Source organism: Pecten maximus, chromosome 17 (assembly GCF_902652985.1).
Source record: "Pecten maximus chromosome 17, xPecMax1.1, whole genome shotgun sequence".
NCBI lineage: Eukaryota > Metazoa > Mollusca > Bivalvia > Pectinida > Pectinidae > Pecten > Pecten maximus.
This window is the reverse complement of record NC_047031.1, coordinates 5,325,927-5,395,341: the sequence shown is the minus strand read 5'-3', so window position 1 is coordinate 5,395,341 and position 69,415 is coordinate 5,325,927. Positions and strand designations below refer to the sequence as shown.

Below are 69,415 nucleotides of genomic sequence, written 5' to 3'. Positions count from 1 at the left end.
TTAAGTGTATATGGAAATTATAAAAATAAATAGACAATGGAGTAAACACCCTTCATCACGCCAGTATCAGTTGATAGTCATATACATCTTACAAAAAATATACTTAGGTCAGAGACAACCAATCAGAGGCTTGTTGGGGTCAGAAACAACCAATCAGAGTCTTGTTGGGGTCAGAGACAACCAATCAGAGACTTGTTGGGGTCAGAGACAACCAATCAGAGTCTTGTTGGGTCAGAGACAACCAATCAGAGGCATGTTGGGGTCAGAGACAACCAATAAGAGGCTATTAAGGTCATCGACAACCAATCAGAGGCTATTAGGGTCAGCGACGACCTATCAGAGTTTTGTTGGGTCAGAGACAACCTATCAGAGGCCGTGGAAGCAGTTACATACCGTGGTTTGTAAGCAAAAACACGCTGTCACGATTTTCCTCATGCGCCATATCAGGTGTTAAACAGGCGTCATATTGGGTGAACATTCCTCCCGTCCATTCGTCCGTCATACGTGTCGAAATTCACATCATATATATACTTTATGCGTCATGACTTCACTGCTGATAAGTCATATCGTGGTGTCACGAGGCAAGGCGACCCAAATTCACATAAAAACTTTGTTTTTTTTTAAACCCAATAATGATAGGAAAGTTTGGTCACTAAGCTGAAATATTTTATAGACGCAAACACTTTCTTTCTGTTGCAAATTACATTTTTACATGATGTGGTATTTACACTGCGGTTAAACGTTTTAAACAGCTGATAACCAAATAGATTTACCGGAGGATATCATTTTAAAGACAAGCTCTTTTTGTACGGTTTGTCAAAAGTGACTTGAGTACTTCACAATTGAACAGAATTCAACAATTGATGCATATTTCAGATGCATTACAAGACAGACCTCACAAGGGCTACGTGCATAATGCATCATATTCCTTGATATAGGTACTATGTAACCCCAACAACTGTTCCATGACAGCACATGAACTGTTGTATGAAAGCAAGCTCATTTTATGTGTTCTTACGATATATTACGACACAGGTATGTCTCAGTTACGGAAACACTGTCGTAATACCGAGATAGCTATAACGTAATTTCGACATTACGATATATTACGAAATAACTATGTTTTAATTAAGGAAATATTGCCGTAATAACGAGATAGCTATAACGTAATTACGACATTACGATATATTACGAAATAACTATGTTTTAATTAAGGAAACACTGTCGTAATACCGAGATAGCTATAACGTAATTATGACATTACGATAAATTAAGAAATAATTATGTTATGATTAAGGAAACACTGTCGTAATACCGAGATAGCTATATCGTAGTTACGACATTACGATATATTACGAAATAACTATGTTTTAATTAAGGAAATATTGCCGTAATAACGAGATAGCTATAACGTAATTACGACATTACGATATATTACGAAATAACTATGTTTTAATTAAGGAAACACTGTCGTAATACCGAGATAGCTATAACGTAATTACGACATTACGATATATTAAGAAATAATTATGTTATGATTAAGGAAACACTGTCGTAATACCGAGATAGCTATATCGTAGTTACGACATTACGATATATTACGAAATAACTATGTTTTAATTAAGGAAATATTGCCGTAATAACGAGATAGCTATAACGTAATTACGACATTACGATATATTACGAAATAACTATGTTATGATTAAGGAAACACTGTCGTAATACCGAGATAGCTATAACGTAATTACGACATTACGATATATTACGAAATAATTATGTTATGATTAAGGAAACACTGTCGTAATACCGAGATAGCTATATCGTAGTTACGACATTACGATATATTACGAAATAACTATGTTATGATTAAGGAAACACTGTCGTAATACCGAGATAGCTATAACGTAATTACGACATTGCGATATATTACGAAATAATTATGTTATGATTAAGGAACACTGTCGTAATACCGAGATAGCTATATTGTAGTTACGACATTACGATATATTACGAAATATCTATGTTATGATTAAGGAAACACTGTCGTAATACCGAGATAGATATATCGCAATTACGACATAAAGAAAGGTTTAACATCATTTGACAATAACCATCTTCTGCAGTCATACGCGTAATAGCCCACAGCATTTTATTTGTTTATCCTGATGCGCAATGACCCCACTATTGATAAGGTTGATAAGTCAGGTTGTGGGGCATGACTGTGATACATTGTCACAGATCCCCATGCGGAATATAACCATTTATCCTGCAACTGCCACTGCATTGTCGGAATACACCCACCGTATATATTTTTGCTGTATACGGCAGTGACTGAAAGCAGTTGTATTTTGGAATCTTAGCATGTGCGTCAGTTCGACTGACCTACTTCAAAGTGAAACTGCGTTTAAAAGACGAACATATTTCTGTCATTTTTGACACCGTTTCACTTCAAAATGATTATTTTTGATGACTATTTTGATGACTGTTGCAGGATAAATAGAATACATGGTCAGTGTCTTAAAATATAAGCTGTATTTTTGGCTCGGGACAGAAAGACAAAAGTGGCTCGCCAAGGCACTGACACTGACCATGTATTCTCTATATATCTATACATGTATATAGTGTCAAAGATCCCCAAATGAAAAAAAAAAACATATATCTATATGTTCACAGAATTCCCTGGTGGAATTAAAATATATATCTACATTGTGACAGATCCCCAGATGGAAAAAAAACATATATCTTCATTGTCAAATATCCCTAGGAAAAAAACATATATCGATATATATTGCCATATATCCTAAGGTTGAATAGAAACATATACCTAAATTGTCACAGATCGCAAGGTGAAAATATATATATATATATTATCACAGATCACAACTTGGAATTTAGACAAATATCTTAAATTGTAACAGATCCCCAGGTGGAATAAAACATTTACATTGTAACAGATCTCAAAATTGAAAAAAAAACAAAACATATATCTACGTTTTTAAGTGAAAATCCGAAATTTGAAAATCCGGAACCAATCAATTTTCTTTCTTTAAAAAAAAAGTTGAAGCCTATATATACTACTTCACAATATACCAGTTATAACATACATGTATTTTTTATTTGTTAAGCATATCATAATAAGGAGTTAACTGCTAAACAAAAAGCCCATGACCAGGCTGTCCTACTGTAGTATGCTACCTATAGGTCACCTTACTAGCTCATGCTAGCGAGATTTTCCCTTTAGCCTAATAGTAGCATGTTTGCCCCGAGAGCAAGAGGTTGCTTGTTCGAGTCCTAACATTGGCAGGGTATTTTACATTACATTACTCCTTTCTGTTACATAATATCGCATACGTATCGTAGTCTGAGGGAAAAACAAACAAGCAAAGGAGCAAACGGTAGAATTTTAACAGATTAATATTGGATTAAGATCTTAATAATTATTTATTAAGGAAGTATCAACATACATTAACTATTTCGCTTCATTTAATCACGTGAAAACCCGGAAGTGACATAAACATGCGTAACATTTTGTGGCTTTGTTTACTGAGGTCAGCGATTGTCTTTTCGTCACTGACAGAGTACTTTTTCCCTGAAAGCTCCAGACGTATATGGTGGGTAGGATATGCTGTCGCTTCAGATACTTTTTCGAAAAGCGTTGATAGTTTGTCGTCCTGTGTAAAATCAAAATAAACATTAAAGATCATTGGTTCCTGGTTGTAATATAGTATTTTTCTAAATTTATTTTATCTTTGCCAAGTTTTTTTACATAATGAAAAAGCAGTGCAGAGACAGATAAATAACATACACAAACACACCAACAATAACATTTTCTGTGGCAAACATCCTCATCATTTCCATCATAATCATTGTCCAATCATCATCATCATCATCATCATCATCATCATGCTGCAACACTATCAATCTCATAAATATCAAATATTATTATCTCAATCATCATCATCATCATCATCATCATCATCATCATGCTGAAACACTATCAATCTCATAAATATCAAATATTATTATCTCAATCATCATCATCATCATCATCATCATCATCATCATCATCCTGCAACACGATCAATGTTATAAATATCCTCCTCCTCATTGTTATCATCATCCTTCTGCTATACTATAACACTACCAGTTTATTACTGTATTGATTGATACAATGGTCAAAAGAGAAAGATGTCTGAGTCAGTGTATTTTATTCTTAAATCAGGAAAATCTAATATCTATATCATCTTAATTTTTTCATATCATTTTTACTTACTGGATTGACTTCAAAACGAAAGTTTCTCCCTGTGAAATCGCGGACATAAATTTCCAACGACGCCATTGTTTGCCCTGTTGATTTAAGAAATATACACCTTATCAGCCCTGAGTAAAATTTCTCCCTGTGAAATCACGGACATAAATTTCCAAGGACGCCATTGTTTGCCCTGTTGATTTAAAAAATATACATCTTATCAGCCCTGAGTAAAGAAATCGAAAACAATTCTCCAAAAGACTGACAAACTACACAAATACATAACTACATTTTAAGCGAAGGGGCACAGCTCTTAAGTTCATCTATATTTAAATTTCCATTGATACTTACACCGAAATATACAAAACCGCCTTAATATTTTGAGGTAAACATTTCTCACACCAAAAATGTGTTCCCTCGCCACAAATGGTGTTCCCTGGACCACAACTGAAATTCCCCACACCACAAATTAAGTTTCCCACATTATGGTCGAAGTACCCAACACCGCGATTGAAATTCCCCACATCACAAATGAAGATCCCAACACCGCAACTGAAGTTTCCCACACCACAAATGAGGTTTCCCATACTACAGTCGGAGTTCCCAACACCACAAATAAAGTTTCCCGCACCACGGTCGATGTATCCAAAACCACAAATGAAGACCCCAACACCACAACTGAACATTCCCACACCACAAATGAAGTTTCCCACACCAGATATAAATTCCTCACACAACAAAATAAGTTCCTCACAATTTATGCTCCCCATACAATAAATGAAGTTCCCCTCACAACAAATGAAGTTCCCCATACCTTAGATAAAGTTCCATACACCAGGGTCGAAGTTCTCCACAACATAAAATAAGTCGCCAACACGACAAATGAAGTTCCCTACATAACGGTCAAAATTTGTCTCTACTTGTCACTACAAATGAAGTTTCCGAGATCACAGTCGTAATTCATAACACCATTAATGAAGTTCCCTACAACACGGCGAAAATCCCTACAGCGCAGTCGAACTTCCCAACACCATAATTGAAGTTTCCTACACCAAAAATAAAGTTCCCCACACAACAAATAAAGTTTCCTACATCACAATTTCGCATACCACAAATGAAGTTCCCAACACCATCATTGAATTCCCCCACACAAAAAATGAAGATCCCTCACACCTACGTTAAAGTTCCCAATCCATGTCGGCGTTCCCCTACATCACACAAATTAATCAAAATTGTATGCATCTTTTTAAGGACGTTAATTTGGCGCCGTGATTACAGTAGTTGGTACTTACCACTAGGTGCCGTTAATCGCGAGCTCCAGGCCCGGTCTTCAGGGCAAGCGTCATAAAATTGTCTTCTTTCGTCAAATTTATGTTTCGCTGCTCTATGTATTTCTAAACTACTATTACTCACCGTACTGTCGAGTTACGAGACGATCAGCGATCGGCCTGTGATGTAGTATACTACCGAACAAACATTTCCTTAGCGATGACCTTTAGTCGTTATCTATCTGACTAAGAGCATGGGAAGTATCTAGTGTAGCGGACTCCGGAAATGGGAATTCATATTTAACCATTTTTATTGACGCATTTAGGTCAGGGCTCGTATGCGTGTCTAAATATTGCAGCTGCCCACTCGTATACCACATACGCGGTTACTTGGTCTAGTGTCTGTGACTGAGCCACTGGTTTACTTTTCTATTTACAATTTATTCACATATTTACAAGTTCTATTTACAAGTCACATATATTTACAGTACATGATTCAAACTTCCACACGCTGTCCCATCCACACTCCTCGCTGCCACACTCGACTGACCATTCATGCTACATACCATTATCCTAATCACCCTGTCAAAGCACACACATTATCATGCGTCTGACTCTCCTTATCTGTCAAGCCACAAACTTGTACTCCTCATTCAAAAGAACAATTCTATGCATTAAATCATTTAAAAACATAGCCTTATCTAAACAGTCTAATGATAAGTTCCCCTTTATTATACTTAACGATCTTGACACTTCGATTAAAAATTATCCTCTCTTGACACTCGGTGTGGTGCCTTGGGACAATGTCAGACTCATCAATTTGACATGCATACATACCAGTCTGTTTCTCTCCCCTACTCTGTCGCTTCCCCTTATCAAATGTATCCCCCTGTCACATGTCGAAGACATTTAAACATTTAACACATCTAATTTTTTTTTTCACTAACTGTCTATAGACTTGTATCAAATGAAACACAACATAGAATATCAAACATATTTGTACAGCAAAACGTTTCAAAACGTTTCAAAACGTTTCCAAATTCGCATATTATATGCATGAATAGTCTTCTCATCAATTAGATTCTTGTTATTTTTTCACGGGATTATGCTGACAAGGGAATTTTAGTTTCGTTTACGTGGTCTATATATAAGAAAGGCTTTCATAGAACACCTAATATTCAATGGTAGTTGTCGTATTACATAAAACGAATAGGGTAATGATATTAATATTTTGTGTTTCTTGTATATTATAGTCATTGATTTTTATTAGAATGGTTTTTTAAGTTATGCATCACACCTCAATTTAAGTCGAGTTCATTGATCTGTTTGTACATGGTTAACGCATCTTTCGTGTTAGTAAGAATGTTTGTTTATGTATCTACAGCTTTACTCCTTCTCCGTATGGCGTTACTGGAGAATTCTCAAATTACAAAAATGATGAAAACTGAACCAGTCTTCAGGACAGAAGTCTTCTATAGTAAATATGTTCTATATGATAATAACTTATATGACCGCGGATAATGTTGTCCTATTCCAACCTGATATGAAGACGGGTGTCTAAATGCTGAACAACTAGGGTCGAACGAGGACGGTATCAAGATACACAAATATCCAGGATGAAATGAGGACAGGATAGTAACAGCCGATGTGATATGAGGCCGTCAATGATACACCAATACCAAGGGTATATAAAATCGACTATCTATAGGACGCTAACATCCAGGCAACGTCACATGGCAACGTCAGGGAGACATCAATATTCAACGTATATTAGCACAAGCGCTTAAACGGCAACGTCATATGAAGCCGTCAATGATACACTAATAACAAGGGTATATTAGGACGAGTGTCTATAATACTAACAGACAGAATCATGTGAGGACGTCAGGGAGACACCAACAACTAGGGTATATAGGACTAGTGTATGTAGGGACAAAAACAGACAGCGTCATATAAGGACGTCTTGGAGACAATAACAACTAGGGTATATTATGACGAATGTATATAGAATACTGAGACAACGTCACATGAGGACGTCAGGGAGACACAACAACCAGGGTATATTAGGACAAATGTATATATAATACTTAAAGATAGCTTTGTATAGGGATATCAGGGAGACACACGCAACCAGGGTAAATTAGGACGAATGTCTATATAATACTGAGACAGCGTCACATGAGGATGTCAGGGAGACACCAACAACGAGGGTTTATTAGGACCAATGTATATATAATACTTACAGAAAGTGTTATATAGGGATTTCAGGGAGACACCACACAATATAGTACATTAGGACGGGTGGTTGTAACAGTCAACGTCATATTAGGACGTCAGGGAGACAGCAACAACCATTGTATAAAATGAGGATTGTCTGTATCATACTTACACTTAACGTCATATAAGGACGCCAATGAGACACAAACAGCCAGGGTATAAGTAATTTAGAGATAATAAAAGCTAAGATTATACAATGAAGGTGTCCGGAGAACACCAAGACTCAGGGTGGGTATATGAGGAAGGTAGTCTATGGAACACAAACAGCCGGCTCATTAAATGACGGTGTCAAGGAGACACCAACAACCAGGTTACATCTGAACTGGTGCCGTAGGGAACAATAGAACGGTTGCCTCAGAAAAGAATAAACATTCAGGGTCAATGCTGGACATCGTAAAAAAGACATCAACTGTCAGGGTATATGAGGCAGATAGTCGTCTATGGAAGGTTTATAGAGATTGGTGTCTAGGAGACACAAGCTAACAGGTTTACATGAGGACTTACATGTAAGTCTTAGGGAACAACAGAAATGTATTCCGGTTTTAGAGTTTCTCGAATGATATCCCTTCTGGGGTTATAGGATATCTCTGAGTCCATTTTCCGCCGATTTGGCTTTTTTTCAGAGTCCCCAATTAAATGCCAAATGTTTGAATACTTAAGTCTTTTAACTGACTCAACAAATGAAATATTTATTAAGAGTTGTTTTGATATAGCAGGTGATTCTGCGTTATCATTAACGTAGCATGATTTTCGACTGAAACAAAACTTTTCAGCTTTAGGTGTCAGTCAATGTCAATAAAGCAATACATACGCAATATATACACAACACACCCGGCCTCTTAGGTCCGCCGATATTTGCGGAAAGTACGTGACCTTTTATTGACAATGTAGCGGTACATGTTCTAGATTACGTGGTAATATTTATGTATTACCTGGAAGTCATACCTTCTGCACTAGTTGACAGGTAAAATTCTATTTAAAGAATGTTGTCATGCAGATTTTTTTTTTATATTCTAGACTAGTTTGATTATTCTATCATTGTACAAAAAGGAGTTCTATAAAAGAGGCATTGATGCCCTTAAACACCGCTGGCAAGCATAGGTACTGAAGATACTGTGTCTACACTCGTTATCAATAGGGGAACCGCTCCGGGTCGTCTGACATGAAAATAGATATTTTCGTAAGTAAACAATACAAATCGTTTACATAGGGACTAGTCGGCCTTACACCGTTATGCACGTTTAACTTTCCGCAGATCTGGCATTTCGTTTTTCAATGGTCTCATTTAAAGAACCATTCGATCCAGATCATGGCATGCGCAAGCCAAATGAAGTGTTAGTCTCTAATTAAATGCCTATGTCTATATGCTTGAAGTACTTTAACCGACTCAACAAATGAAACATTGACATATGATTCTATGTTATCGTAAAAAAAGAATCATATAGAAAGTCACGTGATTTGAATATATGATATAGTGGAAGTGTTCGGAAACAAAATACCGTAAACAACCACGCCATAGCTTAAAAACATGTCTTAACTTAAATATTTCATAGGAAATATTACACAATTTAAAGAAAACAAATCTTAGATAAGGGGATATGACACGGTTGAGAAATAATAAACCTATTGTCATTAAGTGGGTGCAGCATATCACATTTACGAATCTTCTTTAAACTGTGGTATTTTTCTATATTGATGAAACTGGGCCAGGGCTACTTCTACAAACGCTCCGTAATACACTTTACTTTGTTTGACGATCTGTATGATTTGTTGTTGTATATCTTAACATGTATAATGTGATATCAGTTGTTATCTGTTTCTCTTGAAATTTGTAAAACGTAAATAAATAATATAAAGGGAAAAATAATAATAAATTAATTATCAATTAATTAAGATCTTAATCAGATAAAGAGGTTGCCGACAATTTAAGGACATTTTATGTACACCAGTTGTGACATCGTTAGCATTATTACACAAGTTTAAAGTTCCTATTTTCGAAAAATAATCGAATGATATGAGTATACACAGAATATTGTATATTATATTGTTAAGGCCGAGAAACAAAGAACCAGGTCGTGAGTGAGATAAATCTGTCACTATTTAAACCTGGACAAAGAGTTTTCAGTTACACATAGCCAATGGATGTCACGGGTCATATAATAACATGAATTATTATCTAATTTTCACCCCTTATTTTACTTTTTGATGGATTGATTTCATTTCAAATCAAATAAGATTATTTCGTAAGATAAAAATAAAATACTTTTCTTTTTTACATAATCCAGTTTTAATAGTCAATAATTCACAATAAATGATTATACAATATGATTTACTACTGTGATAAAACCTTTCAGTGTTTTAAACCTATATAATTCGATGTCAGTACAGCAATATATCCACAATACTACCATGAAAAATGAAAAGTTAACAGTGACGTTAACCGGTGAAATATTGTTAACTATTAAAGTATATATTTATTTATTTATGTGATGATTATAATTTATTTATATATTTATCTATTTAAATTCATTTACTGTCTACATGTATGTATTCATGTTCAACTTAACGATGCAAGAACGTATAGTGAAAGTAGAGAAAGATGAATGACACGAGAAAGGTCCTCCTGTGAGAGGACACTGATTGTAATGTATAAATTGTCTTGTTAGAATAAAAAAAAGTTTGAAAACAAGTTTGAATAAAAAAAAAACAGTGACGTGATACTATATAGAATCTTAGATAATATGTCAAGGGCACGGATTCCACACAGAAGACACGCGTGGGTAGATCATGTGTACTGTCTCATTATCACCAGGCAGTCGACACTGGGGATTTTCAGTAAATCGAAACCGAAAGTAGAAAGATAACCTTTAACCTATGTAATCTTCATAACCTGATACCAACTAAGTGATTAAAAAATATCAAAGTGAAAAATGATAATAAGTTACATATTATAATAAATAAATGATAATAAATTAATTATGATCAAAATCAGACAAAAGGTTCTCCTACGAGAGAATCCTACAATATAGGGAACTTCTAAACACCTGGACTCAGTTGTTCAAAAGGTGATTAGGTTAATCACTTAGTTAGTGAAAATTTCATTTCTCATTAGCTCAAAATCTATGTCTGTGTATTTCTTGAAATATGCCAGTAGAAACTGTCTAACGGTTTCAAAAAAATTATCAGGTTAGTTTTACCACAAATGATTTGATCAGGATTTTAAATCATTATTGGTAAACTGTGATTAGACTAAACATTTTTTTGAACCACTAGGCCCTGGTGGGACATAGTTATAGCATTATTACAAAAGTATGAATTTCCAATTTTTTTCACAAATTATCAAAAGTATGGGGGTATATGTACACACACAATATTCCTTCACGTGAAGTTCACGTGAAAAAGGCAAAAAAAGTGAAATTCAAATGAAAAAATGCACTTGAATTTAATGTAAAATTCACAATTCACATGAAATTCACATGAAAAAATTCACATGAATTTAACGTGAAGGAATATTGCTTGTGTACTTCACATTCAGTAAACATTAAATCGATTTACTTTCAAACTATAAATAAACCTGTCACTTTCACTCCAGTATTACATGACGAGTTCGTTCCTTAATGATACACATGTAATGAAAAACATGGTTTGCTTAACAGTTTATTTATTTGTAAGACATTCACATGGTACATATCACGTATTATATATAACATTTTCAAAATATTCAAATCTTAAATTTTTTAGTTATCGGTCGGTGTGTTTGACAGTTGAAGGGTAAATAAATATACACAGTATATTGTATATAATGTATGCTTAGGACGAGTAACAAATAATCAGACCGTGAGTAAAATCCACCTGTCCCTATTTAAAATCAGGACAAAGATAAAGAGTGTTCAGTATCACAATAGACATAACGGGTATCTAGTTGTCTTGAATTATTTGTTACTTTTCACCCTAACCTTTGTTTGTAGATTATTCAAATATCAAACATCAATTGAACTACAATTTACTTCACTTTATTTACATAAACGAGCTCGAATGTATCAATAACTAGCAATTATTGTGCCATGTTGTTCAAGACAGCAATACAACTTTCAGTCCTAGCACTTTCAAATAAATGTCATTGGATATCAAAAAAGCAATGTATCCACACCAACACGTGACCTGTTTCATCTATCCCCTCCAGGGCTGGTTGTTTTAAACGGCTGTGTATTTGAATTATATAAAATATGACTGAACTTGTTTAATGTATTGTTGTAAGTATCATTGTCAATGGTGTACGACTAACCATAAAAATAATTAATTATAAATAGAACGTAATAATATCGACAATTTTTTTCTTCTAATTATCTTTTGTTGTTGTTTTTTGTTTTTTGTTTGTTTTTGTTTTTGTTTTTTGATTTTTTTTTTTTTTTTTTTTTTGCTTTTTATTTGTTCTGTAATCATAAATAGTGATTGACAGATGAAAGGCAGCCCGGGCATTGGTATAAAGATCCTAGTTGATATGTCAAGGTCAAGCATTCCACACAGTAGACACACGTGTATACCACACAATAGCTAATCGTATAGGCGAGTCGACAATGGGGATTTTCAGTAAATCAAAACCGAAAGTAGAAATATAACCCTGAACCTACGTAAATGCATAAGTATTACTTAATAAAGCATAATCATATCATATTTTTCTCGCCCAGATTCAAACTAAAATACTTCAGTTGAAGTATCCTTTTGGTGTATCTACCTGAATACAATTGTTTTGCATTTGACCTTTTAGGTCCGACCTATATCACTACTGAGTCGTCATGCATTTTATAGTACAATGATAACTCGTAATTGAACAATTGATATTTATAATGATGCCATTATTCAGTTTCATTATATCTGTAAGTGGTTTTATACATATCTTGTTCTAGTAGTAATCTATAGGTCTTACCTAGAAGTCATATCTTGCATACTAGTTGCCAGGTACGCTTCTATTGAAGTTTAACACATTGAGTTGATTTCCTTATCAATATAACAAGGATGGATAGTATTGCAACAGCAAAGTTAGGGCATGTCAGTGAGACACAAAAATCCAGGATAAAATGAGGATGAGTCAAGGAGACACAAAAATCCTGGATGAAATGAGAGAGTGTTAAGGATTCGGTGTAATATGTAACAGTAAGAGTAAATGAGGACAGGATAGTATCAGCCAGTGTGATATGAGGCCGTCAATGATACACCAATACCAAGGGTATATACAAATCGACTATCTATAGGACACAAACAGCCAGGCAACGTCACATGATGACATCAGGGAGACATCAATATTTAAGATATATTAGCACAAGTGCGTAAAGGAGACACCATAAAAACCAGGGTATATTTGGACTAGTGTCTGTAGGACAAAAACAGACAGCGTCATATAAGGACGTCTTGGAGACAATAACAACTAGTTTATATTAGGACGAATGTATATATGATACTTACAGAAAGCGTTATGAAGGGATTTCAGGGAGACACCACTCAACAGGGTATATTAGGACGAGTCGCTGTTGGACAGTAACAGTCAACGTCATATTAGGACGTCAGGGAGACACCAACAACCATTGTATATAAGGATGAGTGTCTGTAGGACAAAAGTACAGAGCGTCATATTAGGACGTCAGCGAGACACCAACAACCATTGTATATAAGGATGAATGTCTGTAGGACAAAAGTACAGAGCGTCATATTAGGACGTCAGCGAGACACCAACAACCATTGTATATAAGGATGAGTGTCTGTAGGACAAAAGTACAGCGCGTCATATTAGGACGTCAGCGAGACACCAACAACCAGGGTACATTAGGATGAGTGTTTGTATAATACTGACACGCAGCGTCATATAAGGACGTCAATGAGACACAAAAAGCCAGGGTATCAGTAATTTAGAGATAATAAAAGATTATACAATGAAGGGGTCCGGAGAACACCAAGTCTCAGGGTGGGTATATGAGGAAGGCGGTCTATGGAACACAAACAGCCGGGTCATTAAATGACGGTGTCAAGGAGACACCAACAACCAGGTTACATCTGAACTGGTGCCGTAGGGAACAATAGAACGGTTGCCTCAGAACAGAATCAACATTCAGGGTCAATGCTGGGCATCGTAAAAAAAGACACCAACAGTCAGGGTATATGGGATAGGTAGTATATGGAAGGGTTAATAGAGATTGGTGTCTAGGAGACATCAACTAACAGGTTTCATGAGGACTTACATGTTTGTCTTAGGGAACAACAGAACGAGTGATTTCACGAAAGGAATCTGCATATTTTTATTATCAGGAACCCCTCGTGTCTTTTCTCTGGTATTCGAGTTTCTCGGATGATATCCCTTCTTGGGTTATGGGATATCTCTGAGTCCATTTCCCGTCGATCTGGGTTTTTTTCAGAGTCTCTAATTAAATGCGAAATGTCTCAATACTTAAGTGTTTTAACTGACTCAACAAATAAAATATTGAGTAAGAGCTGTTTGGATATAGCAGGTGGTTCTGCGTTTTCATTAAAGTTACATGATTTATGACTACAACTTAGCTGTTAGCCAATGTCAATAAAGCAAGACATACGCAATATATACACAACTTCACCTGGCCTCTTAGATCCACCGATATTCGCGGAAATTACGTGACCTTTTATTTACAATGTAGATGTACATGTTCTAGATTACGTGGTAATATTTATATATTACCTGGAAGTCATACCTTCTGCACCAGTTGACAGGTAAAATTCTATTTAAAGAAAGTTGTAATTCAGATTTTTTTCTATATTCTAGACCAGTTTGATTATTTTATCATTGTACAAAAATACTGAACCATTGTTTGAAACATATAATAAAGTATTAAAAATTATAAAATTCATATTTTGGAATACATGTACATACTTTCTTCTTATTGACAAAGTCGCTTCTCTGCTTAATTAAACGAACGAGTATTTTTGTTGGGGGCCATTGAAGAAATCTATTTATTTTTGTGTATTGATGTCAGGATTACTTTTTCGTGGCAACAAAAATACGGAAGTCGCCATATCAAAAAGAGACGCAATACAAGCCATGTTAACAGTAGTCATTTTATTCTGAAACTTATACGACTGTGGATTTGCAGTATCAGGATTAACTACTGGGACTGATTGATGAGTTATGATCCTCGCTCGTATTGAAGGAGGTACTAAGGAAGTTCTTTTTAAGTCCTACTATTCTCTAACTATATAGGGCCGTGTACCAAACTACTAGTCTCATTTGCTTAGTTTATATCGACGAGGGTAGCACTCTAAACTTTCTGAATATCCAAGAAAAGGAGTTCTATAAAAGAGGCATTGAGGCCCTTAAACACCGCTGGCAAACGTGTATAGATACTGAAGGGGATTATGTTGAAAAATAATACAATATATCTGGCAAAATTCAAATCCTTCAATATGACGCTTACAACTTATCAATCAGCCCTCGTATGTACATTCATTTAACATCAAATATATTCTCTTAATCACTATGAATAAACCTGCCTCTTTTACTCAAGTATAATATAGGGATGTTTTCCTTATTGATAAAATAAAATATATGTCACAATTTAGAGAAGATTCGTAAATGTGATATGCTGCACATATTTAATGATAATCACATAAAAAAAATTTGGGGGGGGGGGGGGATGGGGGGGGGGGGGGGGGGTCTATATTATGAAAAATGAAAAATGAAAAGTTAACAGTGACGTTAACCGATGAAATAGTGTTGACTATTTATTAAAATACACATTTATTTATTTATGTGATTAATTAAATTTATTGATATATTTATATATTTAAATTCATTTACTGTCTACATGTATGTATTCATGTTCAACTTAACGATGCAAGAACGTATAGTGAAAGTAGAGAAAGATGAATGACACGAGAAAGGTCCTCCTGTGAGAGGACACTGATTGTAATGTATAAACTATGTCTTGTCTGAATAAAAAAAGTTTGAAAAAAGTTTGAATAAAAAAAAAACGGTGTCGTTATACTATATAGAATCTTAGATAATATGTCAAGGTGACGGATTCCACACCGAAGACACGCGTGGGTAGATCATGTGCAATGTCTCATTATCACGTATACCAGGCAGTCGACACTGGGGATTTTCAGTAAATCGAAACCGAAAGTAGAAAGATAACCTTTAACCTATGTAATCTTCATAACCTGATACCAGCTAAGTGATTAAAACATATCAAAGCGAAAAATGATAATAAGTTACATATTATAATAAATAAATGATAATAAATTAATTATGATCAAAATCAGACAAAAGGTTCTCCGACGAGAGAATCCTACAATATAGGGAACTTCTAAACACCTGGACTCAGTTGTTCAAAAGGTGATTAGGTTAATCACTTAGTTAGTGAAAATTTCATTTCTCATTAACTTCAAAATCTATGTCTGTGTATTTCTTGAAATATGCAAGTAGAAACAGTCTAACAGTTTCAAAAGAATTATCAGGTTAGTTTTACCACAAATGATTTGATCAGGATTTTAAATCATTGGTAAACTGTGATTAGACTAAACATTTTTTGAACCACTAGACCCTGGTGGGACATAGTTATAGCATTATTACAAAAGTATGAATTTCCATTTTTTTCACAAATTATCAAAATTATGGGGGTATATGTACACACACAATATTCCTTCACGTGAAGTTCACGTGAAAAAGGCAAAAAAAGTGATATTCCCATGAAAAAATTCACTTGAATTTAATGTAAAATTCACAATTCACATGAAATTCACATGAAAAAATTCACATGAATTTCACGTGAAGGAATATTGCTTGTGTACTTCACATTCAGTAAACATTACATCGATTTACTTTCAAACTATAAATAAACCTGTCACTTTCACTCCAGTATTACATGACGAGTTCGTTCCTTAATGATACACATGTAATGAAAAACATGGTTTGCTTAACAGCTTATTTATTTGTAAGACATTCACATGATACATATCACGTATTATATATAACATTTTCAAAATATTCAAATTTTAAATTTTTTAGTTATCGGTCGGTGTGTTTGACAGTTGAAGGGTAAATCAATATACACAGTATATTGTATATAATGTATGCTTAGGACGAGTAACAAATAATCAGACCGTGAGTAAAATCCACCTGTCCCTATTTAAAATCAGGACAAAGATAAAGAGTGTTCAGTATCACACAGCCATTAGACATCACGGGTATCTAGTTGTCTTGAATTATTTGCTATTTTTCACACTAACCTTTGTTTGTAGATTATTTTAATATCAAACATCAATTAAACTACAATTAACTTCACTTTATTTACATAAACGAGCTCGAATATATCAATAACTAGCGATGATTGTGCCATGTTGTTCAAGACAGCAATACAACTTTCAGTCCTAGCACTTTCAAATAAATGTAATTGGATATCACAAAAGCAATGTATCCACACCAACACGTGACCTGTTTCATCTATCCCCTCCAGAGCTGGTTGTTTTAAACGGCTGTGTATTTGAATTATATAAAATATGACTGAACTTGTTTAATGTATTGTTGTAAGTATCATTGTCAATGGTGTACGACTAACCATAAAAATAATTAATTATAAATAGAACGTAATAATATCGACAATTTTTTTTCTTCTAATTATCTTTTGTTGTTGTTTTTTGCTGTTTTTTTTTTTTTTTTTTGCTTTTTATTTGTTCTGTAATCATAAATAGTGATTGACAGATGAACGGCAGCCCGGGCATTGGTATAAAGATCCTAGTTAATATGTCAAGGTCAAGCATTCCACACAGTAGACACACGTGTATACCACACAATAGCTAATCATATAGGCGAGTCGACAATGGGGATTTTCAGTAAATCAAAACCGAAAGTAGAAATATAACCCTGAACCTACGTAAATGCATAAGTATTACTTAATAAAGCATGATCATATCATATTTTTCTCGCCCAGGTTCAAACTTTAAATACTTCAGTTGAAGTATCCTGTTGGTGTATCTACCTGAATACAATTGTTTTGCATTTGACCTTTTAGGTCCGACCTATATCACTGAGTCGTCATGCATTTTATAGTACAATGATAACTCGTAATTGAACAATTGATATTTACAATGATGCCATTGTTCAGTTTCATTATATCTGTATGTGGTTTTATACATATCTTGTTCTAGTAGTAATCTATAGGTCTTACCTAGAATTCATATCTTGCATACTAGTTGACAGGTACGATTCTATTGAAGTTTAATACAGTGAGTTGATTTCCGTGTCAATATGATAAAATGATCTGTTTTAGCAGTTTATCTATATTCCGTCCTTTTATCAAGACAATACAATTACAAACGATGACATACAGATATAGAATATGGAACAGTTTCACAAAATAATTAGATAAACAATGAACAACATTGTTATGCTCGATGCCTATTGTTATTAATTATAAACCATGTTAGGTGAAGTACGGGTGGCAAATTTATTTTAATGGGTCTTTAAATGAATTATGAAAAATATGTGAGGAACACATCAAAACCGATTATGAGTTGGCAATGATGAGACACCAGGAAGTGAAATATTATAAAGATAAAAAAAAAAGAGAGAAATTATCTTTTATTTCAGAAAACAAACAAATGATTATATAATTTCTACTTGGCTCAAGACTGAAGCATTTCTTCCGTTACTATGGTAACGGGTAAAGCCGATATCATTTGTAACACCTGATATCGTTCATGACGAAACGGTCCATGAACTATCAGAACGGCCCTTGGCTTCAAAAAGTTTCCATAAACTAACAGAAAGGTCCATGACCTTACAAAGCGTTAATGGATTTTCAGAAAAGTCCATGGAGCTGTAAATCGTCCATGAACTTTCAAAAAGGTCCATGGACCGGCAAATCGTCCATGAACTAACGGAACAGCACATAGCCTTAAATTGTCCATGAACTATCAGAACGGCGCATGGCCTTGCACATCGTCCATAATATATCGGAACGGTACACATCGTTACAAAGTGTACATGAACGTTCAAGGTCCATGCTCTTAAAAACGGCCAATCAACTGTGAGTTTGGGTATGCCACCATAAAGGACTGACGATAAACAAGTCTTGCCTTCGAGCTGACAGGGAGGTCCATGGATAGCCCTGAACCGTCATGAAATGTCGGAATAGTTCATAACCAATCAGAAGCCAGGAAAGTATTTACGGTATCATACATGGCTAGTCAGTCATGCTCATTTGCTTACCAGATTAAGTAACAATCATAAGGTATTAGAGCCATGCAGGTATCAACCAAACTCGCATACTATTTCCTTTGCAAATACACATCAAGCGTTATAACATCGCATTTCATTATAATATATACCCGACTTACATACCAATATAATTTACACTCTCTTGTATACAATAGTGAAACCGCTGATGAAGACAACGATGTAATAAGAAAAACAGTCTTGTCTTTTTTGTTTCCTACGTGGTTTCCTAATGTAACACATCAACTAAAATAATAAATTACACGGTTCAATCAAATGAAGATGTAGTCATACGACACCGGTATACTTACACCATAGGCCACTTTACGACAGATGCAATTAAGTGTCATACGGGTTATTTTTTATATGATCAAACATCTGCCCTACATCAGTGGCCGTCTCTGATAGTACGCACTACATTACCGTTTCAATGCATCAGATGTAATAATAGTAAAAATACTATGGGGAGATGTGACGTTAACCGGGAAAAATCACATAGCCCAGGTATCATCATATATCCTAGGTAACATGACGTCTCCCAGGTAACATCACAACCCCAGATACAATTATATATCAAGGGTAACACCACACATCCAGGTAACATCATACCTCAAGGGTAACATTACATCTCCCAGGTAACATTACATCTCCCAGGTACATAACATCTCCCAGGTAACATTACATCTCCCAGGTACATAACATCTCCCAGATAACATAACATCTCCCAGGTAACATCACATCTACCAGGTAAATCCCCCCACCCCAACCCACCCCCAACCCCCAGGTAACATGTTATCTCCTAGGTAACGTAACATCTCCCAGGTAACACGTTAACTCCTAGGTAACATCACCTCTCCCAGGTAACACCCCCATCACCCACCCACACCCCAAGGTAACATCATATCTCCTACATGTAGGTAACGTAACATATCCCAGGGAACATCACGTCTCCCAGGTAACATCACGTCTCCCAGGGAACATCACGTCTCCCAGGTAACATCACGTCTCCCAGGTAACATCCCCCCAGGTAACATCTGATCTCCTAGGTAACGTAACATCTCCCAGGGAACATCTCATCTCCAAGGTAACATCACATATCCAGGGAACATTTAGGAGGGGGCCATGAGGACCCTGGCCTACAATTTCCCCAAATGACCCATTAAAATGATATAACAGATATTTCTTTTGCTTTAAAATGACCCATCCATTCGGTAACACAAAATAATCTCTCCATCTCCTATGTAACAGTACACTTCACTGCCTACACTAGATACCATTGACAGATAAAATGACATATAATCACAAAATAGGTTTCTCCTGCAGATTTCAAATTGTTACAAAAAAATGCAAATTATCACAGACAATTTTTAAACTGTTCTGGGAATTCTGCAAACTTAAGAGACAGAGGTTCAATCTTGGTCCATTTCCAACATATAGCAGTGAATCGATTTAGTCCAGTACCTATAAGTAAAACTCCCAGCTTCAGTACCTCATATACTGAAATATCAGTTCATACAGGCAATTTTAGCGAGATAACAAACTTGTGCCATCTTATCACTATAATGTCATGCATCTTATCACTGCGTCACAGGATATGACGTCATCCGACGTTTGAACTGAATCTCTTCATAAAATGAAACAAATCTTTTATTGTCAATGTTACAATGGCAGTGCGGCCATCCTACCCTAGTCTTCGTGAAATCATCGTGATGCAAGATGACCTATTGACCCCCTGGTAACCTGGTTACGAGCTGCACGAGCGACCGGTCTTTCATGCCAAGGTCGGCAATAGTTTTGTGGTCGGTCTTTGCGTCGCCAGGTCGGTACGTTTTGCCGGCGTAGACGACCTGCAGGTACTGTTTTTCTACACCACGGCGGTCCGAGATCTTCTGGAACAGTGAAGACATGCTCTCACCCTGCAAGAGAGACACACAGCATATTACCCAACATGTCATTAAAAGATTACAGTCAAATAATCTGTCTCTCTAACTTTTCAATTTTCAAAATCCCTGGAGGCGAGGTTAGTCAAGGTGCATAACGGCCCATCAACACTATCAAGGTCATTGGACTAAAAAGTGATTGAAACATCAGCAAAATAGGCAAGAGACGAAATGACAAAAAAAAGAAACATATAAATATGTAAATATCCGAGGCTGATGATAAGTTGTCAGCCTGGTATTGAACGAGGCATTCAAGGTTGTTCTTTTTAAGTCCTACTATTCTGTGACTATATATCTCTTTATATTGGATTTGCTGTTATTAGCAAATAGAAATGGCATGTTGAAACAACATTACAAGGTATCAATATAACAGTATAAATATAATTGACAGTGATAAATCAAAGGCCCGAGTCCTGTACTTATATAAGTTCGATGAAACATACAGAATATCTGGAAATACAAACTGGAAAAAATTTGTTTTACTTAAAATGTACTTATCTTCCTGTAATGCATGGAATTTAAATGAAATCGTAATCGTAGTTCTAAATACAAATAAATCAAGCCAGGACATATATGAATCAATACAGATTGACAAGTAACATAAATAGATAAATTAGATAAATAGATGTTTTGTAGACATATCGGCCTAACAAGAACTTTACACTGAATTGAGGTCAAGGTCAGTGTAACATATAGGCATTGCAATAAACATAGGCTTTATGCGGTGTAAATATACTGCAAGGCAGGCCAATATGTCTTTAACGGTTTAGTTATGGCTCGGACAACAAATCATAGGGATACAATTTGTCTCCCTTTATTCGGAGGAGAGAAACAGTTGATATGAAACAATTGTTATGCTGGAACGTGAAATCTGTGCTCAAAAGTTTCTTTTCAAACTCGCTTAAATCATTAAATAGTAGTTTGAAAGAAAAGCCTTGATACTTAATATTATATCTCGTATGAAGATTTTCCAAAACTTCCGTCAAATCATTAGTTTTGATATTGTTAAGAAATCAGATTCATCCCCAAAATGATTTGAGTCTGAAAACACGAAATGTGTCTTTGAGCATGAGTAAGGTTTCGTGAATACGAGCGCAGGTGAAAGTGAAGGGCTCTAAAATAGATTTTACCTCTTATAGCTCAATTTCGAAAAAAAAGTTACATATGTTACATATATCAATTGTTCCTTAAGCAACAAATAAATTTCGAAACAAAGGTTACATATGTGGATCTAAAAAAAACAGGCCTTATTGAACTGTAAAATCATGTGGACCACGAACTTTAGCAACATCTGATAAAAACAATCAGCTTACCGGTTCGGCATCAATTAGCTGTGTCTTGCCGTCTGTACCAGCTTGCACCATAATTTGCATAGGCATTTTGTCTGTAAATCTGTTTGTGGTAATTTGTTATCGATGTGTCCTCTGTGAGTGTTACACCTCGCAGTGCAGTGATAGGCGCTTGGGATTTCCCGAGTAACTCTTAAAATGAAAGTAGAGTAACCTTTTGTTATTTGATAAACAATTTCATTTGTAAATATGAGGCAGGTATGTTTCATTGATAACATATCAGTAATTGACATCTAGATACTACTCACACATATTTCTTACGACATTGTATAATATCAAATCCACACAACAGTTATCATTAGCCTAAATATGCCACTACTAGACGATAACGTCATTATGGTAGCATATTTCTGCCATCGAGTTACCGCCTTACGACTTAAACATGTCGACATATTTCTGAGAAGATGTCGACATCATCAAAAAATATGCCGACATTAACCGAAACAATATGTCGATTTCATAGTTTAATTACTGAAATAATGTTGCCGTGATAATTATCTAGTAAGTCGATGACAGATAGGGACACCGTTCGATATTAAGCCGAGTTTCCGACTTCCTAGATAATTATCACGGCGTTATTATCTCGGCAATTAAGCTAATACGTCGAAATTATTATTCGAATTATGTTGACAATTTTTTTTATGATGCTGACATTTTCTCGGCAATTTGTCAACATCTTTATGTCGTAAGCCGACAAATCGATGGCAGAAATATGTCACCATACATCATAACTTCCTTGTCCATTTTCATTCTACTTTCGGTTTCTATTCTAAGAATATAAAGTCAGTGATAAAGAAATTCCTGAAAGACAATCGATAATGGAAATTTGAGTATGGAATCATAAAAATATAAAACACCATCTATAAAAATAGACCTCTCCGTCCGGCCACGTTTAATGAGTTATTTTGTATGACTAGTACCAACAGGTTTTGTGTATCATAAAGTTTTATCAATATTAAATCTAAATATAACAACTGACATTCCGCAATCCTGGTGGACTAAAAATAGCTTAATCTTAGTCGATCCTTACGAAACTTTAGTTTATAGTTTACAGTCATTTAAATCCTTTGAATTAAACCTGATTTTCTTGAAAGTGAAAATGCTACACTGAAGTTCCTTGAACTTCATTTTTATGAGGACGTTAGCCCCTGAATCAACCCAAAACCAACTTTGACCAAACAATATAACTCAAATGGATTTATTGTTGATGAAAACAATTCATTAATTTCATTTAAATATACTTATCCCCATTCTTGTATTACACTCAGGCATCGATCTCTACTGTAGCATGTATCGTGCACAAGAATATAGATATCTCCGGACTTAACCTGATGTTTGATGTGATACGTGTATACAATTTTAAACAACACGCCTTGGAATCCATTACACACACAAACTTTATAAACTTTAATATCGGAGAGTTCCAATACAATCAATATACAAGTAATAGGCTCGTACGAGTTTGTCCCTTCACAAAGCTTCATACTAAATCTATAACAGTGTATCTGTCATCTGCGTGAAAGGGCGGGTTTTATTTGCTTCACATTAGCATGGTCTGGAACCTTTACAATAATGTCCAGCGAATATATGATCTTACAATTTTATGAATGTTAGACTCCAGCATTTCCATGATACATATGTATTTCTTTTAAATTCCTCTTTCGCTTCTCCTGAATTTGAAGAGTTCTGAGGTGGGCTGTCACTATAATTATATGCTGTATGTCAGTGATAAGGAAGTATCGGGTATATACTGCTAACACTTATACATTAATGTATTACACCTATGTTTAGTTTAAAACATACCAGGACTGCGAATTTCCATCACAGAATAAAAACAGTAAGGCCATGAAATCTAATATCTTTTATACAGTGAAGCCTGGCTTTACCGACCCTGTATCGGGACCAAGTTAATGTGTCGGATATGACAGTATGTCGGTAAGGTCAGTGTGGGCATTGGAGGAGCATATCGCCGTTCTGTTGGATATTGTCGGATTATCAAGTGTTCGGTTAAGTCAGTGATCGGAAAAGTCAGTTGTCGGTAAAGACAGGTTTCACTGTACTGCATGTGTATTTCTTCATCTGACTTCTATACAAATAATGGATCTTCAGGACTGATAATGAGTCAATTCTCAATTGAAATCATTTCATATTTAAACAAAGTTCATAAAATTTGTAATTTACTCCTGAAAATATCTTTCTCAATTCACCAATTTTTTCCCGAAATTAGGCGAAAATGCCCATCTCAAACCTGCGATAAAAAGCCCTGAAATTATGTTACCATAAGCATGATGTTAAGTTATTGTTTCGACTGTTTTAACTGTTTATAAATATCATATATAATTCACAAGTAAAGCTAGAATAATGTCCGTTAAGTTATACATTTAACACTGACATACTGACATGAAAGTTGAATAGACAAATCGATATGGGCACATTATCATTGCTAAGTCATGTTATACCAGCTACCCGTACAAGACATTCCATATATGTTTGACAGAAGTACTTAGCATTACGTATATATTATTCTGAAATGTAGCCCTCACACATATAGTAAAACTGTTAAGTGTCACGTACATACACTTGTATATATACCACGTGACGTGATTCCACCTTTGACGTGTAACAAGAATCACGTATTACACAATTTGTAATGACATCATACAGCTGTACAATTTATTGTCATCAAACAGCTGTGTACAATTTATTTTCATCATACAGCTGTGTAACATTTAATGTCATCATACAGCTGTGTACAATTTATAGTCATCATACAGCTGTGTACAATTTATTGTCATCATACAGCTGTGTAACATTTAATGTCATTATACAGCTGTGTACAATTTATTGTCATCATACAGCTGTGTAACATTTAATGTCATCATACAGCTGTGTACAATTTATTGTCATCATACAGCTGTGTAACATTTAATGTCATTATACAGCTGTGTACAATTTATTGTCATCATACAGCTGTGTAACATTTAATGTCATCATACAGCTGTGTACAATTAATTGTCATCATACAGCTGTGTACAATTTATTGTCATCATACAGCTGTGTAACATTTAATGTCATTATACAGCTGTGTACAATTTATTGTCATCATACAGCTGTGTAACATTTAATGTCATCATACAGCTGTGTACAATTTATTGTCATCATACAGCTGTGTAACATTTAATGTCATTATACAGCTGTGTACAATTTATTGTCATCATACAGCTGTGTAACATTTAATGTCATTATACAGCTGTGTACAATTAATTGTCATCACACAGCTGTGTATAATTTAATGTCATCATACAGCTGTGTACAATTATACGTCACCATAAAGTTGTGTACAATTAATGTCATCATACAGCTGTGTACAATGTAATGACATCATACAGCTATCAAACGTCATACAGCTTTTTTCCATCTGCATTGTATTATATAACACATGCTAGATGCACCGCGTGACGTAGTATAATTTGACTACCCGTATGTAACACTCGCGTGCGTCTTATAACGGAAGTATAACACATGCGCAAATGATCTCTATATACCATACATATCCTACTACTAATAATGATATCTTATCCTGTTGTATAAACAGTTTACTTTGTAAATTACATTTCAAGTTGAAATATTTCATACTCACATGGATTTCAGATATTGTGTTGGATTTCGGATGTTATGTAGGGTTTCAGATATTGCGCTGGATTTCGGATGTTATGTTGCTTGTCCACCGTCTGGGAATGTCTACACGTACACACAATGTCTATAATTAAACCCGTGTGTCACACATCTAAAACGAAACCAAAACAGTCACAGCATTACGCTCATTGTGCAATACAAACTGAAAACGAAAGTTGGATTTTCCGAAATTTCATTTGTCTCCAATTTACCTATCATTCTTTGATAGAATCGAAATTGAAAGTAATTTTATTTTTCAAAATCATGCAATGCGAATACGTGAAGGTCTGGATTTGATTTATTTTAAATAAAATTCAAAACAGGTTAACGAAAATAATTTAAATAGTGGATTTAAAAGTTGTATTATGTTATTTATAAAGCTATCTATCTCTATTTGATTCAACAAGTACCAGATTTTTCAGAAGGGGATATTTAAGTTTATTCAGTTCTATTAACAGCCAGGGTCATTTAAGGACGTGCCAGGTTTTGGAGGTAGAGGAAAGCCGGAGCACCCGGACAAAAAAACACCGGCCTACCGTCAGAACCAAGCAAATACCCCATGTAGGTTTTGACCTCGCAACCCAGAGGTGGAGGGCTAGTGATAAAGTGTAGGGACACCTTAAACACTATGCCACCGCGGCCCCAGAAAGGGGGGGGGGGGGGGGGGGGGGGGGCTATCTACAATATATAATACTTTATGCACCAGGCTAGTTTATGCCAGAGTTACATAAATACTTAAGGAAAGTGTTAAAAATTTACTATACCAAATTGATGGCATATCATTTTGGAGATTATTTATTGCACTTTAAACAGATCTAACGGTTACAGTGTTGTTGTTGGTGGTTTTTGTTTATTGTTGTTGCTGTTGTGGGTTGTTGTTGTGGGTTGTTGTTGTTGTTGTTCCTATGTAGCCTCGTGGTATGTCTTTGGCAAAACAATGAATATCTAAAATATCTTCGTCTTACAATCAATACTTAACTGCGATTCTATTTTTATTTTTTTTCAAAAGTTCCCTTTTAATTGAATACGAACAATAATTATATGAATTTGGAGAATGAGGCCGATATGGACATGCTTACTGTTGACTTCATTTTCCCGTGACAAAAATCATTTCCGCGAAAAAAAGTAATCGTCACATATTATTTTGGAGCCTATGAAATCGAATTTTATGACCGATTATGTAATTTTTTTAAGCAGCATTATTTACCGTTACAAAATGGCAATTTACTTATGTAATGACAAATTCTTTTTGATCATTCTTATCATTATTTAATAACAAATAACAATAGAAATAAAAAGACAATTAACTTACTGCTCTTCACTGTATGGTTATCACCGGGGATGTTCCGTCACAGCTCTAGATGATATACAGGTACAATATAGCAGTAATACTGATAAGTCTGTTGATAGATCAGTCGGCCAGGTTTTCCAGAAAGATCTATAAATAGTTTTAAAATTTCCGTCTGTTATAAATAGATCCGATGACGTCATTTTTTTCTAAGTAAACGAAGCAACCAAAAGTAGAAAAACCTAGCACCAATAAATGTCGCACGAGTTGTTATTTATAGAAAAATAAAATAAAATAGATGTTATATTTTCAGTTCAGAAGCTTTATATGATCTACATTCTTACTTTAGCTTACTTCAATTTTAATCAGTTCAACTTAAACGCTGATAACGACAATATACATTGCACAAAAGTATTGATTTTCTGTAATAAAGTATTATTGTCCAATCATATATATAAATAGAAATACCTGTCCTAGTAAGTACTTTCTTTTTTCGTTGATAAAGTATAAGATTGAATTGGCCTAATACGGAATAACCTAGATCGATATCAACAGTGAAAACCCTTAAAATGTTAATTTCCATTCGGTGTATTTATAAAACGGATGAAATGTTTGTATCCAAAATTAGCAACACGTAGCGCACATGTCACAGGGAAAATGCCAAATATGGAAGCATTGACACAAAAGGTCAATCGTAACCGGATTTCAGCTAATCTGTCAAGTTTTCATATCCACAATGATGCAATGCTTACGTTTGAACGGGTGGCAAAGGAGATAGTCATGGATATCTTTTTATGACTTTTTGAAATAAGTTTAATTTAATTTAATTAGATTAATTTAATTAGATCTTAATTCAATTTACATATGTTTCTAATGTTAGGTAATAGGATTTTTCGGATATATCTCTTGGTTTCTGTACAGAATTCACGGATCTTTGTGCACCTATCTCTGTGTAAGTATGACATTTATTGCGCTTTGTAGTAAATCTGTTCATCATATTTATTTTCTCATCATACAGAATGCTTTCATGACTAGTAAGTCTTGCATGTTTTCTTTGACCTTTCCAACCTCTCACGACTATTTTTACAATACTATACGAAAAACAGAGCCATCAAAATAGCGATCACCCTTGCGAAATATTAGTTCTTTTAATTTTTAGGTTAAGATTATTTCTATTTACTCATTCAGAAAAAGTGATCAGGGCTCTGGTTTGTTTACAGATAGGATTTAAAATTGTTTTTGAAAAAGAGGATCTGTTTTGTTTATTCTACAATGGAAACAACAAAGTTATGACCAAATATATTTCACTACAATCGAATCTAGATGCTGTACCACATTCTTTGAAACAGATTTTTTTTCTGAAGTGAATGTTTGGAATAGAATTATCTGGTATGAAACGGAGAGCCATTTAATGTTTGTATGTACTCTAATTATAGTTGTGAGGATTAACTAGTTAAAGAATTTACGCAAAAATATTTCATGACAAATTTGAAAAATAAAATATATTTTACTTTCGACTTTATCGAAGAAGGACAATGGAGAATTTGAAACGGACTATAAAAGTTCCTATTATAATTATTAAAGATGCAGTGTCGCAATTTTGTTGTGCAGTTTCCACAAAATAACATTATTGCTTCTTTAAAACACTCTGCACAAGATTATTATTATATATATATATAATATTCTTTGCCGGAAACTTTGCTATTGCAAATATGTTTTGATGCAAATACGTTTTGATAGGAAATTCAGAAATTCAGAAATTTAGAAACCAATTCTTACTGTTTCATAATTGTTACTGTACGGTGCAAGGTTCTTGTTATAAATGTATCTATTTATATCCGGGTATGTGACACGTAATTCGTTTCCATGAATAGTAAAAATAGATCACGCGCTTTCCAGGAATTTCAGTAAAGCAAAATGTATGGTTGTGAGTATTTTGTTTTATCGATTTCACCACATGCTCCAGAGTCAAGCCTGTTGTATGAACAGTTTTTAGAATATGGCGTATTTTCATTATATTCTCTGCGTCGTTGATGTTTGTTTAATTCTTTTTTAAATAGTGATGGTATAAGATATTAAATGTTTGTATTCATTTGTTGCTTTGTCACGACATATGATTGGACATTTCCATAGGTAGAACACCAAAGCAGTAGAGTCAGTAACATCATTGTCAATATCAGTACATAGAATAATTAGGGTCAGTTATGTCATCGCCAATATTCGTACATAGAATAATTAGGGTCAGTTATGTCATCGCCAATATTCGTACATAGAATAATTAGGGTCAGTTATGTCATTGCCAATATCCGTACATAGAATAATTAGGGTCGTTTATGTCATTGCCAATATCCGTACATAGAATAATTAGGGTCGTTTATGTCATTGTCAATATCCGGACATAGAATAATTAGGGTCATTTATGTCATTGTCAATATCAGTACATAGAATAATTAGGGTCATTTATGTCATTGCCAATATCCGGACATAGAATAATTAGGGTCATTTATGTCATTGCCAATATCCGGACATAGAATAATTAGGGTCAATTATGTCATTGCCAATATCCGTACATAGACTAATTAGGGTCAGTTATGTCATTGCCAATATCCGGACATAGAATAATTAGGGTCAGTTATGTCATTGCCAATATCCGTACATAGACTAATTAGGGTCAGTTATGTCATTGCCAATATCCGGACATAGAATAATTAGGGTCAATTATGTCATTGCCAATATCCGTACATAGAATAATTAGGGTTAGCTATGTCATTGCCAATATCCGTACATAGAATAATTAAGGTCATTTATGTCATTGTCAATATCCGTACATAGAAACACAGTTAAGTCGAAATTTTAGTTGGTCCCGCCCACTTCAACTTATCATATTTTTAATGTACAAAACATTCTATAAGGAAAGTAATGGAATTCGTGCTGTAATTTTATATTGTTTTCATACATCAAGAAACGTCAAACGAAATAAATGTATTTAACTGATATAGTGATGACATGCTAAATTTTAGCTTTGTGATAGTCGTTTTGGTGCAGATAAACATCTTATATTTGGTATTATATTACCATTGAAGGGCGAACACACTGCAGTATATCTCATCTCCCTTAAAGGGACCCGATCGGCAGTCAGGTGTTCACCTCGTAACTGAAGTGTTGTAGCATTTAAGGGTTTCCCGTTCAATTTTAAGATTTAAAAGAAATTTTAAAAAATCGTTCCGTGCTAATGCATATGTGACAATTAAGGTATCATTATGTAAACGATGCGATTGCCTTTGGGAGATGTGGTGATATTAAGATAAAATTAACCGTTTGCTATGTACATCCCCGATGTTATGTTGGATTTAAGATGTTGTGTTGGATATCGGGTATTATGTCGGATTTCAGATGTTGTGTTGGATTTCGGATGTTATGTAGGATTTCAGATATTGTGTTATGTTGCTTGTCCACCGTTTGGTAATGTCTACACATACACACAATGTCTATAATTGGACTGTTTGTGACACATTTAAAATGAAACCAAAACAGTCACAGTATACCACTCATTGTATTGTGCAATGGAAACTGAAAACGAAAGTTGGATTTTCCAAAATATGATTTGTCTCCATTAAAAAAATAGATTTACATGCAATTCATCGAAAGTAAACGTCATTTTCTTTTTCAAAATCATTGCGAATACGCGATGGTCTGGATTTGTGATTTATCAAGTAAACATGGGTTAACGAAAATGTTTACATAGTGTGGAATAATTCATTTTTGATGATGCACTTGTACTATGTTATCAGTTTCTATTTGATACTAGAAATACTAGATCTTCCAGGAGAACAAACACTTTAAGATTTTTATCAGGTCTGGAGACCTCCAATAAAATATAAATCTAAAGGGAGACCGGTATAGTTTACTGTCGACTTCGTTTGCTAGTGTGAAAAAACCTAATCGTCAAACATACAAGTAAATTGGAAGTTATGCCAAATAGAATATCTTTTAACGCAGATAACCTAAATTATTCGATAGGCATTGTCTATTACAAACTGCCAATTTACAGTTTATTGTGTTATTGTCTATGTATGTTGTGTTGAAATGAAGATATAATTGCTTAAAATGATTTCCGACCAAGTCCACGTTTATTAGAGTCCATATCAATTTAATACATGATATTTTCATTTCTCAAATAAATGTTATAATATATGTTTATTAAAAGCATTATGTGAGCAACAAGCAATATCGCATTATTACATGTTTAATGACCAGCTTTCTCTGAATGTGTGTACGTTATGTACACGCTACAACATTAAAAATCGATGAACAAGACGACACATCAGGACATACGGCTGATACCGGTATGCTAGTTAAAACAGTAGAAATCTAGAGTATTTATAAATAAAACCAAGACTTTTACAGTGTCTTATCACTACATTGCAAATAACAGCAAAAAACAAACAAACAAACTAAACCTACTTCCTACTGAGTCATCTAAACTTGTCTTTATATCTTAATGTGAAACTCAACATTCGGTAAATAAAACATATATATCAATACACTACCTGTAGAGGGTGCGTACTTACCTATTTTTCGTGGGCGGTCGGGTGGCACAGTTGTCATTCACCTAGACAGCCAGTTTCTATTCCCCGATCTGACTTACCGGTACACCTGGCCGGCCACGTGGGTTCCAAGGGTACTCAGTTTACCTTCCACAGTAAGTCCCCTCCTGCGCTTCCATCCGGGCCAAGAAAAGAGTCGTAAATATAAATTATTGCATTTAATTAAAAAAAGAGTATTAATATAAATTATTGCATTTGATTAAAAAAAGAGTGGTTAATATGAATTATTGCATTTGATTTAAAATGAAACAAATTGCATTTTTACCAACTTTTATCTACCAAACTACATAGAATCGATCTTTTGTATGATATGAATATTTGTGATCAGTAAATTTATCATGTTTATTATTTTACAAAATTTGGAAAACGCTTTGATGGTGGGAAATAAATAATATTTGAATTACATTTGTAGCATATCTTACAGTGGCAAACGGCTTACGGCTGCTGTAATTCTTCTCTTTGTTTTAATTTTCTTTTTTTGTCATTTTCATTTGTTATTGTATTAATGACGAATGCTATCAATAACAAATTAATTTGCAGCTCCAATATGGATACATCTGAAAAACTCTACGACGAGAAAGGTATTTTGAATTGCCCATTCTGTTCCTTAAAACTGAAGGATCCCAAGGAACTGAAATGTCGATGTGTCCTATGTTATCAATGTATTGATAAGCACTTCAAATCCCCAACACAAGATAATGTAAAATGTCCCGGATGTGACACGCCTTCAGAAAATCCACCAGAAATCAAAGATATTTCTCCCCTGCTTGAAAAGTTGTTACAAGCAAATTCAGGTTCTCGACACGCGTGTGAATCGCCCGGATGTAATAACAATGTACGTTTTCCCTACATGTGCGTCAAGTGCCAATTGCATCTGTGCAAGAACTGTAAAAGACTCGTGTGTCCCGGTGTCGTCAAGGACATCGAAACCACATGTGAACACGAGGCCTGTCCGTTCGAAAATATCTCTCCAGAACTATCGCGCATTATCAGCATGAAAAAACAAAACTCGTGTAAGGATCATGAGAGAGATCTCGTTTACTACTGCGAGAAATGTCACGTGTGCATATGTGAGCTCTGTAAACTAGACATCCATCCTCACCACCATTATGTCGATATCAACAAGAAATCTGACTCCTATCTCATCATGCTGCTGGAACAATGTCACGCGCTTACTAAGAAGTTGGAAGAAAATGAAGCCGCGTTGCGGATTTACCAAGATATCGTTACCTGCGACGCGATTCCCGATATTGTCAGTTTGGAGAAGTGTAAATCTAAGGTCAGCTGGTTCAAACAAAAGGTTGAGAAGTGTGACTGTCTAATAAGAAATATTACCCAACTTAAGATATTTAGGTCCGCAAAAGCGATTTTGAAAATCGGTAAGGATATACAAGAGGATATTTCGGAACAACTTAAACTGTCTCCCTTAAATGATCTTCGCGTCGTTTCTGAGTGGTGGCGTGAAATTGAAAACAAAGTAAATGTGTCGGAATCAGCAGAGCAGAACACGAGTATAATGGATTACACGACTACGGCTGATGATGAAAAATCAACAGAAATCAATGAAAAACAAAGGATGGAAATGGCCAGTAGTTTTGAGGTCATTTCAGTTGATAGCCAGGAAGACAAAGGTCCAAGCAAAGAAGATCACAAAAAGCCACCAAAGGTGTTGGCGCAAATAGCCATAGAAAAACAAAGAACTATACTTACAAGGTCGAAGACGGATAAGGCTGGCCAGGACATAGTCACTGATGAAAAGGCTTCAACAAGTGGTCTGAAAGGCAAATCATCACCTCATGATCAGGTAACCGCCATTCCTGATGAGGAGTTCCCAGTAACAAGAACAAAAACAAGTATGAAACGAACAATAAAGACAAGATCTTATACATCTGGGACTAATGATGACTACAGTCAAAGACCCGGAAGTGGAAAGGCAAAGCGTCCCAGACTGACATCGTGCGTGGAAGGTTCCTTGACAGGTAGGGAACAGGAAATGAAGAGTAGATTTTATTATTTACCCGATTTTATTACCAGTTCCTTACTTTAAATGATTTTTGTTAAATTCAAACTCAAGGTACTATTTTTTTGGTATGACTGTAGTATTTTAATGTGAGTCGGTAATGTGCCAATCGTTATCTTTTGATTGTTTTCTGTATCACAGTTAAAATAGTACGTTCATGGGATTTTTTTCTGTCTTCTCAATGTTTCGAATTTATGCTTCTTTCGCTAAAGCATTTTGATAACTTAATACATAGCTATTGAGATGTACGTTCATCACAAAATCTACTTAATATAGGGGCATCTATTTTACTCAATTTTTATTATGATTTAAACTGCAGGTTCCGAAGGGGATTTCAAGCGTCTCAGTTCAACGACCACCATGCACGCAAGTTTTTCACTTGTAAGATTTTCATATAATTTCCAAACAATTCGATATATGAACTAATTGCATAAGTTGCACGATCGCTGCAAAGTTATAATTTTTTGTAGTTGCATAGTTGTTTTTTTTTCAATTGAACAAAATTAAGAAGTTGTAAAAAGTATATGAACTATGCTCAAAATGTATAAAATATTTAACCAATGATTATTTTTTAAAGAAAAGCACAGTCGATGAGGCTAAACTCGCTATTGCTGAAGTCATTGGAACGGACAAAGAACACCTTGACATAGTTGACAGTGGGCGTGCTTTGGAGGGAACTAAACTGGTGAGGGACATACAGCGCCCTCTACAGGTTGTCATACATAACGTCAACAGACATGTGCCGGTAACCCTCAGAACTTCCGCCCCAGACATGGTGGATCCCGAGGAAGAGGGTCCACGAGTTGAAATGTCTTGTGGCCATGCAATCAGTAAGTTTATTGGGATGTGTATATCAGTATCTTCAACGTCTCATCCATTTTTCTACTATGTTTCTTTGTTGGCTCGGTGGCACAGTAGTACCACACTCGCTATCACATAGACGATCTTTGTTCAATTTCTCAACTGGACTTGAAACGTATAGAGGCACGTGGATACTCTTGTTTCCACCAACAATACAACCCCTCGTCCGTTTTCCATCTGGACCAATGCGAGTGATTAGTATCGGTTGATATGACTTGTTCTATATATTTCAAAAAAATGAATTAAATATATAATTAAATACATTCACTTTATTTTGAATACTTATTAATCAATGAAGATTAAGTCAACGCATAGGACATTAATTCTCGAATTCCACAATGCAGACATTTGCATCAAGGAAATAGAAGGAAGAAAGCACCGATATAAAACACCAAATGGTTACCCTATACATATTTCACTCACTTTTTCAGCTCCTGAAAATTTGTACAGATACTGCTTGAACCAAATCACAACTCCGAAATCATCTTTTCTGTGCTTTGCTGAGAGTGGCCAAGACGGCGGACGTTGTGACAAGGAATGGCTATTCGAGGAAATAGCCAAGAAAGCAGGTCTATCTTATGACGAACGTGTTCTTTTCGAATCGCTCATCAACCGGAAGAGGATGAATCATTCTCCAGAAGTACTCGTATGTCCCAACTGTCGCCGTATATGCAATACGCAGAACACCAAAAACGCATGCGTAAAGTGCATCCACTGTCAGAAAGCTGGGAAGACACAGTTCAGGTTTTGTTGCTATTGTTTAGAGAAGTGGACACCAAAGCATACATGCAAGAAAATCACAGCACAAGAAACGCTTAATAACTGTGATAGAAAAACAATAGTAAATGTAGCCAATTGTCCTTCAATTCGCGCATGCCCAGAATGTCACACCTTGATACAACACTCCGAGGGTTGTAAACACATGAGGTGTGTCAACTGTTTCTGTACTTTCTGTTTCATCTGTCTCTGTGTGAGGGGTGACGACGGCTTCGAGTGTGGTTCGTTTGATGCAGTTTGTAAGACGGCGCCAATTCAAAGTGTGGCTTAAATTAACAGCAAAAAAGAAAGAGTGCGATGACGACCATTTAACTGTTAAATGAGTCCAGGACAAAATGTACAGTTGGCCATAATTAAACAAAGAATACTTTACTAAAAAAAAAAAAAAAATAAAAAAATTAACAAAAAACAACAAAAAACAACAAAAAAATATTTTTATAAAAAACAAAAAAACAAACAAAAAAAAACAAAAAAAAAGAAAATGCATGAGATATTATTTTCCCTTGATACCTTTTTTTACAAGGTCTACTAGAAGATCTATATCAAATGGAATTTATTTCACCAGTTTAATGATTTGATATGCCACGAGCCTTAAATTACATAATTGGTTAATCTAAAGTGATAACTATAAAGTTCTTAACATGACAATTTTGTTGTTTGCCTATAGAAGGTCACGAAATCTTGTGATTTGGAATAACCGTCATTGACCCTTAATATATAAAATTGGATTTGAACTAACCTTGCGCAAGCCGAGCTACGTCCCCTGATGATAAAAAGAAAAAAAGTGGATTTGTTTATCAAATGCGGAAAAGATTCACTACCAGTTCTTGATGGTACTTCACGTTTAGCCTATCTTTATTTTTGTCTAACAGACTCACATTGACACTTATAGTCGTTGCTAATGTTGTGAGATTACCCTATCCTTTTCTTTTCCTTCGCTCGGCAGCAATCAGTACGTCTGATCGACTCTGGGCTTCTGATGGGCGACTTACGCCAGTACGCTATTTCTCAAAGCGAACCAGTTGGCGCATGTGTACATGAAAATATCATCCGCGGCTCATTTACTATATAGTTCTTAACATGATAATTTTGTTATTTGCCTATAGAAGAAGGTCACGAAATCTTGTGATTTGGAATAACCGTCATTGACCCTTAACTTTTTGATGACATTGTTTTAACAACCAAACCAGAAACTAGCGAAGAGATTTACAGGAGGAATGCCGAAGGCGGAATCCCCTAGCCGTTCCGATGTGATCCCTTTATGGATACAGGGTTTTTTTTATAATTTATTTTTTTATTTTTTTTTATTTTATTTTTTTTGCTTTTTTGTTATTATTAATTTTTTAGTATTATCATTTTTTTAGATGATAGGGAAAAAATCAATTTAAATTTCTTTCAAGCGTTGTTTCCATATAGGCTTCTGTAAAAAAAAAGGTATGTGTCTGTAAACAACATACTCCTTATTCGTTTTACACTTGTGACAATAATATATAGGTAACTTGAAATTCATTTACTTCCTTATCACTATGGCTTCTGTTCATTATCCATATGGCAAACGTATTTTTAATGTTGACCAAAATTTCAGCTTGAAATTTTCTTTATTGTGAAAATGTGGATATTTCTTTTGTTTATTTTATCAATTGTATTTTGAAGACACCCTATGCAATAAAACACTTGATGAACTGAAATTCCATTAAATGTAATTATCAACAGTGATATTATTATGAGAGCATTTAATTCAGGGCCCAGCTTCATCAACATTCCTTGGTTTGTTCACAGACGCCTGTTTCTGGTAAGTATTTATAGAAAGAAATTGGACCCTACTCATACGGTAGAGTATGAGTAGGGGCTAATATTTTTCTTTCAATACTAGCTAGAAGCAGGCGTCTGTGGTTTGTTCATAGAAAACCGTTATCATGACTATAAACGCAAGCGTAATAAATTATCAAATGAAAAGCAAAAAGCAATACTCTAGTAGTCAACTTTGAAATCATTTCAAAATCATTTCAAAATATTTTGTCTAAATACAATGTAGTGTACTTGTGTATGACATTTAGAAACCACTTAGTTAATGTCATTGTTTCAAGTGCAGCAGTTATCTATACATAACGATTTTTCTATTACAAATACATCTAAACTTTATCAGAACTTTTTTGTTCTTTTTGCGATTATAAGACTTTCGATTTGACCAATAACAAAAAATGTAAACGTACTTTATATGGACGTTAGAGAACTCGTGTAATGGATCAGTATACTGAAATTTAATTTGATTTAAAAAAAAAACACAACTTAATGATTTATGGTATGTGTGAATATATTCATAATATAGCAGGTTAGACTCGTAGTAAATGTTTTGGAGAAGCCCACTACAAATAACGGGGTTCTTTTTTTATAAAACCTTCCAGTAATTTATTTATCTCGTACTGGTCCTATACTATCCACGAAACACACCGGCATTCTGAGTTCGCAGAATGTCAAAGGTTTTGTAGGATAATTAGTTTCAATCGCTAATACCAAGTGTCATCTGAACACCAAGCAACTTGATCACTTGTCAGTACAGGTAAGTGGCATGGCTAAACATGGACTTCGTTGATGACATGTGATCTATTAGCCTGTCTGCTTATTTTGGCAAAACATGCAAAATAACCATCACGTTATGCTATCTATAGTACATAACAGGGACATTTGTGCAATACGTGTGATCCACATGAGCTAACTTTGTTCTATAAAACATTTTTTTCACGTGTTATTGCAGAAATTAACAAACAGCTTATAACAAATTACATGTTACCAGGAAAACCCATGGTTAGCCAAGCCGATATATACCAACAACTGAACGAGTTACTCACGTTCAATCGCACTAGAATATGATTGTGAAATATTACTGGATATGCTATTTTGATAACCGTTAATAGTATGTAGGGTTTTAACCAAATGTGTTAAATTTTGTTTTACCAGCCGAAATGCATTGTATTTCAATGTTTTTACTGCCGATATAAAATCAATACACCAAGATTCAGTCTGTCTTGTTTTTATTTTGTTTAAATTAATTGTACATTTTTTATTATTATAATTATTTATTTTTTCATAGAATCTGGTATTTTTTTTTTTTTGATTTTTTTTTGGGGGGGGGGGGGGGGGTGTAAATGATATATTTCCTTTCTTTCTTCGGCGTTGATTTTATAAATAAAGTGCATTTTGGAAATGTTACGGATATCCAGCATAATAAAAAGACGAAAATAGTAATAAATCCATGAGTAGCTGTAGTCAATTTGAACCTTTGTCGTATCGTTAACTTCGCCAGTCTGGTACTATTGCTTTAGAGTAACTGGAATATTGATTATAATTATCATGCATTATTCTTAGTTAATTAAATATATGTGTAACCTAATTTCTGCCTTATAGCGACAGGAATGACGATTTGGGGCTCTATTAGGGAAATCAATGTCATTTTATGGGCTTGAACGCCACTGTGAAATGGCTCGATAGGGAATTGCTTAGAATCTACAATGAACTTTGATCAAGAAAGTCCTTCGACTCAAAATGTCTTTACTACCATTCTCGTCACGGTAAGAAACACACTGAATATCTTTACAGTATTACATGTCCCCTGCCGGCCACCGCTAGTTATTATGGTCCTTTATTTTTATGTAATACATATCCCCGTGATGGTACATAATTGTTTGTTTGCTTGAATGGTTGGTTTACCGCTTATGAACAGCCAGGGTCATTTTGGGGAGGAATAAAGATAAAGTGTCTTACCCAAGAACACTTCATTAGGGGTAAACACGGGACCCCAGGGTCAAGAAATTCGTAACTTTGGTAAAGCACCTTGAGACCCTTCCATCTATATAGAGTATTTGAACCTACCATATTTGGGACTAGCGATGGGGATTTTTTTAACTGCCATCCGAAACTGATAATTCTGACCAATAAGGGTTGGGGACTATAACATTCACAATTTTGGTTGACCCTTGGCCACGGATTGTTCTGCAGAATTCCTTTGAAAATAGTTCAAGAGTTTCTGAGAAAAGAATTGCTTATGGACTACTATAGGTGACGTATGGTGGGCGATGCCCGACCACTACTGACAAAAAAGCGATAAGAATAGATAACTTGATACTTCGCCTCAGAGGACTTAATATTTTTTTCCAACAGGAATTTGAATTTCCGACGATTCTGACCGTGATTCAATTGGCCATCACAATAAACAAGAAATGAATGAAGATTCATATCCCGTTAAAACTAGGCGGAATGAAGATCGGACAGACCAGATAAAAATCCTCCTTCTCTCTGCCAAGGAAATAAAATGATAATTCTTTCATGGAATCATATATTTATTAATAATAAAAAATGTGAAGCACAAATGAAAAATACAAAAGGGGCGTGGCACCCATGTTTCATGTACATAAAACACATTTATAGTGAGTGAGGTTCTACACCACGCCCATGTTTAATGAACACAAAACATGAATAGTGAGTGAGGTTCTACACCACGCCCATGTTTAATGAACACAAAACATTTATAGTGAGTGAGGGTCTACACCAGGCCCATGTTTAAAATACAACATGGAATAGTACAATTTGGTACAAATTTTCGGTACAAATCAATATAAAAGCTAGGACTATGGTCACGAGTGTTACAACATACAATGTGTATATAGGAATGTTTCCTCAGTCAAACAATGGAGCAGTTAGGAAGCCGCTGAACATGCTGACCTATTGTGATACCGTGGAACCTCTATCAACCGAACATGGATGGGGCATGGATATTTGTTCGGTTTACAGAGGGTTCGGTTTGGAGAAGTTGATCGAAAAATGACCGGTCGAATTTCGGATATAATTGGTCGGGACGATGTTTTACCCCATCCACAGCTGCGGATTCCCATCATTACATGTGACAGCTTGGGATTCCCCATCATAACATGTGACAGCTGGGGATTCCCCATCATTATAATGACAGCTGGGGATTCCCCGTCACAACATGTGACAGCTGGGGATTCCCCATCATAACATGTGACAGCTGGGGATTCCCCATCATTATAATGACAGCTGGGGATTCCCCATCATAACATTTGACAGCTGGGGATTCCCCATCATAACATGTGACAGCTGGGGATTCCCCATCATAACATGTGACAGCTGGGGATTCCCCATCACAACATGTGACAGCTGAGGATTCCCCATCATTATAATGACAGCTGGGGATTCCCCATCACAACATGTGACAGCTGGGGATTCCCCATCATAACATGTGACAGCTGGGGATTCCCCATCATTATAATGACAGCTGGGGATTCCCCATCACAACATGTGACAGCTGGGGATTCCCCATCATTGACTGATGATACAAAAGTTGGGGATTCCCCCTGCAACTACCTGGTAAGTGGCATAGCTTTTATATAACTTCAGTTACAGAATTTCAACAAACAACACACAAACAATTGTAATAAAAACAACATCAACAACACATCCACAGAGAAAGAAGTACAACACAAAACGACACATAGTTCAACGACAATAAACGTCACAAAAAGACCTCACCTACAAACTTCTACAGTTTACAATAACAGTGATGTCAAACGAATTTCTGGGTGGTTTGGTGGCACAGTGGTAATACACTTGCCTTCTACCTAGGTGACCGGGGTTCGATTCCCTGATCAGACATGAAATGGCAATGGGGTCACCTACTCGGCCATGTGGGTATTCCCAGTTCATCCCAAAGTCAGACCCCTCTCGTGTTCAATCTGGGCCAATATGTACGATTTATATAAGTTGATACAACTTGTGTTGCATATGTTGCAAAATAAATAAAGTTTACAAACAAATTTAAAAGCGACTGTATCCTTCATCGAGTAAATAAGAATTCCTTCATTGAGTAAATACGAATCACCTGATTACCACCATAGATTAATATATCTACATGTATACCATTATAATATTTATTTGGCAAAAAGGCCATGCCTTCATTGTATTAAGCCCATCAATATCTTTTGTGGACCAGTAAATTGAAAAAAAAAATTATTTCATTCTTTGGAAATTAACTCAACTTTTGCCTTTGAGTCAGTTGGACTTGCCAGGCTTATTACAGAAGCTCTACAGTACGGAATAGTATATATAAACTTATTACAGAAGCTCTATAGTACGGAATAGTATATATAAACTTATTACAGAAGCACTACAGTACGGAATAGTATATATAAACTTATTACAGAAGCTCTATAGTACGGAATAGTATATATAAGCTTATTACAGAAGCTCTACAGTACGGAATAGTATATATAAACTTATTACAGAAGCTCTACAGTACGGAATAGTATATATAAACTTATTACAGAAGCACTACAGTACGGAATAGTATATATAAACTTATTACAGAAGCTCTATAGTACGGAATAGTATATATAAACTTATTACAGAAGCTCTATAGTACGGAATAGTATATATAAACTTATTACAGAAGCTCTACAGTACGGAATAGTATATATAAACTTATTACAGAAGCTCTACAGTACGGAATAGTATATATAAACTTATTACAGAAGCTCTACAGTACGGAATAGTATATATAAACTTATTACAGAAGCTCTATAGTACGGAATAGTATATATAAACTTATTACAGAAGCTCTACAGTACGGAATAGTATATATAAACTTATTACAGAAGCTCTATAGTACGGAATAGTATATATAAACTTATTACAGAAGCTCTATAGTACGGAATAGTATATATAAACTTATTACAGAAGCTCTATAGTACGGAATAGTATATATAAACTTATTACAGAAGCTCTATAGTACGGAATAGTATATATAAACTTATTACAGAAGCTCTACAGTACGGAATAGTATATATAAACTTATTACAGAAGCTCTATAGTACGGAATAGTATATATAAACTTATTACAGAAGCTCTACAGTACGGAATAGTATATATAAACTTATTACAGAAGCTCTATAGTACGGAATAGTATATATAAACTTATTACAGAAGCACTACAGTACGGAATAGTATATATAAACTTATTACAGAAGCTCTATAGTACGGAATAGTATATATAAACTTATTACAGAAGCTCTATAGTACGGAATAGTATATATAAACTTATTACAGAAGCACTACAGTACGGAATAGTATATATAAACTTATTACAGAAGCTCTATAGTACGGAATAGTATATATAAACTTATTACAGAAGCACTACAGTACGGAATAGTATATATAAACTTATTACAGAAGCACTACAGTACGGAATAGTATATATAAACTTATTACAGAAGCTCTACAGTACGGAATAGTATATATAAACTTATTACAGAAGCTCTATAGTACGGAATAGTATATATAAACTTATTACAGAAGCTCTATAGTACGGAATAGTATATATAAACTTATTACAGAAGCTCTATAGTACGGAATAGTATATATAAACTTATTACAGAAGCTCTATAGTACGGAATAGTATATATAAACTTATTACAGAAGCTCTATAGTACGGAATAGTATATATAAACTTATTACAGAAGCTCTATAGTACGGAATAGTATATATAAACTTATTACAGAAGCTCTATAGTACGGAATAGTATATATAAACTTATTACAGAAGCTCTATAGTACGGAATAGTATATATAAACTTATTACAGAAGCTCTATAGTACGGAATAGTATATATAAACTTATTACAGAAGCTCTACAGTACGGAATAGTATATATAAACTTATTACAGAAGCTCTATAGTACGGAATAGTATATATAAACTTATTACAGAAGCTCTACAGTACGGAATAGTATATATAAACTTATTACAGAAGCTCTATAGTACGGAATAGTATATATAAACTTATTACAGAAGCACTACAGTACGGAATAGTATATATAAACTTATTACAGAAGCTCTATAGTACGGAATAGTATATATAAACTTATTACAGAAGCTCTATAGTACGGAATAGTATATATAAACTTATTACAGAAGCACTACAGTACGGAATAGTATATATAAACTTATTACAGAAGCTCTATAGTACGGAATAGTATATATAAACTTATTACAGAAGCACTACAGTACGGAATAGTATATATAAACTTATTACAGAAGCACTACAGTACGGAATAGTATATATAAACTTATTACAGAAGCTCTACAGTACGGAATAGTATATATAAACTTATTACAGAAGCTCTATAGTACGGAATAGTATATATAAACTTATTACAGAAGCTCTATAGTACGGAATAGTATATATAAACTTATTACAGAAGCTCTATAGTACGGAATAGTATATATAAACTTATTACAGAAGCTCTATAGTACGGAATAGTATATATAAACTTATTACAGAAGCTCTATAGTACGGAATAGTATATATAAACTTATTACAGAAGCTCTATAGTACGGAATAGTATATATAAACTTATTACAGAAGCTCTATAGTACGGAATAGTATATATAAACTTATTACAGAAGCTCTATAGTACGGAATAGTATATATAAACTTATTACAGAAGCTCTATAGTACGGAATAGTATATATAAACTTATTACAGAAGCTCTACAGTACGGAATAGTATATATAAACTTATTACAGAAGCTCTACAGTACGGAATAGTATATATAAACTTATTACAGAAGCTCTATAGTACGGAATAGTATATATAAACTTATTACAGAAGCTCTATAGTACGGAATAGTATATATAAACTTATTACAGAAGCTCTATAGTACGGAATAGTATATATAAACTTATTACAGAAGCTCTATAGTACGGAATAGTATATATAAACTTATTACAGAAGCTCTATAGTACGGAATAGTATATATAAACTTATTACAGAAGCTCTATAGTACGGAATAGTATATATAAACTTATTACAGAAGCTCTACAGTACGGAATAGTATATATAAACTTATTACAGAAGCTCTATAGTACGGAATAGTATATATAAACTTATTACAGAAGCTCTATAGTACGGAATAGTATATATAAACTTATTACAGAAGCACTACAGTACGGAATAGTATATATAAACTTATTACAGAAGCTCTATAGTACGGAATAGTATATATAAACTTATTACAGAAGCTCTACAGTACGGAATAGTATATATAAACTTATTACAGAAGCTCTATAGTACGGAATAGTATATATAAACTATGTCAATGTAAGTTTGACATACGTGAAGCCTAACGAATCTACATCTATCTTGAATACTATTAATTAATAAAAAACATTTCAATATAGAAAATAAAATGTACATGTACTGACAAAATATTAATCTATGCGTGGCATGTTCTAGGAATGTACTAAGCTTTAAATGAGTGAAGCTTAATGAATCTATATTTATCTCAAATACTAGTAATTAGTTAAAAAAAAATATCAATATTGAAAATAAAAAGTACACGTTCTGAAAAGATATTAATTTATGTGTGGCGTGGGGAATTTTCCCATCCTGTCAAAATTAGACAAAAATATTGGTCATTATACACGTGTATATGTAAAGTCAGACATGTAGTAAGCTAGGTTACCTAATCTATATTGACCACATGTCTGTTGACCAGGGCTTAAGATTAAATACCTTGCGTTAGTATGTATTATCTAACTTTATTATATCCTATGTAATAACACACACACCACAAAAACGGGTGGGGCACAACAAAAATCATTATGTAATCAATGCTAACATAGCATCATGATATCACCTGGTGATGCTAGCATTAATATTATCCAAACATAGTTCTGTATGATAGTATAAATATCTTCCAATCATAATCCTGTATGATAGAGTAAGTACATTGTAGTATCGAGTCATAATCCTGTGTGATAGCATAAATATTATCCAGTCATTATTCTGTATGCTCGCATACGTATTATCAAGTCATAATTCTTTACGATAGCATAAACATTATCCAATCATAATTCTGTATGCCAGTGTAAGTATTATCCAATCATAATTCTGAATGATAGAATAAATATTATCCAATCATAATTCTGTATGCCAGTGTAAGTATTATCCAATCATAATTCTGAATGATAGAATAAATATTATCCAGTCATAATTCCCTATTGAAGCGTAAATATTATCCAGTCATTATTCTGTATCCTCGCATATGTATTATCAAGTCATAATTCTTTACGATAGCATAAACATTATCCAATCATAATTCTGTATGCCAGTGTAAGTATTATCCAATCATAATTCTGAATGATAGAATAAATATTATCCAATCATAATTCTGTATGCCAGTGTAAGTATTATCCAATCATAATTCTGAATGATAGAATAAATATTATCCAGTCATAATTCCCTATTGAAGCGTAAATATTATCCAGTCATTATTCTGTATCCTCGCATATGTATTATCAAGTCATAATTCTTTACGATAGCATAAACATTATCCAATCATAATTCTGTATGCCACTGTAAATATTATCCAGTCATTATTCTGTATCCTCGCATACGTATTATCAAGTCATAATTCTTTACGATAGCGTAAACATTTTCCAATCATAATTCTCTATGCTCTTGTAAGTATTAGCAAGTCATAATTCTGTATGCTCATATAAATATTTTCAAGTTATAATTCTGTACGATAGCATAAATCTTATCCAATCATATTCCTGTAGCATAAATATTATTGAGTCATAATTCTATATGCCAGTGTAAATATTATCCATAATTCTGTGTGTCCTCATTCTATAAAGCTGAAAACTGTATAATAATCTCGGACTTCATCCTTGGTTAATATCATATCTTAGGTTAGTTAAACCATGCATGAACCTCTTTGTAAGTCTATCATTGTACAGATACACTGGGACTAATCACTCAACATAATAAACATACTGTTGAAAGACGAACTGACTTGATACAAATTTCTGCTCATTACAAATTAAATCAAAATCCCGAATCAGGCTCAACCTTATATATTTCAAAATACAAAGAAATGTACTATAATGAATCTCGGATCTAACAAACAAATTTCTCTGGTTCCAAATTTTACTTTTATCTGGTAAATACATGAAAAACATTATGTAATCTCCATCCATCATGGGTATATATCGTACATAACAAGAAATATTAACATGCTTCCGAATGCCACAGCATTGGACTGTTAAAGAATGTAAAGTTTAAATGGAATGACTTAATTTGAAGATATCAAATCATGTTCTCATAGAACATACACAAACATAGGTAAAAGTTCTTGTGTATATTTTGATTAAACAATGCCACTGATTAAATACTACGTTATTCTCCAAAACCAAGTTCATTATAATCCAATACAGAAAATGATGATATGTTCCTTACAGCAATATCCTATCACACAGTGATATTAACAGGAAAATGTGCTATTATCAGAAAAGTGTGATATTATCAGGGAATGAGATGTTAATACATCAAGATCAGGGAATGTGATACTTAGTCATGTGATATCAACAGGAAAATGTGCTATTATCAGAAAATGTGATATTAACAAGAGAATGAGAAGTTAATATATCAAGGTGATACTAGCAGGGCATGTGAGACTTAGTCATGTGATATCAACAGGAAAATGTGCTATTATCAGAAAATGTGATATTAACAAGAGAATGAGAAGTTAATACATCAAGATCAGGGAATGTGATACTTAGTCATGTGATATCAACAGGAAAATGTGCTATTATCAGAAAATGTGATATTAACAGGAGAATGAGAAGTTAATACATCAAGAGCATGGCATGTGATACATAGTCATGTGATATTAACAGGATATGTTATATTAACAGGAAAATGTTTATAAACAATACAATGAATTAAATTGAATGTTAGCAGCACATTATATATATATTAATATTCATCTCACATATACAGACTTGCTTGAAAGCTGTTTGACACATATATAAATGCATAATGTATGGTATCTCCTTTATAATTCTCGTCCTCTCTCTTTTTAGCACTTTAAATACAATATATATTATATATATCTGTCATCTATAGAATTCTCATCTCTCTCTTTATAGCACTTCATAAAACATAATATGTAATATACTATATTTCTGTCACCTATAGAATTCTCAACTAGATCTCTCTCTTTATAGCACTTCAAAAACAATGTATGATATCTCCTTCATAATTCTCGTCCCTCTCTTTATAGCACTTTAAATACAATATATTATATATCTCTGTCACCTATAGAATTCTCGTCTAGATCTCTCGAGACCTCTTTATAGCACTTTATATACATAACATATGATATATCTCTGTCACCTTTAGGATTGTAGTCCTCTCTTTATAGCACTTTAAATATATAATATATTATGATATATCTTTCCCCTATAGAATTCTCGTCCCCTTTCTTAATATCACTTTAAATACAGGTACATATTTCTATCATATTGTAATATTCTAAGTGGAAATACTGATTGCTTTTTACATGTTCTAAATAAAAAATTACAACGACGCAAACATATGTAGTTCACACTTGTGGGTGTATGTGTGGCTAGGTGGCTAGGTATCTAGATATACTATCATATTTTTTAATCTTCAATAAAGGGGCATTGGTTTATAATTTCAAGCTTCGGAAAAGTACATTCATTTTGACAAATTCATACCTCATAACTTCATTTTCTAAAATGCTATTAACTAATTGACAAATTGCAATTCAAAAGTTTTGCACAATAATAAAGTTTCATCATTAATTTTTAGAGACAAAAATTGAAACGTGTCTTCTCCAATTGAGAGAGTTCAACAAGAGTACACACAGATTTAACATAACATTATGAAAGCTCTTATAATATTGTCGTGAAAATTGGGGCAGAGTTATCTCCCTTGTTTGGAACTAGCTCTGTGCACGAGCTAGAGGTGCGCTCTTGTATATACTCCCGCAAGTTGACAGAGAGCGCCCTCATTGGTCTTGAACCCGACAACAGACAACCACAAAACGTGAGTATCCGATCTCGCTGCATTGTTTGGGTTGCCGGACCTGGGAGCAGCCATTAGTCTTCTAGATACTAACTTACACAAGTATTCTCTACAATGTCCTGTTACACTTCTAGGGTATTCAGACACATTGGTTTATTGGTTTATTTTGTTTAACGTCCTATTAACAGTCAGGGTCATTTAAGGACGTGCCAGGTTTTGGAGGTGGAGGAAAGCCAGAGTACCCGGAGAAAAACCACCGGCCTACGGTCAGTACCTGGCAACTGCCCCACGTAGGTTTTGAACACACAACCCAGAGGTGGGGGGCTAGTGATAAAGTGTCGGGACACCTTAACCACTCGACCACCGCAGCCCCTCAATATTATTCAGACACCTTTCTATCTCAATATATTATATATATTTTGCTTTTCCTCAATTCTCATAATTGGCTAAGACACATGAAGGTTAATAATTTGTGATATTGACCTGATCTTTCTATTTTTGAAACATGGAGCGAATAATGTAATTCTTGTGGCGTCACAACGATTGTACTAGTGTAAGTTTCCTGTTATCAAAATGAACATAATGCAATTTCAACCCTTTGCAAATAATTTTCATTTGTAATATAAAAATTACGGACCTTTGATTCAGTCAATATGGTGTTATACTAATGTGGTAGAATTTAAATTGAAAATTTTGACCTCAGGTTGACCTCAGCACAGGTCTATAATTGATAATTATTTTATAGTGTGTGAACAAACATTATCATCTCCCCTGTCTAAACAGATGGTGTCATTTTGATAAGTCTGGAGGAATAAAAAACAAAATGGAAACAAAAGATTATCTCAAAAATCTAAGCACTGTGGAAATATGATTATTCTGGGATGTATTTCAATGTAGAAATGGTAATGAATTCAACAAGGTATTTTAATGTAAAAATAGTCTGTGACATAATATGTTTGAGGAATGGTCAGATCTTCCAAATTGTTGCCCTGAATGTTATACCATATATTATAATTTTGAAGGTAAATAATTTTTAATATGAGATCATATATATACCAAAAACAATCAATGAACCACATTAGTTTTGATGTGATATGACATTGTCACAAAAGTAACAAAAATACAATACATACATCTGTATAGCGTAATACAGGAGTAATGTGATATATTACATTATAACAAAATACTATCAATAGGAATGTGTTGTCATAGTTATGGCCTCTATCTACCAGTACCTTAGTTACGGCCTCTATCTACCTGTATCTTAGTTACGGCCTCTATCTACCAGTATCTTAGTTACGGCCACTAACAGTACCTTAGTTACGGCCTCTATCTACCAGTTCCTTAGTTACGACCTCTATCTACCAGTACCTTAGTTACGGCCTCTATCTACCAGTTCCTTAGTTACAACCTCTATCTACCAGTTACTTAGTTACGACCTCTATCTACCAGTTACTTATTTACGACCTCTATCTACCAGTACAATAAGCCTATGCATCAGGGCATTCAATCATTTGTGTCAGGGGCATACAAATGTTTGTGTCGGGCTCGACAAATATCTGCTTAATATTTATAACTTCATCAAGATCACAATAATTTTGTGTTCAAGTCTGAAAATGAACAGAGACACAGTTACCGTGTTCAAGTAGGAGGATTGAACACACAGACATTACAGCGTTCCAGTGTTCTAGTAAGAGGATTGAACACAAACATTACAGCATTCCAGTGTTCAAGTAAGAGGATTGAACACAAACATTACAGCGTTCCTGTGTTCAAGTAAGAGGATTGAACACACAAACATTACAGCATTTCAGTGCTCAAGTAAGAGGATTGAACACAAACATTACAGCGTTCCTGTGTTCAAGTAAGAGGATTGAACACACAAACATTACAGCGTTTCAGTGTTCAAGTAAGAGGATTGAGCACACAGACATTACATCGTTCCAGTATTCAAGTAAGAGGATTGAACACACAGATATTAGTGTTCCCGTGTTCAAGTAAGAGGACTGAACACACAAACATTACAGCGTTTCAGTGTTCAAGTAAGAGGATTGAACACACAAACATTACAGCGTTCCAGTGTTCAAGTAAGAGGATTGAACACACAGACATAACAGCGTTCCAGTAGGAGCATTGAACACACAGACATTACAGTCTCTTTGGGGTATTGAACACAGTAAGGCCATCACATGTATTGTATATAATGCTGAGGAACTTATGCATAAATACAATTCAAGCCAAACAACTTTTGTCAGTCTGGCGAATACCTCATTTTGGCAACAATAGATTATAAAATTCACTGAAACATTGACTCAGGTCAAAGTTTGATGAAAAAAAAAAGGAAAGAAAAAGTTAGAAAAAAATCTGTCATCCTTTTGTTCAAATCTGAAAATGGGTTCTGCATGAGCGAGACCATGTAGTAAGTGATATTTTTAAAGGAAGACCTTAATATATCAATTAGATATAAAGATGTACATGTGCATTAAACACAATTTCTACGAATTCAGATGATATTATATAATGTATTCTAACATAATTTTCAATTAAATGAATTAAAAATATTATTTAAAAAATTTGAATTTTTGATCAAACAAGAAACACGGAGTGATTTCAGAATTGAGCAAGTAATAGTGTGGCCAGAATCAATTTAACAAATATAACGTGATTCAGGAATTGTTCATGATTTGAGCAGGCCTGAATGGTCACAACATAGCCAATATCAGGTTGACATGAAGATATCACCTCAGCTGACGACACTATTACGATTTAGTTCCTAGCATTGCACATGTCAGTATATCGTACAACGACAGGGAAAGGACAACTGGATTTCGTATCCTCAAACACAGATTAAAGCTACACCTTTACAACATCCTGGCACAAGGCCAATATAAAAAAAAATAAAATCTCTTAAAATTTGAAAGTAACAAATTATTAAATAAAATCATATATTATTGGCTCGCCATGATTTCTGACCGGAATAACTTACGTTACAAAACACATATTTTATATGTGCCAGCTATTTAAAGGAAGCATACTGCTTGTGTGGTAAAGTTAAACCTTGATAACATCACACGGTGCCTTTTACAACAATAACTATGTCTACTGAGCATGGGCAAGTTTTCAACGTAAATAAGCCCTCCTCTAATATCTGATAAATTTATTACATAAACTTAAAAAAAATGTACCATATTTATCCTCATATAAGCCCTCTCCCTAGTGAACAATTTAAAAATTAAGTATTAATGTTAAAGGGGAGAAGGGGGGGGGGGGGGGGGGGGGGGGGGTGGGGGGGGGGGGGGCTTATTTATGAACCACTTTAGATTGAGATTGCTTACTGTGCAAAAATGAAGGATGCTTATTTGTGTATTTGTGAGCAGGGACTTATTTGTGGATAGATACGGTAAAAATCTATGAGAGACATGGACCTAATTTGATTAGCCCATGGGAGACAACTTGATTGGAGGAATGGCTTCAATGTCATATACACTTTACATCTAACGCCATCATCTTCATTCATCTTGGTCATCAAGGTCACTAGAGTGATCTCCCTTGCTAGAAATCTCTTGTTTGAGGAGTGATTTCGGAAATAGTCCCAGACTGATGTAATCCTCAAGCATCTGAAATAAATAACGTTTAATTTTCTTTAATATCAAGATTTTTTCATACATTAAGCTGGGACAAAAAAATCTCTAGTACGTATGTATAAGTTGGAGACAATTAACTCTTTATATGCCATAATTATTTCAACAAAACACAGGGGCTTGATGGAATCAGATATTACAATCCAGGAGCCAATCTGTCCTCGATCACTGATAATTAGTTACAAATGTAAATGATTTTGGGTCAGATCCTTGGATTAAATATTTCATTCTGGATCATAAGAACGTGCCAAGCATATGTCTTATCGTGGTTTATCTTGCTTAAATATTTGAAACGTTTGGAGGGAAAAACATTTTTTTCCCTCTTAAAGTTTATTCCATATGATTTTCACTATAGATACAAAACCTGAGTGCATGTATTCCTTAAAATAGACAGGTACAATGTAGAAAGAGACTGACAAGTGTTAACTATCACCTTTTGAACAACTAAGCTTAAAGGTAATTAGCTTATTTTTTAATCAATTAATTAGTGAAAATCTCATTTCTCCTTTACTTCAAATCATATTTTTGTGTATATTCTTCAAAATCAGGTATGAAGAGACTGGTAGGTATTATAGATTCAGAAAGATTTGTCAAATAAGTTTTACCAGAAATTATTTTATTAGGATTTTAATATTGTTGTTAAACTGTGATTAGCCTAATCACCTTTTGAACAAGTGGGCCCAGATCTACACGACACATTATTGGCTTAACTCTTTCCGTACTTTGTGTTCCTCCAAGATTTCGTACGGAAGTAGTCATTAGACTCGCCCCAAGAAGTTTAAACAAAATGGCAGACTACATGTGCATTTTCGGTGTGTTGTTTTTTCATATCAAAAGTTTAGTGTTATCTTTGTACATAATTAAGAAATATTTAACAAAATAAGATCTTAATGTCAGATTGAACACTCTGAAAAGTCCTAGACTCTGATATCTAAAATGCAAATGTTGCAAGCCGCCATATTGTTTACATTAACAACATATTGAGAAAATATCATCTATTACGCTAACGGAAAAATATGTAACCCAAACGAAATAAAAACTAAAATATTAACCAAAATGTTTGTTTCAAAACTTTGAACGCATTTTATATGTCATTGCATTGGATAATTGTATATGTCGGTTGATGTTTTCAACAAATCAACACTTTAATAACGTCAACTTAGCCTGTCGAGTTGACAGGGTGAAGAGGGAGTTTGAAATTATGTCGACTAGAGTTGACAACAGGGAAGAGGGAGCACATTTTTAGGTCAACTTAATTAGTCGACAACGGCACTGAAAGAGTTAAGGAATTATGCAGAAATCTGAAAACAATATTGAGTTATAAGGTATCTATTGGACAATGTTGCCATGGTTACCTCACGGAGATGATCCAGACGAGGGGCCGGTATCTGGTATATAAATCCGGTATCCAACAGCTTCTTCCCTTCCAGGAACAGATGTTTGTTATAGAGTAGCTCCTGGTAACAAAACAATACCTCAGTGATGGGACACTGGATGCAAATCCATAATTGAATATCAATTTTATTCAGAAAGGGCCTACGATATACTGCATATTTTACCGGGAACAAACCCAGGCAGGGCTTATGCACTGAAAATGGCTAAAAGTCAGAGGTGGGCCTACCCCCGAATATGACTCTTATATGCAAGAAGGAAAATTTCGACCATCTTGGATTATGATTTGGAAGAGGAAAGCCTGATCTAAGTCAATGCATATGGCTAAAATATCTATTTTTTATAAAAAATCAATAAATTGTTTATTCCATTCAGATCTTTGACAGTTTATAGTTACAAGGTTCTGAAGTTGTTTTCAGTCACCAAAGAATTTGTGAAGATAAATATATGAAACAAGATCATTGTAGTTCAACAATTGTTTGAGTTAAGCATCATACAATATCATATGATTACACTATCAAAACATATAAATACTGTAAACATGGAAATTTGTGCGAGGGGGAATTTACGCTTATTACACCAAGTCCTTTTGATCGCGAAAATTCACTCCACACGTATTATTTTGATATCGATTTGCATATAATTTCTAACTACAAACGAAGGTGGATCAATCACGAAAATTACCCCAACGCGTATAATTTACATATCGAAATCGCGAAATTAACCACCCGCGAAAATAACCATGTTTACAGTAACTCATTTGCTGACATTCTGCCAGCTAGATCTTTATCAGACAGATTTCAGGAGTAAATCTCATATCTATCGGGTTTTTAAAAAGTTCAAATATGTTTAAATTCCTGAATTTCCATTTGGGCTCAACAGTCCGAACATACCTCGTCGATGAATGGGTTGAGAGGTGTGTTGGACACATCGTCCGTCTGACACGCTGCAGCCCATGGCGTCATGTGCTTGTCGTTGATTTCCTCGACCACACTAGTCATATTTACCTGAAACAGAGAAAAGGATTTCAAATCAAAAATTATTTCAATTTTTTTTACATGATTTTATTTTCTGTATATTTCAGACCTTCCTCAAAAGACTTCATTGTGTACTGGGACATATGACTCTGTGGCTCAGAATCAGAGGCTGGACTTGTTACAGGACAATTAAATTATATTTCTTGATAACAGAAGGCCTAAAAAAAACATACTGGTGTCTGTCTAAAAAAACGACCTGTGTTTCTGCTAAATCTATCAACCCTATATTTGTGTGCCTCTCTTGATTTGTTTTGGACCATTTGGTTTGTTTGGTTTGTTTTTGTTTAACGTCCTATTAACAGCCAGGGTCATTTAAGGACATGCAAGGTTTTGGAGATGAAGGAAAGCCGGAGTACCCGGAGAAAAACCACAGGCCTACAGTCAGTACCTGGCTACTGCCCCACGTAGGTTCCAAACTCGCAACCCAGAGATGGAGGGCTAGTGATAAAGTGTCGGGACACCTTAACCACTCCGCCACCACGGTCCCGTTTTGGACCATTTTCTAGGAAGGACTATTAAAGTCCAAATTGCATATGTCTATTTAACCTTCAAAGTTAGTAAAACTATTCTAAAAATAGAAAGTTTCCCCACCTTCCTATCTTCTTTTTTTTTCTGGAATGTTAGTGGAAGTACAAGTATTATATATTTAGGCCTTGATGAACAGCAATATATAAGGTAGGCTTAATTATTACTAGGTGTTGGATTTTCACCAGATCGATATGATATGAAACAAATTTTTCAAAAGATCATGTTTTATAACAATGATGCAGAACATATATTGTATTAGGTTTAAAGATTATTTTGACTAGAGTTATCTACCTTGGCTAAGTTGGAGAACATTGAGCCCACAAAGTCATACTGGATGTTGAACAATTCTGCCACCAGGTGGCACACTTTACCTTGAGCTGTAAATAAAACAAGAATAAAGAATAAAAATGTTGATTTACCAACCAAAAATATTTTACAATTTAGATTTGATCTGATGGATGTGTAACTATGAGGAATACGAGAGTCAAAAATAAGTTCAGTTGATGGATTAAGTGGTTAAGGGTACTTACTTGTGTCAGCACTATCTACAATATTATACACCTCGCCTCGGTTGCCATGGTGACAGAGATGCCACACAGCTCTACACACATCCTCCACATGTACAGTGTTCATTTTCAGATCCTTGGTCCACAGCATCTGAAACAGCAACATAATTTATTAGAAGGAAGGAAGGAAGGAAGGAAGGAAGGAAGGAAGGAAGGAAGGAAGGAAGGAAGGAAGGAATAATCTTACCTTCATCTTTTGTCTGATGTACTTGTATATTGCCCCAATGATGAGTCTAGGAGCTGGAAAATAAAAGTGAATCACACTTTCATCAAAGAAATCAGAGGCAAGTAAAATATCTATATAATATTTTTAAAGTTGATGTTGTTGTTGTATAATTCTGATGAACAAAATCATGAACCAAGTAAATTTTACACTGAATATCACTACACACAGAGGCCGGCATGTCTGTCCCCGGGCCGTACACTTGGCCCTGTCAATCCCCGGGGCTTATACTTACTGAGACCCTACTGAGACCCTTTCTGTCCCCGGGGCCGTACAGATGGCCCTGTCTATCCCTGGGGCCATACACTAAGGCCCTGTCAATCCCCAGAGCTGATACTTACTGAGACCCTGTCTATCCCTGGGGCCGTACACTAAGGCCCTGTCTGTCCCCGGGGCTGATACTTACTGAGACCCTGTCTATCCCTGGGACCGTACACTATGGCCCTGTCTGTCCCCGGGGCCGTACACTAAGGCCCTGTCTGTCCCCGGGGCTGTACACTAAGGCCCTGTCTGTCCCCGGGGCTGTACACTAAGGCCCTGTCTATCCCCGGGGCTGTACACTAAGGCCCTGTCTGTCCCCGGGGCTGTACACTAAGGCCCTGTCTGTCCCCGGGGCCGTACACTAAGGCCCTGTCTGTCCCCGGGGCCGTACACTAAGGCCCTGTCTGTCCCCGGGGCCGTACACTAAGGCCCTGTCTGTCCCCGGGGCTGTACACTAAGGCCCTGTCTGTCCCCAGGGCCGTACAATTGGCCCTGTCTGTCCCCGGGGCTGTACACTAAGGCCCTGTCTGTCCCCGGGGCCGTACAATTGGCCCTGTCTATATATCCCCGGAGCTGATACTTACTAAGGCCCTGTCTGTCCCCGAGGCTGTACACTTGTCTATCCCCGGAGCTGATACTTACTGAGACCATGTCTGTCCCCGGGGCCGTACACTTGGCCCTGTCTGTCCCCGGAGATGATACTTACTAAGACCCTGTCTGTCCCCGGGGTCGTGCACTTGGCCCTGTCCATTTCCGGGGCTGATACTTACTGAGACCCTGTCTGTCCCCGGGGCTGTACACTATGGCCCTGTCTGTCCCCGGGGCCATACACTTGTCTATCCCATTCCCTGATACTTACTAAGGCCCTGTCTGTCCCCGGGGCCATACACTTGTCTATCCCATTCCCTGATACTTACTAAGGCCCTGTCTGTCCCCGGGGCTGTACACTATGGCCCTGTCTGTCCCCGGGGCCATACACTTGTCTATCCCCGTGCCTGATACTTACTGAGACCCTGTCTGTCCCCGGGGCCGTACACTTGTCTATCCCCGTGCCTGATACTTACTGAGACCCTGTCTGTCCCAGGGGCCGTACACTTGTCTATCCCCGTGCCTGATACTTACTGAGACCTTGTCTGTCCCCGGAGCCGTACACTTGTCTATCCCATTCCCTGATACTTACTGAGACCCTGTCTGTCCCCGGGGCCGTACACTTGTCTATCCCCGTGCCTGATACTTACTAAGGCCCTGTCTGTCCCCGGGGCTGTACACTATGGCCCTGTCTGTCCCCGGGGCTGTACACTATGGCCCTGTCTGTCCCCGGGGCCATACACTTGTCTATCCCATTCCCTGATACTTACTAAGGCCCTGTCTGTCCCCGGGGCTGTACACTATGGCCCTGTCTGTCCCCGGGGCCATACACTTGTCTATCCCCGTGCCTGATACTTACTGAGACCCTGTCTGTCCCCGGGGCCGTACACTTGTCTATCCCCGTGCCTGATACTTACTGAGACCCTGTCTGTCCCCGGGGCCGTACACTTGTCTATCCCCGTGCCTGATACTTACTGAGACCCTGCCTGTCCCCGGAGCCGTACACTATGGCTGGCCTCACTATAATGTAGTTGAGATCTTTCATGTCCTCTAACTGTCGTTCCACCTCCAGTTTATGTCTGGCCAGATGTGTCCACGGCTCACATTTACCGTCCTCCCGACAAGGCTTCTGTAATCAGGGGGGATAACTTTATATTCACAAAATCTTTCTTAGCTTTCATGTATTTCATTAAAGATGCCTACCCATCTTTGACACAAGTAATTATGATCAAATGAAAACAAAAATAGACTATACAGGTTTTGAATTCCAAAGAGTTCTGACTGTACAGATTTTAAAGTTCTGGTACAATGTTCACAGATAATTAATCACACACAAAGACAGATTGTTGGTAATTAATATTCCAGATCTGATCTTATAGTCAATAATGTAATGACGATGGAAAATTATTTGAATTATAAATCATTGACAACAGTAATAATTGCCATGGTAACATGTGAAGCTGGCACCAAATTTTAGTCAAGCATTTTATCTTCCAAACTAATTGTTATACGATTTGACAATTTACGATAAGTAGATTATCAAGTACAGTCGCATCTGTCCAAACGACCGTCTCTATCAAGCGACTCTACATGTACATGTATATACAATGTAATATAAACAAATATTTAATAGTAGTAATTTTACAATATTTTTAATTAGATATTAAAACAATGATTAAATAATGGTTAAATATGCCACCTAATGTTAAATAATTATTATTTCAATTTTTTTTTTAATTTAAGCATTAATATTTGACAGTGAGACAGGTTTGTTGATTTTTTTTTTTCCAGTGAAATAAAACAAAATATAACTTAAAATAACATCAATATAGATGATCTTTATTATGCCACATTTTCAAAATACCAGGATTCTGCCCTGAATCAGATCATCTTCTCTATATGCATGGAAGGTACATTATGTAATTAAAAAATCCATAGCCCAGTGTATGTAACTTAAGTACATGTACATAATTGTTATGTAGGTACCGAATGTATCCTCAAATAAGCCCCCTCCACTGGTGTAAAAGTTTAGTATCGTTTTTGTCCTTATTACAAAACTGAAGAAAACCTGTAACACTATGTCAGGTATCTAAACAACATACAGTATAGTAGGTCATGTTTATTGGAACATGTATACAGGGTGTCCAGGTATGCAGGCTGATCTACTCTGTAGATTTATACAACACACGACAAGCTTGTCAAATGTAGCCAACACACGACAAGCTTGTCAAACGTAGCCGGTGTCCTATCAAAATTCTGATCCCCATGAAATACCGACCCGGGTCATTATTTTATGCATAAAATATTGATCCCCCCCAAAAAAAAATCCAGGCTTACACATGTATACCTTACCCCTTTTTTTAAAGTGCCCTAATCTACCTAAATCAATGGTCACTATAGTCTAATCACGTGTAGAACTTTGTTAAGTAAAAAAAAAAAAAATTTTTAAATTAAATTAACGCACTGGTTCCCCATGTGCACTTTGGTGAGATTTACTGCATGTTTCTCTATCGGATTTGTACCAGTAGTACAGATAGGTACAGTACCATACCAGGGATTTTTCTCACTGGTTTCGGAAAGAGCCTTTTTGTCTCATTTTGGGAAAGATTTTTCCAGAAATGGGGGGGGGGGGGGGGGGGAGGGGGGCCAATTAACGGCCTGAAAAAGCCCCCAGAAAAAGCCCTGCACACATATTTAATTGAACACAATTGAATATCAACCAAGTTCCCAAGACGGCAGGCGTCGACTTATTCAAACATAAAAACTGATCATTTTCCTTTTTTACAACGTAATAAATGCAAAATCAATACCTGAAAAGATCTGTCAAAAATTGACTAATATATGATTTATAAATTTCATCACAAAATTGAGAGTCCTGGTCTTTTTTCACAAAAATTACATTTGCATGACAAATGAAGAATCACTGTTTCGCCATCTTGGATCAAAGTGGTAATTTTAAAAAACAATCCACGAAAACCAGCCGGCCGGTTCAGTTCGGCTGGTTCATCCTCATTTCCATTATGAGTACAGCAAATTTGTACCGGTACAACTGGTATGAACCCGATAAAGGAAGGCACGAATAGTGTTACATTACAGTTTAAGCATGCAACAACATATACACAGAAAAAATAAATAAATAAGGATTAAATTTAATCTTAAGGTTTTGAATAAACAAATCAAATATAAATAAACAGTCATAAAAGTTTGGCATATTCTATTTCAAGAGATTATTTTTACACCTAATACCAAAGCCTGTATATAAAACCATTAGGCCAAAGGCTACTGTAAATTGTACTTATTCGGGCATGCTCCAATCAGCACAAAAGAGTAATTAAACGAATTAGAGGAATAATAAATAAGCACTCTGACATTGTTTGTAATATAAAACATTGTAAATAAACTATCATTAGCGTGAGCAAACTTGACAAAAAATGACCAAAAATTTACCAAAATTTTACCAAAAATTTACCAAAATTTTACCAAAAATTTACCAAAATTTTACCAAAAATTTACCAAAATTTTCCCAAAAGTTTACCAAAATTTACCAAAAACTTAGCAAAATTTACCAAAATCTACCAAAATTGAGCAAAATTCTTCCAACATGATAAGTGCTTATTTGGAAAATAAGATTACCACTAAATACATTTTTTTGTATGTACATTTACTGTAGCGGTTTCTTGTGTAATTTTCCCTAATGAAGGTCAAGGTCATTCATTTGAACAAACTTTGTAGCCCTTTACCCCAGCATGCTACAGACCCAATATCAACTCTCTGGGACTCTTGGTTATTGAGAAGAAGTCGTTTAAAGATTTTAGCCTTTTTGACTCCTGTGACCTTGAATGAAAGTCAAGGTCATTCATTTGAACAAACTTGGTAGCCCTTCACCCCAGCATGCTACAGGCCAAATTTTAGGTCTCTGGGACTCTTGGTTATTGAGAAGAAGTCGTTTAAAAGATTTTAGCCTTTTTGACTCCTGTGACCTTGAATGAAAGTCAAGGTCATTCATTTGAACAAACTTGGTAGCTCTTTACCCCAGCATGCTACAGGCCAAATATTAGGTCTCTGGGACTGTTGGTTATCGAGAAGAAGTCGTTTAAAAGATTTTAGCCTTTTTGGCCCCTGTGACCTTGAATGAAGGTCAAGGCCATTCATTTGAACAAAATTGGTAGCCCTTTACCGCAGCATGCTACAGACCCAATATCAACTCCCTGGGACTCTTGGTTATTGAGAAGAAGTCGTTTAAAGATTTTAGCCTTTTTGACTCCTGTGACCTTGAATGAAAGTCGAGGTCATTCATTTGAACAAACTTGGGAGCCCTTCACCCCAGCATGCTACAGGCCAAATATTAGGCCTCTGGGACTCTTGGTTATTGAGAAGAAGTCGTTTAAAGATTTTAGCCTTTTTGACTCCTGTGACCTTGAATGAAAGTCAAGGTCATTCATTTGAACAAACTTGGTAGCCCTTCACCCCAGCATGCTACAGACCCAATATCAAGTCCCTGGGACTCTTGGCTATTGAAAAGAAGTCGTTTAAAGATTTTAGCCTTTTTGACTCCTGTGACCTTGAATGAAGGTCAAGGTCATTCATTTGAACAAACTTGGTAGCCCTTCACCCCAGCATGCTACAGACCCAATATCAAGTCCCTGGGTCTTTTGGCTATTTAGAAGAAGTCGTCTAATTTTTTTTTAGCCTTTTTGACTCCTGTGACCTTGAATGAAAGTCAAGGTCATTCATTTGAACAAACTTGGTAGCCCTTTACCCCAGCATGCTACAGACCCAATATCAACTCCCTGGGACTGTTGGTTGTTGAGAAGAAGTTGTTTGAAGATTTTAGCCTTTTTGACTCCTGTGACCTTGAATGAAGGTCAAGGTCATTCATTTGAACAAACTTGGTAGCCCTTCACCCCAGCATGCTACAGGCCCAATATTAGGTCTCTAGGCCTTTTGGTTATTGAGAAGAAGTTGCTTGAATGGAAAGTTGACGCCGGACGGACGGCCGGACGGCCGGACGGCCGGACGGACGACGGACGCCGCGCCACGGCATAAGCTCACTTGCCCTTCGGGCAGGTGAGCTAATAAATGCAAAATCAATACCTGAAAAGATCTGTCAAAAATTGACTAATATATGATTTATAAATTTCATCACAAAATTGAGAGTCCTGGTCTTTTTTCACAAAAATTACATTTGCATGACAAATGAAGAATCACTGTTTCGCCATCTTGGATCAAAGTGGTAATTTTAAAAAACAATCCACAAAAACCAGCCGGCCGGTTCAATTCGGCTGGTTCATCCTCATTTCCATTATGAGTACAGCAAATTTGTACCGGTACAACTGGTATGAACCCGATAAAGGAAGGCACGAATAGTGTTACATTACAGTTTAAGCATGCAACAACATATACACAGAAAAAATAAATAAATAAGGATTAAATTTAATCTTAAGGTTTTGAATAAACAAATCAAATATAAATAAACAGTCATAAAAGTTTGGCATATTCTATTTCAAGAGATTATTTTTACACCTAATACCAAAACCTGTATATAAAACCATTAGGCCAAAGGCTACTGTAAATTGTACTTATTCGGGCATGCTCCAATCAGCACAAAAGAGTAATTAAACGAATTAGAGGAATAATAAATAAGCACTCTGACATTGTTTGTAATATAAAACATTGTAAATAAACTATCATTAGCGTGAGCAAACTTGACAAAAAATGACCAAAAATTTACCAAAATTTTACCAAAAATTTACCAAAATTTTCCCAAAAGTTTACCAAAATTTACCAAAAACTTAGCAAAATTTACCAAAATCTACCAAAATTGAGCAAAATTCTTCCAACATGATAAGTGCTTATTTGGAAAATAAGATTACCACTAAATACATTTTTTTGTATGTACATTTACTGTAGCGGTTTCTTGTGTAATTTTCCCTAATAACGTTAACAAATTCAGCTTGCAGTTGACCATGTTTAGAAAAGAATCTGATTGTTTTGTTTTTTTTGTCTTTATATCAATAGAGGTCCAAAAGTCCCTGACAAACAATTAATCATTTACCATGCCAGAGGTTGACAGCGAAATCTCAAGCTGGGGGTGAGATTTCATAAAAACTGTTGCAGCATCTTTTAAAGCTTTAACTGACATTTCTTTGTCGAGGTCAGACTTGAAAGACTGATAATTTCTTTGCTACATTTTTATAATTTGAAGAAATTCTATAAATTGTGATGGTGCCAAAAACAGGAAAAGAAAAGAAAATGCACTGTAAAAATGATCTGATAAATACTGAAATTTGCCCGAGAATATTAATACCATATTTATATAGAAATACCATGTAATAAACATTGTACAACAACACATTGTATGTGTAGGTACTTACTCCCGTGACTTCTTCCTCTACCTGTAAAATACATTACACCTGACTTATACCTGTGATAATTACTACTTAGTGTGTCAGTCCTTGTACCTCTCTCTCTCTCCCTTAGGTATACCTATTATTAATAAATTACATCTCTCTCCCTCCTTTTCTCCCTCCCTCCCTCTCTCCTTCCATCCCTCCCTTTCTCCTTCCCTCCCTCCCTCTCTCCTTCCCTCCCTCCCTCTCTCCTTCCATCCCTCACTCTCTCCTTCCATCCTTCCCTCCCTCTCTCCTTCCTTCCCTCCCTCTCTCCTTCCCTCCCTCACTCTCCTTCCCTCCCTCCCTCTCTCCTTCCATCCCTCCCTCTCTCCTTCCATCCCTCCCTTCCTCTCCTTCCATCCCTCCCTCTCTCATTCCATTCCTCTCTCTCTCCTTCCCTCCCTCCCTCTCTCCTTCCATCCGTCCCTCTCTCCTTCCATCCGTCCCTCTCTCCTTCCTTCCCTCCCTCTCTCCTTCCCTCCCTCACTCTCCTTCCCTCCCTCCCTCCTCCTTCCATCCCTCCCTCTCTCCTTCCCTCCCTTCCTCTCTCCTTCCCTCCCTCCCTCTCTCCTTCCCTCCCTCCTTCCCTCCCTCTCTCTCCTTCCCTCTCTCCTTCCATCCCTCCCTCTCTCCTTCCCTCCCTCCCTCTCCTTCCATCCCTCCCTCTTTCCCTCCCTCTCTCCTTCCATCCCTCCCTCTCTCCTTCCATCCCTTCCTCTCTCCTTCCATCCCTCCCTCCCTCTCTCCTTCCATCCCTCCCTCTCTCCTTCCTCCCTTCCCTCTCTCCTTCCCTCCCTCCTTCTCTCCTATCCCTCCTCCATCTCTCCTTCCTCCTCTAGTCCCTCCTTCCCTCCTCCATCTCTCGTCTCTCCTCCGCTCCCTCCCTCCCTCTCCTCCTTTCCATCCTCACCTCTCTCCTTCCCTCGCCTCCTCTCCTTCCATCCCTCTCCTCCTATTGCCCTCGCCGCTCTCCTTCCATCGCCTCCCTCTCGTCCTTCCATCCCTCCTCTCTTCCTATCCCTCCCTCTCTCCTTCCCTCCCTCTCTCCTCCTTCCCTCACTCCCTCTCTCCTTCCCTCCCTCCTCTCTCCTTCCATCCATCCCTCTCTCCTTCCATCCATCCCTCTCTCCTTCCATCCCTCCCTATCTCCTTCTATCTCTCCCTCTCTCCCTCAATTTATCCTTCCCTCCCTCTCAACATTCCTCCCTCTCTTTTCATCCATCCTTCTCTACCTCCCTCATTACACTTGTTCTTTACCTGTTGCAGTATACAAGTATACCTAGAGGACATTTCTTTCTTCTCTCCCTCCCTCAATATACCTGTAATATATATAACTGTTACAGTATAACTAGAGAACATTTCCCTCACTCCCTCTCTCCCTTCATTATGTACAGTATTTCTGTACCTGTTAAAGTATACCTCCTTCTCTCTCCTTCTCTCTTTTCCTTTCTCCCGAGTTACACCTGTACAATATAAATGTAAATATTATAGTATACCTCCTTCTTTCTCTCCTCTCTTTTCCTCTCTCCTTAGTTACATCTGTACAATATAAATGTACCTGTTATAGTATACCTCCTTCTTTCCCTCCTCTCTTTTTCGCTCTCCTGAGTAACACCTGTACAATATACACCTACCTTATCAGTGGAGTACATCTGACCACTAGAGAACTCCACGTACAGCTTCACTTTACGAACCATGGCTTCCTGTGCGCAATTCATACTCAGACGAATAATGCCTTCCTGGTAAACCTGCAGGGGAGACAACTCATTTACAATGGAAAGTCATAGATTTAACCACATCAAAGAAAACACAAAAAACATCTTTGTCACTTCCAGTCTTCGAAAAGAAACATAAAACTTTGATTATCAAAAACATGTACACTGTACATTCATACTACTTTATTTAATAATTTGTTGTTTTTTTATTTATATATATCAATTGTTATATAGATTGATTTTAATTGGGTAATATTACAATTGCTAATGTCATCCTTGATAATCCACGAGATCTGTCCATCCATACTTACTGGATCTGTCCGTCGATACCTACTGGATCTGTCCGTCCATACTTACTGGATCTGTCTGTCCATACTTGGTCTCTGCAGCCAAATTGATGACAAAATCAAAATCTCCCTCCGGGTCTGTGAAAGCATTCTTCACCGATGCTGATAAAAATAGAAAAATTCCTTGTTAAGGGTTATACAAGATTATGGACACACACACAAAAAAAAATCACAAATGACAATTCCTTGTTAAGGGTTATAAGAAATCCTTGACAAAAAAACCCACAATTCCTTATTAAGGGTTATAAGAAATTCTTGACAAAAAAACCCACAATTCCTTATTAAGGGTTATAAGAAATTCTTGACAAAAAACCCCATAATTCCTTATTAAGGGTTATAAGAAATTCTTGACAAAAAACCCCACAATTCCTTATTAAGGGTTATAAGAAATTCTTGACTAAAAAAACCCCACAATTCCTTATTAAGGGTTATAAGAAATTCTTGACCAAAAAAAACCCCACAATTCCTTGTTTAAGGCTGTAAGAGATTGAGTGAAAAAAAAAACACAATATGCATTACAAAAGGGTACAAAACAGGGAACAATGTTTTTATTGACAGCCTGTACCTATATGCAATATTATTGCTCTTCTCTTAGTTTTTGGTGTATATATTTGAAATGTTTTTTAACCATAGCATCTCAAGTATTTTCAACAAGTTTAATAATCTAATATATATACTTCTAGTCTTTTGGCAAAACTTGAACTTGTTTTAAAAAAAAAAACAATCTCATATGAAAATGCAAGTTAAGTGAAAACTTTCAAATTAATCTAATAAACAGACAATTTTTGACATGAACTGTATGTATTTCTCTACAAATCTGAGAATCATGCGACATATCATACATGTATGTTAATTGTGACATCATAAATTATTTATGACAACAGTGTAATTACCAATGTGTCTTAAGGTATTCATGACATACATTAATGTAGACATACATACATATATAAAACAGTAAAGCAGGCCAGTTATGCGATAATTAAATTATAAATCAGTATTTTTCTCGAACTACATGCCTCATGCTGCTTCAGTCTGTTGAATTTCGTAATTAAAGGCCCATGAATCTTTACAGGTTCTGTGTGGAAGGTCAACCCGTTTTGACTTGTTACCATGGATATCGTGTACTTACCAGGGTTGATTAGGCTCGCATGTTTGAACTCAACAAGAGGATTGGCAAAAACTTCCTGTGTAAACAAAAAATCTAGGTCAAGGTCATCCATCAGTAACAAAAAGAGGTCAAGTTCAAGCCTACTACTCTGTAACATACATATTTTAGCGGTATTTCTCTATTTTCTATGATTAAGCTAATTACACTTCTTAATAAATACAGGCATTGTTTTCTAAGTCAAAAAGTTTGGGTGCACTAATATATCATTCCATTAATATTTTTAACTTGATTTTGTGCTGAAATTTGTATTTTTACCGTACTTATATATTAAAGGTCAAAGGTCAAAGGTCAATGGATAATTATTATTATAAATAGTTCAAAAGTTGAAGGTCGTGACCTTGTATCACTAAAATTCTGAGACAGAGTAAGGAGTTACCTTGTGTTGACTGTTTAGCCAGGCCATCTGTGGGGGAACCTTATCAGCCACTCGCACCTACAAAATAAGAGGACAGACAGCTGGTATATGGATGGACAATTGGACGGACAGATGGACAGATCGACAGCTAGACATATGGTTGGACAGACAGATGGACAGACAGTTGGGCGGACTGCTGGTGGACAGACGGACGGACGGACAGTTGTATGGACAGTTAGACGGACAGAGAAAATAAATAGAGGACATTGCATAGTCCATGAATAACACATACAGGTGTGGTACAGGTTTACAGGTCAGTTAAGATCAGTGTGATGTCTGGACAGGTCAGTTAAGGTCAGTGTGATGTCTGGACCGGTCAGTTAAGGTCAGTGTGATGTCTGGACAGGTCAGTTAAGGTCAGTGTGATGTCTGGAAAGGTCAGTTAAGGTCAGTGTGATGTCTGGACCGGTCAGTTAAGGTCAGTGTGATGTCTGGAAAGGTCAGTTAAGGTCAGTGTGATGTCTGGACAGGTCAGTTAAGGTCAGTGTGATGTCTGGACAGGTCAGTTAAGGTCAATGTGATGTCTCGACAGGTCAGTGTGATGTCTGGACCGGTCAGTTAAGGTCAGTGTGAAGAAGTTGCCAAAAGTTGTTTTTTTACTCATTCTTTTTTATCCCCTACACAATGTAAGTGTATACACATAGAGTTGCTAATAATATTTCTGGCACATTACATGTATTTTAAGTAGTGAAGTCCTGCTCCTGACCTGAGTAGCAGACAAAGCCCTGTGTATACAAAGTAATATTTGTGGTCAGGAAATCCTCCCACCAACCAGACAGGAAACTTCCTCTTTAAACCTTTGGTTTATTTTGACTGACATTAATCACTATAAAGCCATTATCAGTTTTTTTAACTAAAACTGTAAATTCACAGCTCGTAAATGTCACAGCTTCATAAATATTAAATGTTAAAGGTTAATGCTGCTCACTTTACTTAAGTTAAATATTCTCATGATCAGTAGCAGAAAAGTATAAGGACAATGAAAATGATTGTTACCATTTCATTTTATATGTATGTAAATGTTATTAACGATTGACAACTAATTATAATTTTCATATGCAGCTCTTGACTCATTATTGAGTCTTGACTCATAATTCAGCTCCGAACTCATTATGCAGATGGCTATTTATGAAGCTCTTGACTCATGATGGAGCTTACTTAGAACTCATTATGTGACTCTCGACTCATTATGTGACTCTCGACTCATAATGTGACTCTCGACTCATAATGTGACTCTCGACTCATTATGTGACTCTCGACTCATTATGTGACTCTCGACTCATTATGTTTCTCTTGACTCATAATGTGACTCGACTCATTATGTGACTCTCGACTCATTATGTGACTCTCGACTCATTGTGCAACTCTTGACTCATAATGTGGCTCTCGACTCATTATATGGCTCTCGACTCATTATGTGACTCTCGACTCATTATGTTTCTCTTGACTCATAATGTGACTCTCGACTCATTATGTGACTCTCGATTCATTATGTGACTCTCGACTCATTATGTTTCTCTTGACTCATAATGTGGCTCTCGACTCATTATATGGCTCTCGACTCATTATGTGGCTCTTGACTCATAATGTGACTCTCGACTCATAATGTGACTCGACTCATTATGTGACTCTCGACTCATTATGTGACTCTCGACTCATTATGTGACTCGACTCATTATGTGACTCTCGACTCATTATGTGGCTCTTGACTCATTATGTGACTCTTGACTCATTATGTGGCTCTCGACTCATTATGTGACTCTCGACTCATTATGTGACTCTCGACTCATTATGTGACTCTCGACTCATTATGTGACTCTCGAATCATTGTGCAACTCTTGACTCATAATGTGACTCTTAAATCATTATGGAGCTAAAACTCATTATGCTGCACTTGATCTTGACTCATTATGCGACTCTTGACTCATTATGTGGCTCTTAAATCATTATGTGGCTTGTGACTCATTTTGCTCTTGAAAATCTATGTGGCTCACTAATCTTATGCGTCTCTGATAATGGTGTAATGATAGTCAACTTATCAATGTATTGCTATATTTTTATTCTCAATATCAATAGGTCTACAGTGGACCCGCGATAATCCGGATGCCGATAGTCCGGAAAACTCGCAGTCCGGACGGAATAGCACTATTATAGCATATTTTCAAGTCAATATATATAACGATATCTTGCTCAACTTATTGTTGGTATTTGGTAGGAGGGTATCAGAAGGTGTTTGGTTGGAGGGTATTTGGTAGGAGGGTATTTGGTAGGAGGGGGGGGGGGGTATTTGGTAGGAGGGTATCAGAGGGTGTTTGGTAGGAGGGTATTTGGAAGGAGGGGAGTGTATTTGATAGGAGGGTATTTGATAGGAGGGTCTTTGGTTGGAGGGTATTTGGTAGGAGGGTCTTTGGTTGGAGGGGTATTGGGGGTATTGGAGGGTATTTGGTAGGAGGATATCAGAGGGTATTTGGTAGGAGGGTATTTGGTAGGAGGTTATTTGGTTGGAGGGTATCAGAGGGTATTTGGTAGGAGGGTATTTGGTAGGAGGGTATCAGAGGGTATTTGGTAGGAGGGTATTTGGTAGGGGGGTATCAGAGGGTATTTGGTAGGAGGGTATTTGGTAGGGGGGTATCAGAGGGTATTTGGTAGGAGGGTATTTGGTAGGAGGATATTTGGTAGGAAGGTATCAGAGGG

General features: G+C 35.7%; 2 protein-coding genes and 2 long non-coding RNA genes across 5 annotated transcripts in view; 1 reads left to right on the top strand and 3 right to left on the bottom strand.

Moving 5' to 3' along the window:
* Window positions 1-3,422: 3,422 nt before the first annotated feature.
* On the bottom strand, window positions 3,423-5,660 carry LOC117315748. The gene is made up of 3 exons (XR_004529761.1): window positions 5,542-5,660; window positions 4,274-4,442; window positions 3,423-3,671 (listed from the first exon to the last, which is right to left on the bottom strand). It is a non-coding gene; the product is annotated as an uncharacterized LOC117315748 (long non-coding RNA).
* Window positions 5,661-18,377: 12,717 nt separating this feature from the next.
* Window positions 18,378-27,435, bottom strand: LOC117315353. The gene is made up of 4 exons (XR_004529685.1): window positions 27,307-27,435; window positions 25,960-26,106; window positions 22,284-22,451; window positions 18,378-20,946 (listed from the first exon to the last, which is right to left on the bottom strand). It is a non-coding gene; the product is annotated as an uncharacterized LOC117315353 (long non-coding RNA).
* Window positions 27,436-28,031: 596 nt separating this feature from the next.
* LOC117315564 lies at window positions 28,032-35,937 on the top strand. Its single transcript, XM_033869804.1, has 5 exons — window positions 28,032-28,234; window positions 32,430-33,868; window positions 34,229-34,290; window positions 34,487-34,739; window positions 35,202-35,937. Exons 2-5 carry the CDS (start codon window positions 32,437-32,439, stop codon window positions 35,816-35,818), a joined length of 2,364 nt encoding a protein of 787 aa, XP_033725695.1. The 5' UTR covers window positions 28,032-28,234; window positions 32,430-32,436; the 3' UTR covers window positions 35,819-35,937.
* A 15,795-nt stretch (window positions 35,938-51,732) lies between these two features.
* LOC117315975 overlaps window positions 51,733-69,415 on the bottom strand; it is a 20,154-nt gene continuing 2,471 nt past the window's right edge. The window contains exons 3-14 of one of the 2 annotated variants that reach the window (XM_033870455.1): window positions 66,683-66,739; window positions 66,268-66,322; window positions 65,149-65,240; window positions 64,711-64,824; window positions 63,059-63,079; window positions 57,660-57,813; window positions 55,800-55,852; window positions 55,577-55,703; window positions 55,338-55,423; window positions 54,375-54,488; window positions 53,445-53,546; window positions 51,733-52,065 (exon numbers count right to left, since the gene is read on the bottom strand). In XM_033870455.1, coding sequence (XP_033726346.1) covers window positions 51,958-52,065; window positions 53,445-53,546; window positions 54,375-54,488; window positions 55,338-55,423; window positions 55,577-55,703; window positions 55,800-55,852; window positions 57,660-57,813; window positions 63,059-63,079; window positions 64,711-64,824; window positions 65,149-65,240; window positions 66,268-66,322; window positions 66,683-66,739 — 1,083 coding nt within the window. In that variant the 3' untranslated portion in view covers window positions 51,733-51,957. The remainder of the gene's footprint in view (window positions 52,066-53,444; window positions 53,547-54,374; window positions 54,489-55,337; window positions 55,424-55,576; window positions 55,704-55,799; window positions 55,853-57,659; window positions 57,814-63,058; window positions 63,080-64,710; window positions 64,825-65,148; window positions 65,241-66,267; window positions 66,323-66,682; window positions 66,740-69,415) is intronic. The other variant, XM_033870456.1, reaches the window with a different exon arrangement.

Excerpts from the sequence above, each read along its gene's own strand:
- LOC117315564 (XM_033869804.1), top strand. The coding sequence starts at position 32,437 with ATGGATACATCTGAAAAACTCTACGACGAGAAAGGTATTTTGAATTGC. Across the intron at positions 33,869-34,228 it reads CGTGGAAGGTTCCTTGACAG|GTTCCGAAGGGGATTTCAAG; the intron begins GTAGGGAACAGG and ends TTTAAACTGCAG. Across the intron at positions 34,740-35,201 it reads GTCTTGTGGCCATGCAATCA|CTCCTGAAAATTTGTACAGA; the intron begins GTAAGTTTATTG and ends TCACTTTTTCAG.